The 63075-nt window shown below is 34.6% G+C and overlaps 1 protein-coding gene and 2 long non-coding RNA genes across 3 annotated transcripts in view; all 3 read right to left on the bottom strand.

The window, feature by feature from the left end:
- Positions 1–3304: 3304 nt before the first annotated feature.
- On the bottom strand, positions 3305–21030 carry LOC138704378 (uncharacterized). Its single transcript, XR_011333337.1, has 3 exons — positions 20923–21030; positions 8053–8116; positions 3305–3448 (listed from the first exon to the last, which is right to left on the bottom strand). It is a non-coding gene; the product is annotated as an uncharacterized lncRNA (long non-coding RNA).
- Positions 21031–28223: 7193 nt separating this feature from the next.
- Positions 28224–42553, bottom strand: LOC138704476 (uncharacterized). The gene is made up of 4 exons (XM_069832399.1): positions 42397–42553; positions 38854–39052; positions 34258–34386; positions 28224–28391 (listed from the first exon to the last, which is right to left on the bottom strand). Exons 2-4 carry the CDS (start codon positions 39050–39052, stop codon positions 28384–28386), a joined length of 336 nt encoding a protein of 111 aa, XP_069688500.1. The 5' UTR covers positions 42397–42553; the 3' UTR covers positions 28224–28383.
- Positions 42554–62183: 19630 nt separating this feature from the next.
- The window catches only part of LOC138704371 (uncharacterized), a 17790-nt gene continuing 16898 nt past the window's right edge, over positions 62184–63075 (bottom strand). The window contains exon 4 of the long non-coding RNA XR_011333336.1: positions 62184–63075. This exon is cut by the window's right edge and continues 1384 nt beyond it. This is a non-coding gene — a long non-coding RNA (uncharacterized lncRNA).

The raw sequence follows: 63075 nt of genomic DNA, 5'->3' as shown, positions 1-63075 counted from the left end.
CATAAAATTACTCATGACAGACAGAGACACTGCTTATCGTAAATACAGACGGAGCAAGGACGAATTAGATTTTAATACTTACAAAGTTTTAAGAAATAAATGTAATCAAGCAGTAAGAAATGCTAAATTACGCCATGCACATTCCCTTATTCTACCTTCGGTCAGTGCGAGAGAATTGTGGCGTAACCTTAATAACCTGGGTCTAACAAAAGCAAAGCCTCCAGTAGACAATATCAACTTGTCACTCAATAGTCTAAATGAACATTTCGTCACTGCTCCACCTGAACCATTACATAAACAAGAGACTCTTGAATTTCTCAGATCTTACCCCCAACCTGTATGGGATAAATTCTTCTTTAAATACATTAACCTGACTGACGTAATAAAGACGCTGCGACGTATGAAATCTAAAGCCCAAGGTGTAGACAATATAAATATCACTCTCCTGTATAAAATAATAGATGTGATCCTGCCGACCGTCACACATATATTCAATGCATCTATTATGACTGGGTCCTACCCCTCACTCTGGAAAATGGCATTAGTGATACCTTTACCTAAATCTAACACACCTTCTACAGTAAACCAATACAGACCGATATCAATTCTTCCCACTCTTTCAAAAGCATTAGAACATATTGTACACGGACAACTTACGAACTATCTCGACGAACACAAACTCCTCGATGACTACCAATCGGGTTTTAGGCATGGACACAGCACTACTACAGCCCTACTTAAAGTGACTGAGGACATCCGTGAAGCTATGGATAGGGGTGAAGTAACGGCACTAACTCTTCTCGATTTCAGCAATGCCTTTGGTTCTGTTGATATCGACTTGCTTCTTGCAAAGATGAAGGCTTTGCACCTGTCAGACAATACCTTGAGCTGGATGGACTCCTACCTACGGGACCGCCAACAGTGTGTTTCACTTGATAATCAATTCTCCCAATGGCGATACACAAAGGCGGGAGTGCCGCAGGGCTCCGTATTAGGACCACTACTTTTCTCTATCTACATTAATGACGTATCAAAGAACTTACAGTATTGCCGATATCACCTCTATGCCGACGACCTACAACTTTACATACATTCCAGACCCAATACGATCAATGAATCGATTGACAAGTTAAATTGTGACCTAGCCACTGTCTCCACTTGGGCGGCCAATTTCGGACTCGCACTTAATCCAAGTAAGACTCAAGCCATAATTATTGGACATAAGCGTTTAGTTAACTCCCTTAATAACAGTAATCTTTCAGTTGTTACCCTTAACAACACGCTAATCCCTTATTCATCTGTCGTAAAAAATCTTGGCTTCTTTTTTGATAATAATCTAAGTTGGAATTTTCAAGTTAAAGAAACGATAAAAAAATCTGTTCCTCCTTTCACTCTTTGAGTCGCTTGAGAAACTTCTTGCCCCAGCAACTAAAACTTACCCTAGTACAAACCCTAGTAATGCTGCACTTCGATTATTGTGACGTTTTGTTAAGTGACCTAAGTTCTGAACTGTCAGTCAAGTTACAGCGAGCTCAGAATATGTGCGTCAGATACGTGTGCAACATCCGACGATATGATCATATATCACCGTCCTTCGCAAGTCTCTCGTGGCTCCGACTTAAAGAACGCAGAACTTTACACTCTTTGTCTTTACTCTTTCGAATTCTGCACACCTCAACACCAAATTACCTTTCGTCTCGTTTCTCTTATCTATATTCTAACCACGACGTAAATACCAGGTCACTTATCTGTGGCACGCTAAATATACCTCTTCATAGAACATCTTGTTATTCCTCATCTTTTACAATATCCACCTCGCGTCATTGGAATTCCTTGTCACAAAGTATTAGGGGCTGCAAGACAACAAACACCTTTAAGAACAGCTTAAAAGATAACCTTATTAGCATTTCACTCCAATCATACTGATTTAAAATATTACTTACTACACTGTTGCTTTTTTCTTTAGACATCATCCTGATTGTGCTGTATTTTCAAAATTGTCTCATAATAATCTCTTTCTATTATCTAATATCATTTGAAATATATTAACATTCTATCTATTTTAGTTTAATTCTGCTACACAGTTTATTTCAGTGTTTAATTAATAGTTCATAGTATTTTGTTGTTTAATTCGTAAATAACTCTTGTATACATGTAACTCTCATCTAAATCAAATTGTTGAATTCTTTGTAAGTTCATGCATATGTATATACACTTTCTGCTGGTTGAGTGGAATAGAAGGCCTTACGGCCTTAACTCTGCCAGCTAAAATAAATCATTATTATTATTATTATTATTATTATTATTATTATTATTATTATATCCTAGATGTGAAATGATGTACTAATGTAAATGAATACCATATAATACAATGTCCTAGTATTATAAATTGATTTCTAATAAAAGGAAATTATTGCCAAAATACTAAAGATAAAACTTCGGCATAAATCCAGCAACTACTCAGAAACAAATTTCTTGAGATAAAACATACTTCTTTAGTTTATTTTTAAACTGTGACAGTGTCCGGCAGTCCCTGACGTCACTAGATATCGAATTCAGAGACGAGGCAAGGATACAGTGTAGAAAGATAAGTATAGGAACGTTTTGTGTTGAGAAATAGAAAGAAGAGATTGATGCTGATTTCGTGAAGTAGTTAGGAACTGAAAGCGTGAAGACAAGTATTTTGGAGAAAAGTTGTGTAAAATTTTGCATAGAAGTGAAAGAGCGTGTACGATTCTTCGTTCCTTTTGACGAGTCCTCGAGAGCAGCTCAAGAGACGGTGTTACATGGTCAAATTTCCGAATATTACAGACGAATCTTATATATAGGGGAAAGTCGGGTAGTATCGGACGTCGGGTAATATCGGACCGTGAGGTTCTTTCATCTACCACACGATGATAGTACCTGATTGACATGGTTACGTTTCTGTGATGTCGCATAGAGAAACGTAACCATGTCATTCAGGTACTACCACATGGTGGTAGATGAAAGACACGCACTGTCCGATATTACCCGACGTCCGATACTACCCGACTCTCCCCTACATTATGAACACGTTGCAATCTCTCATTTAAGTTAGAACTTAAGTTTGTTAACAAGGAATCACAGTATCCAGATGGAGTACCACGAGTGTCTGTATAAGATTATTTTTTAATTTAAGTGGTAGAAAGTGTTTTACGTGCTTCAAAGGGTGGAGCAGCGACAATATTTTGTTGCATGTATGGGTAACTTGAGTGTTTCAGTTAAGATCATTATCCGTAAAGATAAAAAATAGTCATTGTGATCGAAATAAAATACATCGCGATGGTTTTCGAAGCTTTCTTTATTAAGACAGTGGTACACAGCACATCTCACACTGCTGGAAAGGAACAGACGTTATTAAGGCACACTCCCAAGCAAGGCACCGTCGAACCGTCATCCTTTACTACGTCACAGTACTGTCCTTTTTCTGGAATATAAAAATACAAAATCAGAAAACATTAGTTTTTTTTTTGCAAAATTCACATTCCACCAAATAATATATTTTTTTTAATCTTCTAAGAGTTAATTAAGGTTTAAATCTAAACTAATGCATTAATCCACTTCATCATGAAAATTAATGGGATATCAGTAATTCTTAATGCATTGCAGACACTTTACATGTAGAAGTATAATACACAAAAAACTACATACATAGGCTACATTACATTGCCTGCATACATACATACATACATACATACATACATACATACACACATATTCAGCGTTAATGGCCCCTGTTAGAGATGGCCGATATTTCACAAACCGATATTTTGTCACAGATAAACCTGTGACTGATGACGCGAAATATCTGTGACAAAATATCGCTATCGAAATCTGCTCCGTAATCAGTACTCTGTCACCGTTGCAACGGTGATATTTTCTCCTCTACGTCGTGGGTTTGCGCATGCGCATGATACAATAACAGCAATCGGGCGGTGGTATTTGATTATTTTTTCATGATATTTTGTTCAATATTATTTTATTCAAAGTGATGATGTGTTGCAAAGTTATTAGCGGCATTATGATATAATACCTAATATAATCATGAATCTGATATTTTTGTTCAAATTTTAGTCTGTATATATGTTTTATAAATATTTTATGTATTTCCCCGCGATCTTCACATTTTCATATTACTGTGAATTTATATTAATGTATAAGTATTTTCCACTCAATTAAAACCGAACGAGACAAAACTGGCTAATATGATGGGCAACTTATTTGGCTAAACTAACCTTGAGGTAGTTTCCTTCGTATTCTCCTTATACACCTTGCATATACGAATCTGCGACAGGTCAGGTTTGGTTGGTTTAAGCTTTTATTATGCCTAGACATACGATCAACGACTAAACTAGCGTTGAGGTAGTTCCCTTCGTATTCTGCATATACACCTTGCATATACGAATCTGTGACAGGTTAGATTTGGTTAGTTTAGGCATTGTTATGCCTTGGATATTCGATCAACTGCATCTCCACAAAAAATCAAATTCAACGATTTTCACTTCCGAAATCACCGAAACTACCTCAGCGCTAGTTGAACCCGAGCAACTGTCTCTCCACAAAAAAAAATCGTTATAAATGCAACGATTTTCACGTCCGAAATCGCCGAAACTACTTCAGCGCTAGTTTCACCATTTTATTATAAATGATATAGTGATTGCACGATTTAAATAATAATAATACCATTGGTTACCAATACTTTATCTTGTGTAAAATCCTGTCTGAACAATTGTTTTGGTTTGTAATTATTTTCCATTGTTTTTCCGAATACTTATGTTTCGTTAATTTTTATTCTGACTCAGTATTATAATGTTAATGCACGACTTAAAATAATTTATCCATTATATTATACATAATAAAAAGGATCAATTTTTAAAACGATTAGGATAATCACATAACCTCAATTTCTCCATATCCAACTACATTAAGAAATTATAAACTGATTCCATATCTACAATCAACTATCTTGGTATATGAGGTTAACTTTTTACATGTTACTGTTGAGTTAGATTAATTTTTATTTGTTAATGATACATGTTCATAATTTATTTGTTGGATTTTCCCATATAAACCACTGATGTGTGGCATGTATAGAGAAATCGTATTCACATTGCACTGCTCTTCAATATTTCCTGTTAATTTTTATCGATGTGACAAAATATCGGTGTAATTCATGCATATTGTGCTTACTTATCGATATAAAATATCGGTGTGACAAAATCACCTATAAAAGTCACAGATATTTAATTGTCACAGTCACAGTTGTCACAGATACTTGAAAATATCGTTTAAGCTCAACTCTAGCCTCTGTCCTTGGTTGTTTGTCTAGTGAGCGAGCTGTGTGTTGCGTCATAAGGAATAAATGTAATCACAAATGTGCATAGGAGGGGAAGAGGGAAGAAAAAGAATGAAAATAATATCTATGCGCGAAGCTGAGGGACACTCATGTCAATAAAATATAAGCCATCATGACATTGTTTAGTCAACAGACGTAGTGGTTAGTAACGGGGCGTGTGGAAGAATATTGTGTTTTAAGGCGGAGTGTACCGCGACATGATAAGAAGGAAGTGTTAGGCCCGTAACACACTTGCAGAGTTTTCGTCAGCGAGAAATGTGTTGCGAGAAAATTAAAAAATTGATAACATGGATTCAAATGGACGTCCACACACTGGAAGAGTTTCTCGTTCGAGGCAAAAATCTCGCGCGAGTTTCTCGCTGGAATCGGTAGCTCAGCGAATTTTCTTGACACATTTATCAAAGATATATGACATTTATACTCTTTACGACGATTGAATGTAGAAAAAGATATCACAGGTGGCGATGAATTGTATTGTTTTTATTTGAAAATAGGGAAAGATGGCTGATAATTGCAGTCAGAAACTTATCGGACTTGTACGATGTCACTCGTAAGCGTATTTATATGATACAGGGGATGAAAACTACAAAAACATGAAACTTAAAGAAGAAATCTGGACACAAATACAGATTATCTGAAAATAAATAGTGCCATATTTTATTTTGGTGAGATTTAATAGTTTTAATTAAACATTTGAAATAATGTATCTATATGTCTTAACAGTTTACACAATTTTAATCAGAACATAGCAAAGAATCCTCTAACATATCATGAATGGCAAAAAACTGTGGTCCATTCAACCTGAAATAACGCCTAAACGTATCATCATTCAAATCGAAACCAGTGTCCAAAACTCGCCCTTATTTTCGTAAGATACAATGTGATTTTCAGATATTTCTGGCTTTAATTTTAGGCCTACTTTTTCTTTTCATTAACAAAATATGTTCATATAACTCCATTTCCTCATCATCTGAATACTCAGATTCAACATAGCGTTTCTACGTAATTTGTAAATTACGACAATGTATTTACAGGTTATATATTTAAGTACGATAATATACGTAAATACATAACCTATAATACTTTTCCCAACGAGTCATTACTATAATCAGAAAAATGCTTTCTGCATGAAGGCAGTGCATAGATGATCATAGCGAGGTATGATCTGTGATAGTGAGAACTCGCTAAGTGTGTGAAGGAAGCTCTTCGCCTCTTTCTCGCAATACATTTCTAGCTAGCGAAAACTCTTCAAGTGTGTTACGGGCCTTAGGTGTTATGACTGCGCGGCCTGATCTGTGTGACCCAGTTCGCCAGTAGTGATGAGGAACTCCCTCTTACTCTATTTATTTCTTGCAGGACCAAAATCCCTGAATCAAACTATACATACATACATACATACATACATACATACATACATACATACATCTCATATAATACTGGGTGTTCAGTTCAAAGTGTGTCATGGCTCGCTGTATGCCGTCATATGGCTAGTCGATGAGCCTAGAGAATTCAATTTTCCTACATTTCCGCAGAGATGTACTACCTATGTGTCAGAGAAGTTGCATAGCAAGTACGGCGTTCATTCTGAAGAGTAACCGACTTACTGATATATACGGTAACGCCGGTAGTGGCAGGAATGTGAACTGTTTATAAACATGTCCTGAGCTGGGCTTTTTTCTTACTGTCGGGATATGGGGAGAGGGTTAAGACGATTTCTTACGTATTTGTTGACATTAACTTCGACGGTCAACATGGACACGGAACATTTGATTTGTATTGTGGAATGTTGCCGTACGCAACCGATGATAACAAATACCCTGCGTACGACTTGCCCGCGCAAAACACAGTTCGAAAGAGGTTATGGTAGCACACAGACAGTACAGACCGCCATCTGTTGTTATGACGTTCAAGTTATACAGTACACGTTCTCAAGTTCAGATTGAACGCCTTGATTAATAGGCAACTTCTCTGACATAAAAGCTGAAACTCGCTTCAAATCGCTGACTCAAAACAGTGACGTCATGACACACTTTGAAATGAACACCTAGTAGTAGTCAGAAAGTACCCGAACGTCGGGTGGCAACGCAAAGCTCTGTAGGCAACTTCTCTGCCTTGTGCGTGTGGTATGTGGCCTACTCTCCAGGCGTATAGACTCAGTGTGTCGACCGATCAAAGGGGGAAAGTAATGCTTGAAGTGTTCTTCGATATTCCGGGTCTCGTACATTTCGAGTTTATTCCTGAGGGCAGACCTGTCAGTAAGAAGGCGCATATTGTAATTCTTCGACGTCTTCGTGATGCAGTTCGACGAAAAAGACCCAATTTGTGGCAAGGACAATCATGACAATACCCCAGCACATCGGTCGCCCTTGGTAAGCGAATTCCTCGCACAACACAAAATACCTGTCAATTCATAGCCACCATGTCCTCCAGATCTTACTCCAGCAGATTTCTATCTATTTTCAAAGGTCAAATTCCTACTCAAGGAATGGCGGTTTGCGTCAGGAAGTAGCCAAAGATAAGCTGCAGAATGTTTCAAGAAGTGGTATGGACGCTGACATAAATGTGTCACCTTCACCAAAGGTATCTACACATGTTCGGTTACTTTTTGACTCTATTAGTATGAACGAAGTACGCTTCCTTTCACTTTAATATGCACTAGACCGACGGATACTCACCTGCCACTCCGTCAGCCAAGACGGCTTCGATGACGGACACCAACAGCAGAACCGCTACAAAAAGCTGAAAGAATATCATAAGACCCAGGTTCATACTCCAAATACATAATCGAAATATACAGAGTGAACCGTAAGTAATGTAATTCATTTCAGGGGGTTGGTCATTGATATACTGTATTTAAAACAAAAAGGTTTAATAGAATTTTGATCATTTTTGCTTCCTTTTCGAGATAAAAATTGTTTCACATGAAGCATTTCATAGCGCCTTTTGGAAAATCCATTGATTTAATTCTCAATATGCTTAGTTAATTTAAGAGAGCAGTGTATTATGGTAATAAATGATTGAAACAATTTCAGTTTTGTTCTTTAAATGTTCAGAAATTTGATCCGAACATATGTAACTTTTCGTTCTGCAAAAGTATTTTACAATGTGACATTTGTTATGATCAAATTTCTGAGAATTTAAAGGACAAAATTAAATAGTTTCAATCATATATTATCTGTCATATCTTAAATTTACTAAGCATATATCGGGAATTAAATCAATGGCTTTCACGCTATGAAATGTTTCATATCAAACGATTTATATCTCGAAAAGGAAGCAAAAACGAGCAAAATTGTATTACAATTTTTTGTTTGACATATCTCAAAGAAAAACTTCCTGAAATTAATGACATTACGGTTCATTCTATATGTATTAGGAACGTATGATACTTAATTAGTATAAATATTAATATATTTTTATTGATACCAAGAACAAGTTAGTGCAATACTAGCTGTTTCAACTCTTTCTGTCGTTTGTCCCAGGGCTTGACTGAGGACGATTGATTTTTAGGAGGAAAAATTATTAAGGTACGTGAGGCCTCCAACGAATGTATTCTTAGTATTGTTTCATGCCGAGAACATATGTTCAGATTATGATGGGAGGAAAGGTCCATAGAATCGTCTCCTCCTCTACAAGGATTGTTGTGGAAATGCGTGTAGTAGAGGGTACGATTACATGATATTCTAGAGCAGGTATGCTCATTCTCTGACTCCCGATTACGTTCTGTAATCACGACCTTCGAATGTAGAGCGTGCTGTTCCCCGTTCGAAGCTCGACGGATGGCTGCAGAAGGCACTTCAAATATTTAGTAAACGCACGAACAGTGCGGGACAATGACACAGTCAAAACCTTCTGTAAGCAAACGATCATTCTGTACAGTGTGGGAGAACGACTATTTTTGTTGTACGTTCGATGAAAATGGAAAGTTATTGGTATATTGTAAGGTACTGTCAGAATACTACTGAGTAACATAAAACTACATTATAGGCTCTGCTACCCAGAACATGCCGAAGTGACAGAGAAGCTGTTTTCTGTAATATAGCCTATTTTCATATACCAACGTTATTATTATTATTATTATTATTATTATTATTATTATTATTATTATTATTATTATTATTATTATTATTATTATTATTGTGGTGATATTATTCCAGCAGAAATAGATATTTTGATAAAATAATTTTTCAGGGATTCAACGTGCACTACAGCTTCAAGAATTGAAAGCAGTTCATGAAAGGCCAAACATTGAAGAGAGTCGAACAATTCAGAGTCTATGTTTTGGAGCAAATTAGCCTATGTAGTATGTTGGGAATTAGCTAAGGCACTAAAACCCTTCACGGATGGTGAACTTGTAAAGAGATGTATGGTGCCTGAACAAAATATAGTTAATTATGTCTCTGTACTGCAACAATTCAAATGTGAGTTCACAGAACATAGATTTAGTGATTTTAGACGTATGGAGAGTGATATCAGTATTTTTGTTAATCTTTTCATAAATTTAGTACAATCCGTGAGAGTGCAGTTCCAGGACGAGTTAATTGATTTACTAAGTAACGTAGAATTCAGAACTAAATGCTGAGAATATAACTTGACAAGCGTAGAATTATTTTAAAAATGAACAAAACTAAATATTACAAGATGAGCTTATTCGTTGCCACTACCTTCGCCTCGACATATGAGTGCGAACAATTATTTTCGAGAATGAAGGTTACTAAATCCAAACATACGTAGGTTCCGATTAACAGATGAGCATCTTTAGTGCATTGCAGTAAATTCATTGGAAATAGATTCCCGATTACTTGCAGAAAAGAATGCAGATGTTGAATAGACCGCAAAGTAGACTATATGGTGGAATATGAAAATGATATTATCTGATATTATTATATCATAACTACATTAAATATAATAAATAATGTAATAACTGAATATTGCAGTGTATACTTTTTCCTTTTTCAAATTCAATTTATTATCCGTATTTGAAAGAGTGTAAGAACTATGTTACGGGCGGAGCTGCAATGTAGTTGCGGAGCCCAGTCCGTACACTGTGTGTGTTGTGCAGTGCAGCATCATCATCCGTGGAATCGGAGCTTTTACAATTTTGAGCATACCTGTTCTAGAGTTAAAGAAAAAGATTCGGCATGAAAATGAAGACATTGGTCTGGTATTATATGTTCTTGTCGTGACAGAAGTGACTTCAGCGGAACATTGCAAGTGGAGGTTGTGACCTGAAGGATGAGTTTTTTTTTTTAAATAGCTTCGATTGTGTAAATGAAAATAACTCAAATAACTCAAAAGTATAAATAAGCTATTAGGTTATTTAAGTACATTTGCTTAAATACATACAGCTTTATCTCACTTTAAAAATAGTCCACTGAAATGAGGTAGTTAAACCGTTGGCCTCATTCACTTAATAAAAAAGTACTCTTTTTTATAAATAAATATGAATAAAGGCAAAATGTTACATAATTACATATTCCACTGTCGACACTTGGTAGCATATATCACCGTGATAGAAATGCTGTGCCGAATCATAATCCCTTGGCTTATTGTAAATATAGTATGCAGTTCTCTTACTCTTTATATCTCGTGACCAGAATATTGAACGAAATGGAAATATACAAATTGGAGATTTATCCTTAGAAGAGATGGAAACATTCAAATATCTTGGAGCAACAGTAACAAATATGAATGACACTCGGGAGGAAATTAAACGCAGAATAAATATGGGAAATGCCTGTTATTATTCAGTTGAGAAGCTTTTGTCATCTAGTCTGCTGTCAAAAAATCTGAAAGTTAGAATTTATAAAACAGTTATATTACCGGTTGTTCTGTATGGTTGTGAAACTTGGACTCTCACTCTGAGAGAGGAACAGAGATTAAGGATGTTTGAGAATAAGGTTCTTAGGAAAATATTTAGGGCTAAGAGGGATGAAGTTACAGGAGAATGGAGAAAGTTACACAACGCAGAACTGCAGGCATTGTATTCTTTGCCTGACATAATTAGGAACATTAAATCCAGACGTTTGAGATGGGCAGGGCATGTAGCACGTATGAGCGAATCCAGAAATGCATATAGTGTGTTAGTTGGGAAAACTACCTTTGGGGAGGCCGAGACGTAGATGGGAGGATAATATTAAAATGGATTTGAGGGAGGTGGGATATGATGGTAGAGACTGGTTTAATCTTGCACAGGATATGGACCGATGGCGGGCTTATGTGAGGGCGGCATTGAACCTGCGGCTTCCTTGAAAGCCATTTGAAGGTAAGTAGTTCTCTTATTCTAGCATAAAATATTTCAATATCCGGTAACTTCATCCCTATATAATTATTTCACGTTTAACTTCTACTTCAGTAAAAATATACAGGGTGTTTAAAAAATGCGGGGCATAATTTCAGGTATGTATTTATTTCCCACATGTAGACAATCAAAATAGTTATTTACAACATGTGTCCGGAAATGCTTCATTTCCGAATTATGGCCTTCACAACATTGAAATTCACCGGAACGTTTTTCTTTCCGCAGGTCGTTGTCATTACAGAAGATGTTCAAAATGTCCACCTCCTGCTTGAATACAGACCTCACATCGATGTCTCATTGACCTGCGAACACGATCCCAAACTGCAGGAGTATTGCGTATGTCCTCAGAACATGCCACAATTCGATTCCGAAGGGATTCCAAATCAGGCACCGGAGACGAATAAACCAATGATTTTAAATGGCCCCACAAGTAGAAATCGAGAGGGTTCAGATCAGGTGAGCGTGGAGGCCAAGCAATTGGGCCACCTCTACCTATCCATCGATCAGGAAACCTTCGATCCAAGTACCGGCGAGCCGTACGACTGAAGTGTGCAAGAGCGCCATCATGCAAGAAGTGAATGTGTTGACGATTGATCAGTGGAGTGTCTTCTAAAACATGAGGTATGGTGTTTTCCAGGAAGTTTGTGTACGCCTGCCCCGTAAGTCTCTTTACAAGTACATGGGACCCAACTAATCGATCACCAATGATATCGGCCCACATGTTGAGGAGAACCGCACCTGGTGATGAGATGGAACAGTTGCACGTGGGTTTTCATACGCCCATACATGCTGATTGTCGAAATTTGTTATGCCATCTCGTGTGAACTGTGCTTCATCTGTAAATAATACTAAGGCAGGAAAGTTCGGATTTACACCACACTGCTGCAAGAACCACTGACAGAACCTAACTCGTGCAGGGTAATCTGCTGGTGACAGGGCCTGTACACGTTGCAAGTGATAAGGATACAATTGATACTCTTTCAACAGTCTCCAGACAGTCGTATGAGGAACATTGACTTGCAACGCTACCCTTCGTGTGCTGACAGAAGGAGTCATGTTCACAGCCTCCAGAATCTCCTCCTGTACTTCTGGAGTTGTAGATTTTGGTCGTCCCCTTCCCAAACCATAATAGTTAAATTTTCCATAATCGCACAGACGGTAATGGAGACGTACAAATGTCTTCCGATCTGGACATTGTCGCTGTGGGTACCTCTCCTGGTACAAACGACGAGCCAGCGCAGCATTGCCGTCCGCCTTACCGTACATGAAGTGTATCTCTGCCAGCTCTTGATTTGAATACATGTCGCACAGTCTAACGCCTACACAACACTGAATGTAACCTTCGCCTCGGAATGAACTGTCAGAGTGCCCTCTTAATGTCTCCTTTGACGGCAACGACCTGCGGAAAGAAAAACGTTCCGGTGAGTTTCAATGTTGTGAAGGCCATAACTCGGAAATAAAGCATTTCCGGACACATGTTGTAATGAACTTTTTGATTGTCTACATGTGGGAAATACATACCTGAAATTATGCCCCGTATTTTTGAAACACCCTGTATACATATGTGTATATATATATATATATATATATATATATATATATATATATATATATATATTTATTCATTTATTTTCTTAACTTCTACAATAAATTGTCTAACATTTATTAATCAGGTAATGTTTTTAGTAATTTGATTTCTATTGTAATTGTAAATTGAATATAAATTGTAATTATAATTTTAATTTTAATTATATTCTTAATATTGTAGTTGTAATTTCCTGGTTGAGGGGAAGAGAAGACCTGATGTCCTTATCTCTACCAGATTAAATAAATAAATAAGTAAATGAATAAATAAATAAATAAACAAATAAATAAATACTATGGACCACACACACACTAGATACCGTCGTGCATGTGGGTTTCTCCTGGCCTAGGATCAGCAGAGCGTAGGAACCTCAACAGATACACTCACAAGAGGGAGCATTAACGAGTGGCATCCATCAATGTCTGAGGCGGGATTCGAACCCATGAACCTTTGGACTGCACCTTAGAACGTGAAGTCACCCAGCTCGGTCATGGAAATTATTAAAAGATAAAATTCGTACTTTGGTTACTAATCACCAGGGAAAGGATTTATATGTAAATACATATTTACTTATAAAGCTAATATAATTTATATTTTGCATTATCTTTATGTTTCACAATGTGTAGGGTTGAAAAATCCTACTTTTATTTTCCATATTTTTTCATATTTTAGAGTTTAGTACATATTTTCGTTAATTTCCATATATTTTCCATATTTCATATAAAACAGTCCATATTATATTAGGTTTAACAATAAAACAAAACAAAATTCCATTAACTTTTAAAAATACATTTCAACAATAGAGATTTAAACACATGTTCAGTAATCCCTTTAACATCAGAGTTATTTGAAAATTAGCAGTCCTATCAACAATGGGAAAGTAAGTTACAAAACTGTATTAATTTAATTTAAAATTTTTAACAGACTTCAGTTGTGCAGCTCAACAGTTAAATGCCAGTCAGAGTACACATAGGTTCAGTTTTGTAAATCATACTATAAAGACGGTAAATATGCCAAAAGTACGTCATTCAGTCAATTTAAAATCAAAACTAACAAGTTACATTTCAGAATTTAAAGAAGATGGTTTATCAACTGACAATAAAATATTATTTTGTAATTTGTGTCAGTGTGCAGTATCATCTACACAAAAGTTCCTGGTGCAACAACACATTACAACTAGTAAACATCAGGCCAACAAACAACTAAATTCCAAGCAGAGACAATTGTTTTTAACACAACCAACAACATCGAATGTAAGATCTGAGTTTAACATCGACCTGTGCCGTTCTCTCATCTCTGCTGATATTCCTCTCTACAAACTAAAGAATAAGGTCTTCAGGGAATTCCTTGAAAAATATACTCAACATACAATCCCGGATGAGTCAACACTTAGGAAGACGTATGCTCCATCCATCTACGATGAGACAATACAGAAGATAAGAGATGAAATTAAAGATAGTTCAATTTGGGTTTCCATTGATGAGACTCCCGACAAAGAAGGTAGACTTGTTGGTAATGTAGTTATCGGTTTGTTAAGTGAACAATATTCTGAACGAATTCTTTTACATTGTGATGTTCTAGAAAAGTGCAATAACAAAACTATAGTTAAACTGTTCAACGAAGCTATGGGTATCCTGTGGCCAAAGGGTATTATGTACGATAATGTGTTATTCTTTATTAGCGATGCTGCCCCTTATATGGTCAAAGCTGGACAAGCATTATCTGTTGTATATCCTAAATTGACTCATTTTACTTGTGTGGCGCATGCATTTCATCGTGTGGCAGAAGTGGTCAGAGACAATTTCCCTAAAGTAGATTTGTTGATTTCATCAGTGAAAAAAGTATTTCTCAAAGCTCCCAGTAGAGTTAACGTGTTGAAAGAAATGTACCCTGAAATTCCATTGCCACCAAAGCCAATTTTAACTAGATGGGGTACATGGCTAGAAGCAGTTGAATATTATGCCGAACATATAGACTCTATTAACAATGTTCTCCTTGCATTGGACTCTGAAGATGCAGTCTCAATTGATACTGCGAAAACAGTTACCTGTGACATAAGTGTGAAGAATGACTTAGCTCACATTCAGCATACATTTTCATGCATCATAAAAACGCTCAAAAGTCTCCAAAATAGGCACCTTTCACTATCTGAAAGTTTTGAAATTATAAATAGTACTGTGGAACAACTGAATCGTGGTAGAGGTAAAGTTGCAGATGCAGTAAGAGCTAAGGTGGACACTGTACTTTCAAAAAACCCTGGATATGAAGAACTACAAAAGGTTGTTGCTGTGATGAGTGGTGAATCAACAGTGAAGATTAACTTGGACTTATCCCCAGCAGACATTGTGAAATTGAATTATGTACCAGTTACTTCTTGTGACGTCGAACGCTCTTTTAGTCAGTATAAATCTATCCTCAGAGACAATAGAAGAAGATTCACTTTTCAGCACTTGAAAGAAATGTTTGTAACCTATTGTTATGGTAACAGACAATAAAAATTGTGTTTTGTTGAAACTACATTGGAAGATAAGGTACGTCCATTATATTTTTTGTTTAGTTTGATTAAAATGTACCAATATTTAACGTACATAGTCATTTTTTTATAATTTTAAGTCCATATTTAATTCCATATTTTGGTAAAAATCCATATTTAATTCCATATTTTGGTAAAAATAACTACATATATATTTACATATTTCATATATTTTTAGTCCATATAAATCCGTTCCCTGCTAATCACCAATAAACCTTTGGATAAGTGGCAGAAGAATGAATTGGAATGATCATAATTACATAATTATAAACAAAATGGAGGACACGGATAAGGGAATTGAATATACGACTGGATACCTCAACAAAAAAGAACTTTGTAATGGAGTTACTTAAATGAAAACTGCCTAAGGAAAATGATTGAAGAGAACCATTCCTTAACACACTTCGCTGGAAGTCAACGACGCGAACATTACATGGTCGATACTGTAGAATATACCGTTTTAAACATTTAAGGTAATTAGTAGGTACGCTGCAACTAGCAATTTGTAATGTTTATATATTATGTAAAGGCGTACTGGTGGCAATTTATTTTTGTCAGCGTACATAATTAATCATTCTAAACAACGGTAGAGTATACTGAGATCTTTAAATAAACAGTATCGTTCTGCTGTTGTTCTTTTTCTATTAGTTACGTTATTTTTTCTTGTCTCTGAACTTGTTTTTGTTTCTAGTGTGATAATATTGATAGATGTATCTTGTATAAATTTAAATTTAATAAACTATTATGTTCCTGCTTACATATCCAGAATATTTTTGGTATGAGTTACGTTAAGATTGTTAGAGGTACGAGGAAGACCATGTTATTTTGGTAGAATTCTAAAAATATTACTTTCACTGATTGACACTATAACTTCTTTACTGTGTTAATACTATAAAAAATACCTGGCTGACTAATTTCGACGTGGTATCCGTCATTGTTTCTGGTTTCCTGTTGTAGTGGGTAATCATGATTGTTTGGAAATGAGTATTTTGAAATTCAGGTGTGTTCAGGATGTGCTGTGTGTGTGTTTTTGTATGCTTGTAAATTTCATATTCTTCTAGAATGCCAAGTTTCTGTTTTCTTGGCTGAATGTGTAGTATTTTCATGTCAGTGTCTATGTTGATGTAGTTGTGATTGGAGTTTGCGATGTTTCTGCGTAGGTTGAATCGTTGTGTAGTTTGGTTATGGGTGTGATATGTTCCTTGTAACGTGTTTGAAATGATCTCCCAGTCTGTCCAATGTAGAAGTCGTTGCAACTACTGCATAATAGTTTGTATACACCTGTTAAGTTGTTTATGTGTCTTGTCTATGTGATAAGATGTTTTTGTAGTGTGTTCTGTATGCAATGTTATATTTTAGTTTCTTGAAAGATTACGCAATCTTGTATGTGTTCTAGTTTTCGTGTGTTAATCTAGTGTATTTGTTTTGTTCTTGTGTTTGTGTTGCGTTTTCTTGTTTGCGTTTAGTCTTTCTTACGATGTTGTCTATTATGTTAGAGCAGTGATCGCCAAAAACTGTGTCGCGACACATGCTCCTGCCTCCACTCAAGCGTAACCATGGTATCATACCCCCACCTTCTGTTTACAGCAATCACTTCTATACAAGTAAAGACATTTATCAGCAGCGGACGCACACATATAATGTTACAAGTGCGTAGGATAATATGTTTCGATGTATTTTCGAAAACAGATAATAAGTAAAAACTTAATTTTAAGTTGCATGGGAGGAAAAGTATTTATTTTGTGCAGATGAGAAAAATATGAGAAACTTCATTTGTTGTAAAATTTTAAATGAAGTATAAAAGAACAATGTACGTTGTCATTATTCTTCTTGATATAAAGACTACCACCCCCTTACCTGTAAATTGAATATTTCATTAATAAATAAACAATAACAAGTGTTGGCTTCTATGTTTTAATCGGAGTAAAATACTTCGACGTTTTTTTGAAGTATGTAGTGTAATTTGAATATTTCATTAATAAATAAACAATAGCAAGTATTGGCTTCTATGTCTTAATCGGAGTAAAATACTTCGACGTTTTTTTGAAGTATGTAGTGTAATTTGAATATTTCATTAATAAATAAACAATAACAAGTATTGGCTTCTATGTCTTAATCGGAGTAAAATACTTCGACTTTTTTTTTTAAGTATGTAGTGTAATTTGAATATTTCATTAATAAATAAACAATAACAAGTATTGGCTTCTATGTCTTAATCGGCGTAAAATACTTCGACGTTTTTTTGAAGTATGTAGTGTAATTTGAATATTTCATTAATAAATAAACAATAACAAGTATTGGCTTCTATGTCTTAATCGGCGTAAAATACTTCGACTTTTTTTTAAGTATGTAGTGTAATTTGAATACTTCATTAATAAATAAACAATAACAAGTATTGGCTTCTATGTCTTAAGCGCAGTAAAATACTTCGACTTTTTTTTAAGTATGTAGTGTAATTTTAATATTTCATTAATAAATAAACAATAACAGGTATTGGCTTCTATGTCTTAATCGGCGTAAAATACTTCGACTTTTTTTAAAGTATGTAGTGTAATTTGAATATTTCATTAATAAATAAATAATAACAAATATTAACTTCTATGTCTTAATCGGCGTAAAATACTTCGACTTTTTTTTAAGTATGTAGTGTAATTTGAATATTTCATTAATAAATAAACAATAACAAGTATTGGCTTCTATGTCTTAATCGGCGTAAAATACTTCGACGTTTTTTTGAAGTATGTAGTGTAATTTGAATATTTCATTAATAAATAAACAATAACAAGTATTGGCTTCTATGTCTGAAGCGGAGTAAAATACTTCGACTTTTTTTGAAGTATGCAGTGTAATTTGATATTTCATTAATAAATAAACAATGACGAGTATTGGCTTCTATGTTTTAATCGGAGTAAAATACTTCGACGTTTTTTGAAGTATGCAGTGTAATTTTCAACTTCGTAACCAGCCTAGTACGCTTTTCTAATTTTAAATATCTGCGTATGTAAATTACACGCTCTTTTCATGGTAAATAAAAAAATTATTTTATTTTATTAATAATAGAAAATAATGGATAGGAGGATAAAAAATTAACATGGAAATGTGTATCGGCCTAGGCCTATAGTTAATAAGTAGAAAAATATTATATTGCTTTTATTTTTTGGTCACAGTCCGTCTCTGCACTGTTATTCACGACATTACCTGAGGAGATACCCACTCCACCCCTCTCCCTGCGATAGTGATGTGCGGGTTGCATTTCTATTACGTCACAATTTCGTGGTGTTTGGCAACCACTGTGTTAAGAGTTTTGTCCATTTTCCTGTGCTATGTATTTGATAGTGTATAATTTTTCCTTATAGTCTCGTTGGTTCATAGGAATGTTGATGAGTCTGTGTATCATGGATCGAAATGCTGCGTATTTGTGTTGTATTATTTTCAGTGTAAATTTGTATTATAAGTTCTGTACATTGTAGCGTATTATGAAACAGTTTATAGGGTTATGGCATGACAATGTTTCAGTGAATGAACGAGTTGTATTATTTTTACGAATGCAATGAAGTATAACATTATAAATGTGTTTAATACACAATTTTTAACAACATTACAAAATAATAAAGGCGAAAGAAACAAGAGAACAAATCTGTACTAACCAATTTGTTGACACTACGCTGAGTGAAGTTTCTGAAGAATGTGGTGGATTCCGTACTAGTAACCTTTGTCAGTACCGGGCGCTTCATGTTTTTCTGAGTGCAGATTATTTTATTGCATTGAAAAAAATTGTTAATTAAATGTGATATGTAACAGCTTATTATAGTGAAATAAAACTGCATTAATGTAAGTATTATTAAGGAATCTACAATGTGCGAGTGGAGAATATGGTACTTGATAATGCGACAAAACATATTTTGTCTTTTTGCAGTTCATCAAATCAATTTTTAATAATATTTTGTTTTTTAGCTATGGATTTATACTCACATTACAATATCAATATACTTTACTGCTGAACGAGAACTGTCCTCTTATTGGCATTCCGTTCTTTTCGGCTGTAGTTAAAGTCGAGTTTCATTGCTAATGAATATCTGCTCAAAACTATGCCTGATTTCTGATATTGATTCTTCAATGATTTTTTTACACATTTACTAAGAGGACTTTGTGGAGAAAATGCATTAAGGATAAATTTTAATTAGTTATTTTGACATCGATTTTGTCTACTCTAATTTTAGCTTTTTTTCCACATCCCTGTATTACGCGACAGCTTTCAAGAACCGGAGATCACACATATCTTTAACAATACCATCCTCTCAACTTTTCATTTATACATTCATTCATTCATTCATCATTCATTCATTCATTCATTCATTCATTCATTCATTCATTCATTCATTCATTCATTCATTTAGTCACTCTGGGTGACAAAGGCGATATGGCGCTGGCCTTCTGTGCCCGAGATTGCGGGTTTGATCCCAGCCCAGGTCGATGGCATTTAAGTGTGCTTAAATGCGACAGACTCATGTCAGTAGATTTACTGGCATGTAAAAGAACTCCTGCGAGAGTAAATTCCAGCACACCGGCGACGCTGATATAACCTCTGCAGTGGCGAGCGTCGTTAAATAAAACGTAATTTAAAATTTAATTTTCACTCATTCATCCATAACATGGTAAAATTAAAATTATGGTTTATTTAACGACGCTCGTAACTGCAGAGGTTATATCAGCTTCGCCGGTATGCCGGAATTTTGTCCCGTAGGAGTTCTTTTACATACCAGTAAATCTACTGACATGAGCCTGTCGCATTTAAACACACTTAAATGCCATCGACCTGGGCCGGGATCCAACCCGGAACCTAGAGCACAGAAGGCCAGCGCTATACCGACTACGCTACCGAGGACGACATAACATGGTAAAGTCCCAGTTACAATAGGCAGTACAAAAATCTGAGACAAAACAAAAATATCTTTAGACAAATTTCGAAAAGACGACTCTGGTGTGGTAAATAACATTAACTAACGAATTATAAAATTAATATTTTGTAGTCAGCGAAATTAATTTAAGTTGAACCACGTTTCTTAAAGTAGGCCTACCTAGTCCTGCAAAAAATTACAATGTGAATTGCTATGGCGTGGTCTTACCTTAGCTAAAGACATTGTTTCCGGCAGAAGACAGAAAGAGTCACAAAACCAACTCTCTGCTACGAGCCAATATATACAACTGCAACCCTTTACGTCTTTATATTATATTTGTTTTTGCAGAAATGGGAAGAAAAATGAAGCCGAAAATACTGTTCATTAATTACGATCCGTTGTAATTAATTAGCTGCCATTAACAACATCGTTTTTCAATGGAACTATCTACAACGACCTCAATGTGAAGTTATATTTCACACACGTCATCCACGGAACTAGCTAAAGATCTATAAATAGCAACTAGCTTATTCATCAAGTTAAAAAGGTGTTAATCTGGTCCTTTAATGGTGGTAGATATAGCAACTTTAATAACATGAATTAAGCCTAAATTATATTTATTAATTACATAAAAGTGACTATAACAGATTCAAATTGTTGACAACTATAAATTTAATATCAATCATGCTGATAGAATATACAGGATATTTCAGGACCTATGCGACAAACTCTGGGGATCGATAGAGCTCGCAATGAGGATAATTTTTCGTGAAACAATGCATTTTCTCCGATGCCTCGTTTAGGAGTTAAGTGACATCGAAAAAAAAAAAATCTTAATGACATTAACAATTGAGGATTAACATTATAAAAATGTGCTAAGTGCCAAAAACAACTTTCTGAGATATTGATGAAAAACACACAGCGAAATGCATGTTGAGATGCCTACAACACCGTCTTATTCGCACGAATGAGTCACTTATAATATTGAGCTACGACAAAGACAATTTAGTATGATATTCTCATATGAATGAATAAAATGACTGAATAAAATGAAATTTGGAAAAGTTGGCACTTAGCACATTTAGAATGCTAAATCTTCAATTATGGAATGAATTATTTTTCAAGTATGTTTTCTGACAAGTTACAGGTGATCAAAGTGTCTATCCTGAACCAGGATATGTGCTACAGCACAATGATAATTATTGCTCAAATGTATTTGTAATACCATAGCATTTGATCTGTCATTTGATAATTTCCCGTGGTTATGTTCATGACGCGTTATAGAGTGTTTAGTCTTCGCTCTTCGGTGCATCAGGGGGTTCGTTGTGCTACCCAAAACTCCATCAGAATGTAGACAATCATGCGCATGTGCGAAGCTGAAATCATTGCTCTGTAGTCAGCTTCAGCACGACACAGCTTGGAGATTGCAAAAGTAAAGCGTAACGAAAGAATGCTTGTTTGTAGAAGAACTCGGAACTATTTACAATGTATTCGGTAATTCAAGCGTCCGACTGCTGCTGCCATCTACCTGTTGAAGTTGCTGTCAACAGCTATACTATACAGAACAAAAGAATGTTACAGACACAACTTGGAGTTCTATACGGAAGACCCGACTTTCGAAATATAGATGGCTGTTCAATTGTCACAATACATAGTCTCCAACAATTTACAGGATCCATTCTGTGAAGTAACGAAGTTGTTAAATATTTCGGTTACAACACCAATGATCACTGCTGAGCCTGAAAGATGTTTTTCTTGCTTGAAACGCATATAGTCCGACCATCGGATCTGTGCCCCCGTAAGATATGCGAACTGAACCTTAATTCCTTCTCAGCCTCGGCAATTCATTTCTCCCCCTGTATTCCTATTTCTCTCTTTTCTATCCCTCTCTCTTTCTCTCCCCCACTACTCACAATTTTGAGCCTTCTTGCAGGACAGTTTATTTGCACTTGCAGTCCAGTGTTGTCAACTCAACATGAATACTGTAGCACGGAATGGTGAAAGAAATATTATTAAGCAAGTAATAGCATTTTGCATAAGTCAATCAGCGTCATTAGACCTACTTAAATTAAATTATGAATAAGTAATAATTAACCTTACAGTATTATAAGCAATATTCAAGAGACATGACACTGTTTGACGAAAGTTTGGCAACATCCCTATTCGGCAAGGTTCGTGGCCTGCTGTTTGACGTAGTGGGAGAGAAACGGGTGGAATGGGGTGAGTAGAGGCGTTAACTTTTCCAAGAACGACGACAGCGCTGAAGGGGCATAGATCCGATGGTCCGACTTAATAAAAACGTTTTTAAGGAACACTGTGTCCCAGGATCGTCTCACCGCTCTTGTCATTGTTAGGGATGAAGCATTTAGACTCCACAGAAACATAATGAAACCTTACAATAGGTCCCAGAGAATTATGAAACGGCAGTAGGCCTATTCAATTATCGCCTCTATAGAGCTAGACGTGTGTCTGAAAATGCATTTGGTCTTTATAAGAAAGAAGTGCGCACAAACGTGCAATTAGTTTGGTATGAGTTATTTCTCTTTGCTATATTCCACCAGTGACTTCGTTCTATTCACACATTTACTAAACTGATATTTTGGACACGTTTTGTTTCACAGTTTACACACGCATTCGGGGGTAGGTTCGTGATATTCTGATCATCTGCACAGTTTGTGATGAAAACCGTAAACTGCTAGCCTTGTTATAGCGCTTCGTAACTTGTTTGGCAATGTCCAGTTGCGTGATCATCGCGTCCGTTTCGTAGAATTCACTTTCAGTTTCCGCCTTCTCACACACAAGTCGTCTATCTTGTTAATAGGTTAGAGTTTCAGTTGACATCAACCCTTCCTCTTCAATTATGTAGAATATTATAATCTTTGGTATCCGCATGGTATCTAAATTCCGTCGACACGAATGTGTCCAACGGAATATAAATTGTTTCAGTTATGGTAGGTGTTCTGCCCATAGACTTACTAAACAACCGCTAGACCGCTCACTGGCGCTAGTGTTATGTTCCCAAATTGAACAGTCCACGAGCGGCCATTTGTTTGGTAGAGCTGAATAAGTATGGTTCTTTCGTGTGCTCCTTTTTATTGCAGCAATGCACACGGATGTAAAGATAAAGAAGGAAGGAATGTTATATTTCAATCCTTAATTTCTGCGACGATTTTTTCTCCATATTATGTTACAGAAGACTAACTATTGTACTTGCCATGTGACTCTTTATGCTTCAAGTTTCCTGTGAGTAAAGATTCCCTTAACCGAAAGTGGATAGATGCAATCCGCAGAGAGAATATCTACCCTACATTGAATCATTCAGTGTTCAACTCATTTCGAAGATAGTAATTACCTTTCAAACTACGTTATTATACACTGTTATTATCCTTCACTCACTTTATATCATTCATTTTCTTCAAACAGCTGTTGTTTCAGTGCATACATGAATAATAAAATCATTCACCGAACTAAAACATACAGAAAATGCATATATATATATATATATATATATATATATATATATATATATACATATTTTAATATAACTTATTGAAAGTAATTCCTGTCTTAGTTACGGATTCTTATCCTATTGCTATTGCTGCTACTGCTATTATTACTACTACTATTCCTACTACTACTTTTTTGACTTCATACAGCAGTTTAACCTACAGATTGAATAAAAATTTGACATAGTAATTCTTTTATTAACCGTGGTTATGAATGTTCACATTCAGAGTTCCTATGAAAATGATGCAAGTCTGAACACAGTACCTATGTCTGACATCCAGGGTTGTCGGGTATCCCAATTTAGGCGGGATTCTCCCAATTTCCTGGTTGAGTCCCAATTAAAGGGAGTCGGGATTGACAAAAATCCCGATTTTACAGATATTAGCCTTGAACATATTTAAACAAATTAGTCTGTATTTCCTAATATCCGATATTTTTATTTATATATTGACTCAAATGGTAACATTGTAAACACAGAGATAACCTGCGGATATTTTGTAAGTCTATGAGGTAGCCCAGCTGATTGCCGTAAGGCAACTAAACTCGCAAAATAATACTTCTTCTAGTTCTACCACATTGTTGATTATTCCGTTCCGGCCCCTAGTCGCTGTTCTCGCAATTAGTAAACATTGTGTATTTCAAGTGCGTTGAACTGGCAAGAAAGATAGCGTTTTGATATCGTACTTTACACTAATAACAGAGACATACAATTGCTGCGTTTTATAGTTTAGTGAACTATGCTTAAACATGGATTTGTCGTCAGATAGTGAAACTGTTGCAATACCGGTTCCAAAAGTAATTTATTAGCAAATTATTAAAACATGGGCTATTCACTGTTATTAAAAGAAAAAAATTATTGTAGTGTTCACTCTACTGTGTGTCCTACGTATTTCAGTGTTTTTCACGGAGGCGAATAGGCCTATTACATTAAAAAGCACGTGAACACTGTGCAGAAAACTGCTATAAATCTTATGATAGATTGTTGACAAGTCTAATGTCTTAGGTTAGCTTTTGATATCCCTAGCAACTCTGCTGACAGCAGAAACATGGTATTAAAGGTATCTCGCAAAGGAAGTATTGTTCCTTTAAACAAAAACATTTAGCTTTCGAAAATGCAATACAACACGTATTCAAATAGCGGTTTCGAAATCCCGCGCGTTGTCTACCTAACAAATGGCGGCTTTCTGCTCCTTCAATTTGGGAACATATTTCTCAGTTCTCCGCTACGGCGTGGTAGGGGCTCGGTTCCGCCTTCTTCTCTTGCGTGACCGTACGTAGTCGGGTTTCTGCTGCGATAGATGGCAGCATGAGCCAGCTTCGTACAGAGTCCGTGGATCCACGGACTCTGGCTTCGTAGTTCCTTTATCAGGAAAGGTTCTCGCGCGAGTTCATATGCCATTCTGGAAGGTGCATACTTTGAGATTCTCTCTGGTAGGGAGTATAACTTGATTTCATTGCTTTCAATTTCTTTCATTACCCTTTTTTAAGTCGAAGGATCTCCTTCTTAGTTAATACATTTGCTTTTGCTACGACGGACAACATTCACTTTGTTATGCAATTGTTTCATAAATTCAATATTAAGAAGCTTCAGGCCATGTCCAAAAGGGGAGATGAAATAAAAACAATTAATTCTATTGTCAATAATATTTCTTCTATTCAACCATCTTTCACCACGTAGAAATCTTTCAAATTGGTCATAGATGTATTGATGATAGCTCGAAAACTGACAGTATTATCAATAGAATCCCCATATCCCGGATTATCAGATTTTCAGAGTTTTCTATTCACCAATTGCAGTTAATCTCAAAGTTTGTGACTTTGTAATTTTAGCAGCTTTCTGTCTGCACAATTTAATTAGAGAGGATTCACAAGCAAGTCTGTCTGAAAATAATAGAAGACATCCTAAAACAGGTTTAAAGAATATGACACTTCTTTGTAGGAATGGAGGTTTCGCTCAGGCAGAAGGTTTTCAAATTCGAAAATTCTTCAAGGATTATTTTGTCAGGGAAGGCAAAATTGAAAGGCAAGACAAAGCAATAAGGAAATAACGTGTAGATCACATACTGATGGTGCAATTTCTTACCTGCTACTGCACATTCCATACAAGTCATTTCACCATTAGCTACTCTTTTGTGTTGTCAAAAGTGATTTGACAAGTATGAAGAAACCATTCTGATTATTTACCCCAAAATTCGATTCCGGCCCAGGTCGATAGCATTTAAGTGTGTTTAAATGCGACAGACTCATTTCAGTAGATTTACTGGCTTGTAAAAGAACTCCTGCGAACACCGACGACGTTGATATAACCTCTGTAGTTTCGAGCGTCGTTAAATAAACCGTAATTTATTTAACAATAGTGTACATTATAAATATAATATTATAACTGATAGGATCTATATGAACATAGTAAGTGTAATTAAATCCCACTCGAGTTTTGATTTTCTCTAGATAAATCAAAACGTCTAGTGAGATTACTGTTGAAAAAACATATTTTATCAAGTTCTCTACATAAAACAAAGGTTGACAACAGGGCGTCAAACAAATTATTCAAAACCTATTCTGAGTACTGCATTATGTTGCGTGTTCAGTAGTGTATTTAATGATAATTTAACTCAGTATATAAATAGAGTAAAAATAGTTTTACTGTGAAAGTTACTTTGCAGGTTTATTGTGGTGTACTTGTATGGGTATTAGAAATAAATAAATACAGTTATATTACCGATTGTTCTGTATGATTGCACATTGAAGTTGTTTGCAAACAAAATCATAACATAATAATAATAATAATAATAATAATAATAATAATAATAATAATAATAATAATAATAATAATAATTTGCGGTGTTTTATTTATGTGCAGCAGGATGATCTTTATAGCATAAATATAACATACTAAATAAAAGAATAAGCTGTGTTACGTGTTGGGCGTAGAAAGATTGTATTTACCAAAAATACGGTACAATGTAAAGTAAGTTTGTGCGAGATCGTGCGTATTTGCTTGGTTTCCGCACAAAACCAATCCACGGAGTCTAAAATTCCACATTCAGTATTGCCAACGTAACACACATAACAATTTCCCTCTTCTTACCGCTTAAGTGACATATTGATTTTACTGCTTTAGGCTTTTAACATATTATTTTTAGAGACGTTCAATATAGTAATAATTATAAATTGGAAACTTACCACTGCAATTTCACCTAAATTGCACTGTTAATTATTGTTTTTAAATATTTGCAAAAATTAAGTAAACTCTACAACTCCACTAAAGTTACTGCATTCGTGATGCAAGTAACATTAAGGAAGCCGTGAAAAAATCAACAAGATTCTAGACTCATCATAGACTGGGGGGGGAAACAGACGTATATGTAAATATTTTTTGTTTTATCACTGTTATTATTATTATTATTATTATTATTATTATTATTATTATTATTATTATTATTATTATTAATGAATTATTTTGTATTAAAATCTTTGTATCATTTCTGTCACGATTATTCTATTATTATTATTATTGTTATTATTATTATTATTATTATTGTTACTATTATTTATATCATCAGCATTATTATTTGAACCCTGTAAAATTTATGTAGACTACTGGACTGTACCCGAGCACGAGCATATGCTTATTTCGGGTATCTATTCATATGTATTCAATTGAAATGTAAATTGTAAATAAATTTGAATTTGAATTTGAATTTGAAAAATATCACAGCCTGCTGGAGTATAGTAAACACAGAAAACATTTTAAAGCAACAATGTTGAAGATAGATATTTTTGTTTTGCAAATTTGCCGTCATTGAACAGAAACCAAGATGGAGATTTCATTGCAACTAATTATAAATTCCTCTTTCAGGTATGTAATAAACGATCTTCGCACAAAATAATGTACGATACACGAGCTACATTTCGCTTTTTCAAACTTTTTCTCGAACATCAAAACTTCAACATACCGCTCTTGTAACGCATATTACTATTATTGAAGTATATTATGTCTCCACTTAATGAAATTAGTGAAATATGTTAAATGTAAGCAAACATATTTTTATTAACAAAATTCAGAAGCTTTACACATGAAATATTCAACATTGTATAGGACCTATGTCATGTTTTCAGATCACTGAGTGGACTGTGGCATGTCTTAAGTTGTATCCTGTAGCTGGTAACCTGGGTGACATCTTAATTGCCTGAAATAAAAGAAAATACATCAATTACTTATTTCAGTTAACAGACTGACTCTTCAGAAATGATCAGACGGCGACTTTATAGTGCTGTAGAGTGTAGACTGAGAACTGCAATTCGCAGAAGAAATCTGTTTTACCACGTCATTAGTCACCAGAAGTCTCACATCAGCTCTAAAAGCAGGGTCACTAGGCAGGAGGCTGCTTGCAGCTTAGCTATAATGACTACGGTTGCGGATATGTGCACTCAAAGAGCAGCTGTAACAATAACCAATTAAGGCCCAATTGTATAAAACTCCCTGACTAAAGATCAACTTTGATCGAAGATCGAAAAGTGAACCGAGTTCAGACACTTCTTCTATTGTATAAAACTTTTCTGCGATCAAATTACCTTGGTTCAAATGCAATCTAAGTTCACGTGAAAAGGATTTGGCAACATCGCATAAACAGGTGAAATACGTGATGCGCGGACAGGTTTGTTCAGTGTTGCCAATCTAGCGACTTTAACTCTTTTTCAACAGCAATTTCTTTTAACTTTTGTATTGCTTAAATAGGGATTTAGTGACCTTTTTAGCACCCCATAGTGACAAAATTTAATCTTTCTTTGTTGATAATGAGAAATCTAGCGACTTTACAACTACTTTTTGGCGACTTTCCGTACACTCTGTTGGAGACACTGGTTTTTTGTGCAATGTAAATAATGGCGGACAATAAGAAGAAGGTTGACTGTTCTCCGAGTTGTTATCATGTTATGGTGTTTGATACTGCTAAACATAATAAAGCTTTATAAAACGACAATTTTCGTTTAGTAATACAGTTAATTGAAAATTTATGATTGTACCTATCATATCCATTAATAATAATAGATTTAATAATTATTATTATTAATGGATATGATAGGTACATTCATAAATTTTCATTTAACTGTATTACTAAACGAAATTAATTAATGGTTGTTATAAACATAATATAATTATAGGTTATGTTATTTGATACTGCTGAACACGATAGAACCTTATAAAATATAAGATTGTGTATTAAGGCAAGAAATTGAAAGAAATATATATAAATGTACCTATCATATCTATTAATATTAATAATAATGGATATTTTATTTGCACAATCTGTCACTCGTATATTTCGAACAGAAAAGAAATAACTGAACTTGGATCATTTAACTTAATCGGAGAAATTTCTTCAGTCAAAGTTGACTTTAGTTTCAGACAAATTAATCCCAGATTAGACTTTATACAACACACAATTCCAAGTTCAGCTGAAACAAGGATCAATTTAACCTCTGATCTAAGATTAAATGGTTTATACAATCGGCCCTAAGTGAATACAACATTACAAGATGTCAACATCGTCTCTTTCTAAGTCACAATCGGTATCTATCTTCACTGGAACTGTCCTCGTATTTAAATTTTAAATATTTAAATTAAATTAATTTAATATTTAATATAAAACGCTATGTGACTCCCTAACTCTGTCGCAATAACACGTGTTCAGTTCAGCACAAGAAGATAATACGTGCGCATGCGCATAGTGTCGGTGGTTTTATTGGAGACGGGGAGCATGCTGGGAAAGGGAGCATACGTCATCTGCGCGAGACAGTCACGCCCGCTCGTTTCTGCGCACTGAGTTTTGTTTGTTGGATGCCTATAGCAGTTGCTTCTTGCCAGTTGGCTATTAATTTATTTACCAGCGGCTGGTGTAGTAGCGCGTGTTCAACTTTACTAGCCACCAGCTTGTCATGTGACTCACCTCTCGCTGCTAGCAGCGCCCGACTGTCTAGTGTGAACCATCTTTTGAAGACAGTGACTGGTTGTAGCTCCAGATGGTTCTTTTTCAAGTAAAATCTGATTACTTACGTCGTGTTTCTTTGTGTTTCTGTATTGTTGTACGTGTACTGTGATTTGCGATGTCAGAATTCAAGTGGAATCAGGGCCTGATTTAGGCAGGAGCCTAGGGTCCTTTGCTCAGAGCCTCATAATTCTGGGGGCCTCAAAATCCAAGAACAAGTCTTTTTTTAAATGAATTATGCAAAATCACATCATCATGGCTATCAGGTATCATTTATCATGTATAATTTATTCAAATTGTAACAGCAGGCAACATTGCCAGTATTGTATTGAGTGTTAAACCAAGTGCCTGGTGTTTATATTCCTTGCAGCTTAGCTAATTTCTGTTGGTATAAGAGCCTTATCGTTGTGTAGTGGAATTCCCAAGGAAATTTGAGTTCGGAGCTAATAAAAGAAAACGGAAAGCTTACTGAAATTGAACAACAGGAAAAAAAAAAAAGCTACGCTGATCAATGAGCAAGTATGTTCGTTCACATGTTATTAGCAGTAACTCGTTTACCCACAGAGACCTCTAGTTTCAAAAAGTTAAGAATGTTTTAATACAGACTAATGAAGATTTTGGCATACAAAGACAACAATTCGCCACAGCTACCATATTGAGGTGGGCCAAGGTAATATATATATATATATATATATATATATATATATATATATATATATATATATTTATAAGCCTAAGCCCATAATTTAGGAAAAAAAATGAGGATTGCTTCCAAACTCCTGAATTCTGCACTAGAGGAAACTAGGGACAGTACCGGTACTACAACCAATGCAATCAGCTCTGACCTGTTTTGTGGCCATAGATAATCACTGATACCTTATGGGATCACTTTATTTTTAATCCTTCTCCTCAAAATAGAGAATTAATAAAAAAAACCTCTGTGAAATAAATATATGGTGGAAGGAGATAGGTGACAGAATTTAAATGAAATAAAATAGACCTAGTTGTCACACATGAAAAGGAGCCTCATAAAGAAAATTAAGCTCTGAAATTGTAAATCAGGCCCTGAGTGGAATGCAAATGAGATCGTCCAATTTTTTAATATATCCTAGCAAAACTTTATAGGAAAGACTGAAGAATACTGGTTTGCAGGAAAGACTTGCCCTTGAGCAGAAAGCTATGAATGAATGAAGGAATGGATTCCAAAACTACGCAGGTAGTCTTTCGAGTCCCAGTCAGGCCTGGATTTTTTCATTGAAAAGTTCACAGTGACACTTGTGACGGACAAGGTCACAGTTGAGGTTTTCCTTGGGCTTCTCCGGTTTCCACATATTAGTCATCTGCATCATTCCATCATCATTCCATAGCATTCTCTGAACCTTGGGTGGCAACAGAAGGAGACTGCTGAGAGTTAGCTCAATAGATTTTGAAATGTCGCAGTGCTGGGTCGTGATTCCCCTTTATGAATTCGCTTCAATTCAATTGAATGAGTGCCTTGTGGGACGCCTCATTCCCCAACTATTTGGAAGAGAAACAGAAGAATTCAGCCTTCAGGAACATGATAAAAGTTGGATGCTGCGGGTTTGCATGTCACGTCGGGACCATTAAAGAAATTAGCTTATTTGAATGTAAAGTCTTTTCTTCATAATGAGTGCTGAAACAAATTCTAGTAGTTCCTCAAGCTTAAAATTATACATTCTCAAAATGCTCTTGTATAGGTTACATTCTCATCCGTAAGCTCCTCTCTGAGGCCGACAGCGTACTGCATCGAACATTCTGTCTCGTAGAGGACGGTTTTGTCTCGGACCTTTAGATGTGACTATGATTACTAGGGAAAGGAAGTTCATGCATTTGAATATTTCTGTAGTGCTCGGAAAAAGTGACACAAGTCAGTTTCCACAAACCTTTTTTGATAATTTATTGACAACTTACGTAACATCTGTTAGCTTGGAAAAAAATATATAGGTATTCCTCCCATTACAATAATTCATACAGAAAAAAATCATATCGACATAAACCAGTGTAAGTTGTCAATAAATTATCAAAAAAGGTTTGTGGAAACTGACTTATGTCACTTTTCCCAAGCACTGCAGATTTGTTCTCTATCGTTGTGTGAATATGCTGAAAGATTATCTACATGAATCACAAATTTCTGAATACAATGATATTACTTACTTTTATTGTGCATAAAAGTGCATATTTTGCCTTTATTTATAAAAGCATAATATTTTAACTTTTATGTAGAGAAACTGCATATTATGTATGTTTATTTGTCTTTCCCTCATTTTTAAAAGTGTGTAACCTCGTAAACACGACTAATTTATGTTTATATATTTTGAACGTAACGATGACGCCCTCATAGGGAGCCTCTCAAGTTAACAATTGGTATTCCTTTACTGCAGTCTTTAGCAGGTTTCGATAGAACAATATCCAGTTTAATATCAGTTCCAGGAAATGCCTATTTCACTGCCTAGTTTTACTATTTAGTGCCTATTTTTACCAAAATAAATGCCTAAACATCCGGGCTTTACTATGAAAGGAGCAATACACAGTTTGTCATAAATTTGGCACACAATCAGATATGGTTTTCTATTAAATAATATATTATAATTCTTGTGTTCGCTTCGTCTGCGATGTCCGTCGCGCTGACCACATTACCCCATCCTTCCAAACTCTAAACTGGCTACGGCTTAACGAACGTAGAAATTTTCATTCTCTTGTTCTCCTTTTCCAAGTCCTTCACACTTCTACACCTACTTACCTTGCCTCCCGTTTCAGTTACCTGTCATCATATCATAATCTCTTCACACGCACGCAAAATAGCCGCATACTAGCCATACCAACACATAAGACATCATAGTATTCATCATCATACACAATCTCGCTCTCGCGCTTGTGGAATAACCTACCCAGTGACATCAGAGACTGTCGGAATTTAGTAGCATTTAAAAGCAAGCTTATTAAGCATTTTCTTACTGCTTAGAGTAGGTTTAATTTTTACTTAATCAATAAAAGAAATGCTTCTCTCTTCTTAACTTTTACAATAAACTGTCTAGCTTTTATTAATCAGTTAATCTTTTAGTACTTTGATTTTTATTGTATTTGTAAATTTAATATTAATTGTAATTATAATTGTAATTGTATTATTAATATTGTGACAGCGACGTGAGATTCGAACTCACGACCAGCGTCCCGCAAGAAAGCAGATCGCGCGGGGACGGCGCGCGGCGGAGAGAAGTAAGGGGAAAATGCCTACGCGGCGAGAGAGTGGAGAGAGAGTGCGCGCGCATCTGATGCTGGTAGAGAGGAGAGGGCTCTGGATTTTTCTGGAGTGCCATCTCTAGAGACGCGTGGAACTTTCGAGGCTACGTCGCTGTGGTTATAAATTACGGACGCGAAGGAACGAGATAGAGTTTTTCAGTTGATTAGTCAGCCAGTCAGTGACTAAGCCAGAGCAAGCAAGCCAGTCTTGTGTACCGGAGTTCGACTCGAGTGTGCGTCCGCGACTGTGTCAGCATCCGAAGGCCTGAGTTCGAGTGCAGGGGACCGCAGTTGGAGGGACCTGAGTTCGAGTGCAGTGGACCGCAGTTGGAGGGACCTGAGTTCGAGTACAGTGAACTGTCTCTGAAAGTCTGTGGTTCGAGATACTGTGAACTCGAGTGACTGAGCTAGAAGAACTGTGAACTGAGAACTGATAGTTCTGATTTGTAAATAGTGCTTTGTAAATATTAGTTAAGATTAACAGTTCATTGTTGTTCGTACTAGTCCAAGTAAATTGTCATTGTCGTCGGTGGAGTGCTATAACGAATACTGTGTTGAGTGAAAATCCAATTGTTGACGAGAGCGTTTAAGGCGAATTGTAGAAAGGAATTATTGTTGGAAGAATAAAATCCTATTGTTGATTTGAAAGAAATTCACAATATTGTAGTTGTAATCCCCTGGTAGAGGGGAAGAGAGGGCCTGATGGCTGTATCACTACCAGGTTAAATAAATAATATAATAGAGACACAGTCAAATTTAAAATGCCACATTTCAACGTTATTATTTTCTTACAGTAGATGTGTATTACCTTTCTTCTTTCCTAGATAAGCAGGGACCACGCCTAACTTGCAAACTCCTTCCACGCAGTAACTTGGAAGCTTACAGTTACTCGCTGTCCATGTTGTCATCGGTATTATCTGGCAAGCCTCTCCTTCGTCTGAAAGCAAATTTCATCACTATTTTTGTCATTTTCTTTCAAGAACTTATTCTTTTGCTTTATTGCTCATTTCTAAGGGAATCATTATGGGGCCATTAAGATAATCTCAAGTACCTACTGGGTTTCTTAGTTTTATATTTGGTTAGCATGACATGAAACTACTGCTTAAGATAACACAGAAAAAACATGAGACATGTATAATTTTGATTTCTGTAAGAAGCAGATGAACTCTATCCTTTATATCATACATTATTCATTTTACACTACAGTGTTACTACAGTTCATACATTTTATCTTACCTCGCTCGCATGTGTGCATCTGCACTGTGTACTGTAGTGTGCGCTCTACATCCGCGAGGATAGAAAGATAAAAATGTACACACAAATGTTATCTATTTTAAAAATCTGTTTCGAATTCTTCAGTCATCTTAGGTGACTGAAGGATCAGTGATTTCTCCATTTCTATCTCACACAAGAAAAATGACGAGCATCGATGGTACTAGTACAAAATGTTTCGCATGAACTCTGAAACGTAACTAAATGAACAAGTAACGCAGGTTCAGAGCTGTAGAGGTGGCAGCCCCACCAACAGATTTAGTGTCAGTTCACTCAAGAAAACATTAAGTAAAGAGCAATAAAGCTAGTGCGCTAATTTTCACGGGTGTCATAATCAAGATTATTCACAAGTTGAATACAATATTTTATGCAATCTTGGCATTGTGAATAAAATTACAAATGACTTGAAAATTTCGAATACGCTTCTCTGTCAAGTGACGAAGTCATGGTTTCTTAGGGGCCGTGGTTTGTTTCCGTTTCCAAGGAAACGTTCATTATTTATAAGCAACAATAATGGATGTCGAAACGATGGATGACATTGAATAATTTCAAAGGAAAAATTGTTCTGGGGCTGCGTATCGATCCCGGGATCTTTGGCTTAGCGCACTAACGTTCATCCGACTGAGCTACCCTCGAACTTCACCCGACACCGTCTCAATTTTTTCCCTTTTTATCCACATACCTCGAGTGGCCTGACAAGACGCCAGAAACCCACATCGAGTGCACACAAACTCTGTGTGACTTGAAATTGTGGATTTCTGTTGAACGTACCTACAGTAACGTAGCTAGATTTGCGTAATATATACCTAATATAAACCTATTAATTTTGACTAATTATTTCAAGTTCTCTTCGGTTTTGGAACACAAAATTTTGAACACATGCAATATTTTATCATGAGCCGCCATTGATTATCGTACCCAATCTCGATTAAATAAATGCAAGTGAAATTTAATAAAACATTCCACAAGAAAGTAGGCCTATGTATAAAGATTAAGAGTGTTTTATACATTTGGAAATATACACCAAAGTGAAAAGATGACTACGAAAACCTCTGAAACGTTTGATAAACGACATTAATGAAATTTTTTTGCTGAAAGAAATAATCTGATTCAACATTCGACAACGATTCTGTTTATGGTATTATTATCTTTCATTATATATGGACATTACGACGAAGTGAAGAGAAGCGACTAGAAGCGTTTGAAATATGGATATGGAGAAGAATGGACGTGTGAAATGGACAGATAGAATAAGAAACTAAGCTGTGTTGGAAAGAGTGGGTGAAGAAAGAATGATGCTGAAACTGATCAGGAAGAGAATTTAAGAATTGGCTGGGTCACTGGCTGAGAAGAAACTACCTTCTGAAAGATGCACTGGAAGGAATAATGAACGAGAGAAGAGTTCGGGGCAGAAGAAGATATCGGATGATAGACGACATTAAGATATATATGGATCAGGCATTTCTGACTGCAGGCTCTGTGACGTCACATGTCTTGCTCTCGTGCTCTTCTGGAGGGAAAGCATAAGTGAAAGAGCAAATTAAGGGGAGTGGCAGTGGAAGGGATGGAGATGTTTAAATAATGGAGACACAACATTGCCCTCCCTCACGTGCTCTACTAGATCTCCTTCGAGAGGGGAAAGGCGCTCCGACGTCACAGGTGGCCAGTTGGAAATAACTGATACGGATCATATGCGGAGACTAAGAGAGAGAGCAGAAAATAGGAAAGACTGGAGAATGCTAAGTTTGCAGTGAAAGATCTGCCCTTGGGCAGAACACTGTGAATGAATGAATTATGAATAGGTCTGAGAGGGTTGGGCTGAGTTAACTCAGTGTCTTTCGTTCGTTTGAACTCATGCTTATCATCACGGTAAGTTAGTCCTCAGCATCTGGGTGGTTGAATGCCACTCATTTGACTTCGAAACACAACTATCTGCTTGCTAAAGAAAAATTTAAGGACATCAGTTTCTTTGTTAAAGAAAAATTGCTCTATTTTAAAGACATTTTATTTTCTGTCTGCAGAAAATACACCTAATATAACATTGAAAAGTATCAGCTTTCTTATTTCACTATGTTGTTAATATGATTGTGTATTACGTTTTTGTTTTACATAATTTTTTATTTCATATATTCTTGCAGTGAATAACAAATCACATTTTCAAATTTTCGAAGGAGAATGATTGCCTGTTACTAGAAAACACAGCCTTACATATAGGAAAAACTCGTTCCACTTCCGCAGAAACAAGAGGACACATTTAAAATATTTTACACAAGCATTATCTATCTTAAAATCTGTATCATTATTATAAATTTCATCATTTGAAATTGTCACAAATTTTACATAGATCTAAATATCCATAATGTTTATATCCAGTATTTTTTCATCTTGTTTGCTACATTTTTTCCTGTTTCGTGTTCCAAACTACTCGTATTCAGTTTCGTCACAATATCATTGACTACATGTTATTTTGTGTCTGTAAAAAATACACCTAATATGACATTGACAAATATCAGCCTTATTATTTCGCTATGTTAATTTGATATTGTATTACGTTTTTGTTTTACATAAATTTTCATTTCATATATTGTTGCAGTGAATAACAAATCAAATTTTCAAATTTTCAACGGAGAATGAATGCCTGTTTCTAGAAAAACACAGCCTTATTTCTAGAGAAACTTCATTCCACTTCTACAGAAACAATGAGGACATATTTTAAATATTTTACACAAGCATTATTTATCTAAAAATCTGTATCATTATTACAAATTTCCTCATTTGAAATTGTCACAAATTTCGTCCTCGGCATCTTGCTATTATTCTTCTTTACAAGACGCTGACTGTTGCGTGTTACGAATAGCAGTATTAGGTCGTACTGTAACCGCTCAACTAAAGTTCACTGCTGAACGAAACACACTGAAATCCCCCACCCCAAAGCAATTACGTACTGGTACCTAAAGTCAGAGGCGCAATGTAACGGCATACAATTAATTAATTTGGACCTAATATTGAACTATTTGTCTGGTAGTAGTCAATGTGTCTTCTTGAATGGTTCTTATTCTAGTTTTGAGCCTGCTTCTATTGGAGTCCCTAAAGGCTCTGTTTTGGGACCCCTATTATTTTTAATTATGATAAATGACTTATCTAAAAATATTTATAGTAACTCGAGTGTGTTTGCTGATGATACTACTTTGTATCATACTAATGATGACATAATTGATATAAAGTTTGTTATGGACAATTCCTTTAACGAAACAGCTGCCTGGTTTGAGGCTAATGGATTTTGTTTAAATCTGACTAAGACACAACATGTTGTTTACATTAAATGATTCCTCAATTTACAACTCTCAGCCATCTGCTAAACTATTAGGAATTGTACTGGATCCCAAATTATCCTGGGCCCCACATATTGATTATGTTTGTACTAAACTCTCAAGGGTTATTTATTTATTAAGCAAATTGAAATCACTGGTGCCTAAAACATATGTAAGAAGTGCTTATTTTTCCTTCTTCAATAGTATAATAACCTATGGTATTTCTGTGTAGGGAAGTAGTTCTTGTGTATCTAATGTTTTCCTTCTGCAAAAAAAAAAAAAGCCTTACTTATTTTTACTTATTTTTAACTGGTTCTGCTTATGATGCGCAGTGTAAGCCATTATTCATAAATGAGGCTATTCTGACTGTTATTAATCTTTACATCTTCACTTCTTTGCTGAAGCTAAAGACAAATTTAGCAAATTATTATCACAGATCTGATCTTCATAATTACAATACAAGATACAGTTTTCAATTCACTGAATCTAATGTTAGATTGGAAACAACTAAAAAACAGTTTATGTCCATGACAGTATCTATGTTTAATAGATTACATAAGTCTGCACACACTGTTAACTTTAACACAATTAAGAATGTTTTAAAATGCTGGATGATTAATAATCCCTTTTATAGTATTAGTGAATAATTCGAGTCCTCCGTTAATAACTTAAGTTTTTAATATAATTTTATTCACTCTGTTTTATTATGACTATGTCCATAGTATTTGTATAATACTCATGACTTTAATAAAATCTAATCTAATCTAATCTAATCTAATCTAATCTACAATTCTTAGTTATAATTATGAATAGGCTATTACCTGGTCTGGGATGACAGTTGTAGCAACACGCACAGTTGTCGGCTTTCAGAGGATATTTGTCATCCGGACAATCAAATACTCCTGTGCAGACCTTCCCCTCACATGCGTTAGGAGGACATTGTGCTGCTGCAGACGCTGTGGTAATCAGCATTGCTGCCAGCAAGAACACGGCAATGATTGCTCGCATGTACATCATCATCTGTAGGAGATAAAATTGTCAAATTACTAATTACTGCTATAAAGTACTCAGATATATCCTCCCTTCTGTATCGTCATCTGAAAGAGATAACGCTACTGTATTCTATTAGAACTAGATCATATAGGTAAATGAGCAATTCTTGTGTATTTGTTAACTTTATCTTGAAAACGGATCTAAGCATTTTGTTGTACAATGTGTCCGCAGAAACATTCCGGAGTTATAAACTGCTATAGAGTCGCTGTCAGTTGCCGGATTTATACGGAACTGGTATCAATAGAAAAATAAATTCAAAAATTTTTGTACCTACCTCAAATACACTCGATGTGTGCTCCAGTGTCACACTGCAAACATCAAGGCGATATTCCCACTCATGCCACACACGTTCCAACATAAGTTATTATAGGGATGGACTCAATGGCGGTAGTGATACGAAGTTGGAGCTCTTGCAGATTTTGAGGTAGTGAAGGTATATAGACAAGATTATTTATGTGATCCCATAAAAAGAAGTCACAGACAGTCAAGTCAGGGGACCTCAGAGGCCAGCTGCAGACGACATTATCTTGGTTCCCAGCGCGCTTAATCCAACTTCATGCAAATTGTTGATTTAGAACATTCCGTACATCAAGATGCCAGTGAGGAGGTGCTCCATCTTGTTGGAAAAGAAATTCGTTGCCTTTTTTTTTTTTTTTCTTTTTCCAATTGTGGAAACAGCCACTCATTCCGGTGACAGTGTTCTCTTGAAAGAAAAATGGGCCATACACTTTCCGTTTCGAAACGGCACAAAACATATTTAGCTTAGGGGAGTCACGTTCAACCTCCAAAATGAAATGTGGATTCTGCTCCCCCAAATCCTAACATTGTGCTTGTTTACTTTTCCATTGACGTGGAACGTTGCCTCGTCACTAAAAATGAATTTGGCTGAAAGGTCTTCATCATCCTAAATAACACTCTAAATGCTGCAGAATTCACACAGACTTGAAAATTTAACATTCAGATCATTTAACACAATTTGCTTATATCCAACAATGCCTTAACCCAGATTTTCCCACCGTCCTTTTTTAAGGACAGTTGCAGTGCCTTCGGATATTATGTCATTGTTGGTGTTAGGGACATTTTATAAGTTGTGCGATAATGTTGGTAGTATTTGTTAGCTTTAGAAAATATACGTTCCTTGTTTCAGTTTATTTCAACATCATTTAACCGATTTTTGAGAGTAACTAATGTGCTACTGTATTTTTATCACAAAAAATGTTTGGGCTTATCTGGGTTAATGACATGCGAAATAGCGGAAACGGCGTTTTTTTTTCTTTCTTCTTGTGCTGCCATCTGTTGTTTCGATCAAAAATTATCAATTACGCATTTCCTGAAATTCTTTGAGCTGTCCTTTCTAATGACATTGTATGAATTTCGTAAAACACATAGTGACAGAATTATAGCAGTTTATAACCCCGGAATGTTTCTGCGGACACAGTGTATAATGATGTGAATCTATCGTTTTCGGGTACGAAAATGCGATTTAGATAGGTCTCAAGTTTGGGAAAACTCTCTTAAGGGGTTATCTTAAGCAAGCAATTCATGTAGGTCTTTACTATCGTCCTAAGCCTAAAAGGCGTATCTCAATTCCCCCCCCCACCACAGTAATGTTTAGTGGTCTCTCTCCAGTTTCTTAAGCAGAATGATCATAATTCATTTAGAAAGTGACGGAAAACACTAATGAGTTATGACGTAACCTATCTCTAAATTTTACTACACCAACTGCACAAATTGTTATGCATGCAGACGATACAGCTATTTATGCAACCCATCGCAACATTAACATAGCCTCAAATCACCTTCAGGAAGCCTTAAACATCATATGCCCTTGGATTGAAAATTGGCGCATCGCAATGAACTACAATAAATGCGAAGCAATGATATTTACTTTGTGTCGTCCTGCTAATCCTCCATGCATAAATCTTTCAACCAACGTGATACCGTGGAAACCAAAGGATGAAGCTGTAAAATATCTTGGAGTGCACTTAGATCGCCGTCTATCATGGAAACATCACATCAACAACAAACTTAAATTGGCCTACTCAAGACTAGCTAAATTATATCCGCTCCTCAACAAGAAATCATCTCTAAAGCTACAAAATTGCATGCTACTTTACACATCTCTATTACGACCTCTACTGCTTTATGCCTGTCCTGTCTGGGGAGGAGCTGCAATAAGTGAAATTAAACACATCCAGTCATTTCAAAATAAAGTCCTACGAATTTCACTCAATTCTCCTTGGTTTGTCCGTAACAGCCAACTACACAGAGAAACTGGTATTGACACAATCAAACAGTTTATTCATTCACAAGCTAAGAAGTTCTAGACAACATAGAAAATGTTCCAGGCGCCATCCATTACTCTCTCGGAAAGAAGTCCACATTTCCCACCAGAATCAAGAGCCGACTTCCAATGGACCTCATATTATAATCAAAATTTATCATCACACCAACCTATGTAAACAATTATTTATTAACAATTATTTTTGTTCATTGAGGAGCCCAATCTAGACTGCCCTCAATTCAGTGTCATATATTGTATTTATAATTTTTAGAAATGATCTGTATAGCGCTAAATGCGCTGATCGATCAATAAATTGTTAAAAAAAAATTACTGAAATCCTAAGCGAAGTAGCAGTATTGTGGTTTCCTTAGCAATGTAGTCGCAACTCTGTTCTGGCGTGCAGAGCGCAGCTCTTTCCATAGCACAATGAGCTTCATTATGAGTTACAATATTTGTCTACTTAGCAAACAAACAATGAGTTGAACTGTCAGAGCAAAGAATGGGCAATGAACTATGATTTTTTTTTGTTTTAGATTTTGTTGCAGCAGTAAAATATACATCACTTCACACTTGTCAATTTTTCATCAGTTCTTCCAAGAGTAGAATCGAATGCCTACACCATGATGTATTGCTACTAGAATTTTCGGAGTAACGACCCTGTTGACTGTTTTAATTGCAATTAATCGATTAAAGAACGGAACAGCAAAATAGAAACCGTCCCGGACGGCAGAATGTCTAAATACGGTAGCAGTAGCAGTAGCGGCAATAATAATAATAATAATAATAATAATAATAATAATAATAATAATAATAATAATAATAATAATAATAATAATAAATTGATTTGCAAAAAGTCTAGGAGTAATTTTAATTTTCTAAATGTTTCAACGCTGCAGTATGCCACATGCGGATTGCGGACCAAGGTTTGGACACACTGATCTAAACAATATTGTATTTATTAGTACGCTAGTAAGAACACCTGGTATGAAAATTACAATTGAAGAATAGAAGTTAATATGTTACTCACGGACAACCCAATTCCTAGGTAGACTACTTGTACGCAGCTCAACGCACTTATCGCGCGCAGTGTAGATAGTATACAGTTAACCACTCACCACATCTACAGTATATATAGATATTCGACGTTATTAAGAAATACAAACGAAGACCTCAAGGCCATTGAGGAGAGCGAGCCATTATTTTCCACGCGCAGGTGCCGCGCGCCGCTTGGTGATCCTCCAGGCTAGAGAGCCTTCTCAGTCTCTTAAAGGAAATAATGATGTAAACTTCAATGATATATTTGTTTAGACTTACGAGCTTCACACTAATTGTTTCTTGGAAGCGGTCCGTATTGATCAAGCCTTCGGATTACATCACATCGGTTTCCATAGTTCGATACAATCATAGAATCATAAGGTCCAGGAAGACATCTGGAAAATTTCTTTAAATAGGATATAAAATGTATTTTCAAATATATTTCCTATTCCCCAATATAGGATCTAATATCGCTCTGATTACAAATAAGTCCCTCTATCATTTACGCTATAACTTAAATGCTTATTTATAGGGCCTGTAAATAATATCACCACTATCATGATCATTATCATCATTTCCTCCTCTATCAACCTTCCATGACAGTCCACAAGCTTGTTCTCGTCTCATAGAAATCCTCATACATAAGTCCATTTCTAGTATAACGTAAAAAGTAATGCAAACTTCTGTTAGAAAAAAAATTGTAATTCATTTTCAGTGCCTAATGTTAGTAGATTAAGAATCTTGTCAGAATTTCTGAAATATGAGTTTCCGAGTTAAGTGCATTTTTAATAATAGGCCTTTATATACACGGTGATTCACGAGGATTTACCGTCCCTTACTGAGCTTATTTCCGAAAACATTCTGAACAAAAAATGTCATATAAACATGTGTTATAATCTCAATATTTTCAGAGTTACACTAATTTGAAGTTGTTAGTAAAATAGGCCTACCTTTTTTCTTTAGTTTTAAGGGTAAAAAAATATTACAAATACAGAATGAACTATTCAGAAGTGTCATTTCTTTAATTAGCTAGTGTTTTGAAGCTAAAAATGTGTTGTTAATTGCTTTGTACAGATTCTGTTTTTCAGTTTGTAACTAAAAATTACATCAATCTTACACACTTACCACTCTATTTTCCATTAAAAGCCATTGTCTTTGTTTTATGTGCTGAAATTTTAAAATTATACATCTCACTTATTCTTTGTAACTGATATATTGATTTCTGTAGATCATCTTCACTTTTAATTATTAAAACCTGATCATCCGCATATAGCATCGTCTTAATACTAAAATTAGGAGTGATTTTAATACCATTAGGTGATATATTGTACCATTCTCTAAGAATGTCGTCTATGTAGATCAAAGACAAACTTGGTGAAATACTACAGCCTTGTCTTTCACCTTGATTAATTGGAATATCCCCTACTATATTTGCCGTGTCCAATATTAATGCTAATTGTCGTGTTTCTGTAGATATTTTTCAATAAACAAGTTTAATAGTTAAAGAAAATATGAAACAGGTGAATGAGTAAACTGTTCACACATTCATACGTAAAATTTAATGGATATTCGGAATACGTAAATTTCAATAAAGAGTGCCATTTAAAAAATACAGTTTTACTATCACATCTGTATGCCAGAAAAACGAACTTTTTTCGAATACTGGTATCATATTATTTTTGTATATAACTACTTTTTTTTTTTGTAAAATTAAAATTTAAGAAGTTATTAGCAATATTCTATACTTATTGTTCACTCTGTGTATAATGTAAGATGAAATCCTTGAATGCGCCAATGAGACATATAGAAGACAGTATTAGCACAGTCTAGTATATACAGTCACGAAGCTTGTGTTGTGAGGGTGCTAGGAACAATAGACTGTGCCGGTACTATTTCACATTGTCTGTAATGAGGTGATATTAGCGATCCTAGTGGTTAGCAACTATCTATAGATGCATATTTCCTACATATTGAGCTTCGTGATTGTTATACTAGACTCTGGTATTAGCCTATAAAGTTTTAGGGCCGTATTCATAGACATTTTTAGCGCGGGCTTTCGGTGGATGATCAGCGTTTTTCGTATTCATAAACCAGAGTTAGCGATAGGATATGATTTGAATTCTGTACAAGCAACCAATGGATAGCCGGGGCTAGCTTAGTACGCTCGTAGCGCGTGCTGCGAAATGTCTATGAATAGCACCCTTAGGTCCGTAACACAGAGTTTTAGCTAGCGAGAAATGTGTTGCGAGAAAGAGGCGAAGAGCCTTCCTCCACACACTTGGCGAGTTCTCGCTATCACAGATCATACCTCGCTATGATCATCTATGCACTGCCTTCATGCAGAAAGAATTTTTCTGATTATAGTAATCGCTCGTTGGGGAAATATTATAGGTTATGTATTTACGTATACTGTCGTACTTAAATAGGATAACCTGTAAGTATATTGTCGTACTTTACAAATTATGTACGAACGCTATGTTGAATCTGAGTATTCAGATGATGAGGAAATAGTTACATGAACATATTTTGTTAATGAAAAAAAAAGTAGGCCTAAAATTAAAGCCAGAAATATCTGAGAACCACATTGTATCTTACGAAAATAAGGGCGAGTTTTGGACACTGGTTTCGATTTGAATGATGATACGTTTAGGCGTTATTTCAGGTTGGACTTCAGTTTCTTGCTATTCATGATATGATAGAGGATTCTTTACTATGTTCTGGTTAAAATTATGATACATTATTTCAAATGTTTCATTAATACTATTAAATCTCATCAAAATAAAATATAGCCCTATTTATTTTCAGATAATCTGATATATATCTCCAGATCTCTTCTTTAATTTTCTTGTTTTCATCCCGTGTATCATATAAATAGACCTACGGGTGATATCGTACAAGTTCGATAAGTTTCTGACTGTAATTATCAGTCATCTTTCCTCATTTTCAAATAAAAACAATACAATTCATCGTCACCTATGATATCTTTTTCTACATTCAATCGTCATAAAGAGTAGGCCTATAAATGTCAAACATCTTTGATAAATGTGTCAAGAAAATTCGCTGAGCTACCGATTTCAGCGAGAAACTCGCGCGAGGTTTTTGCCTTGAGCGAGAATCTCTTCTAGTGTGTGGACGTCCATTTGAATCCATGTTATCAATTTTTCTATTTTCTCGCAACACATTTCTCGCTGGCGAAAACTCTTCAAGTGTGTTACGGGCCTTAATGTTCTCTTACTACGGAGCTTAAGTAGTCTTTTACAACGAGAAAGTTCCGGCATTCTGCAGATACATACAGTGTGCTGAATCATAAACTACAGTTAACAGAATATGACTATCTTTTCTTGAATAAAAAATTTTATTTTCACTATAATGTCCAAAAATAAAATCAGATCCACTCGTACTTATGTAATATGAGTACTGGGAACTCCCTCTTCAGAAATATTCGCTACATACGTAAAGATTATTACAAGAACAAGGAAACTCCTTAGTCCTTCATATCCTCTACACGGTACATGAATAATGACTTAGAAATGAACTTCAAATTTATTTTAAATGTACATCAATTTACATTTCGCATGTTCATAATGTTAGGTTTTCCCTTTATGTAATCTCAATGTTTAATCAAATACGATAACTGTCGTGTCTTTTAACTTTGCTTTAACACCATTCAAGGTACAGAGTGGGTAGACCGAAGTCCTTGATTTTTTCTGATGGTACGTTGCACAAATACAATTCAGGTTCTCTGTAAGATTTAATGTTATGACTATGTACATCCAGCTGTTTATGCTAATTTACTCTAGTTTTCTAAAATGGTAAAGGTTTAAAGGCAAGAAATTCATATATTACGTTTAGTTTCATTGTTTAAGGAAAGTGTTTAAATACTGTAAGTAATACGTGAAAAATAATTTAAAAATGAATACAGTAACATTTATTGGAGTTATTTATAATTTTACTAGACTGGGGATCACTTATCTGGCATAGACATCCTAAGAAATTATGTAAACTCGAGAAATTGCTTTATTGTATCAAAGGAAGGAATATTAAGCTAACAAACAAACATTCTGATGGGGGCAGATAAAAAAAGTTATTTTTTTTTCCTTCCACAATGTTAATAATGTCAAAAGAAGTGCTGATACAAATTTTGGCCACTCGACCGCAATTACGAGATCGTTCAGAAAGTGATTTTCCCGGGGGCCGTTTACAGAAAAAAGCACAATATTGCATTGAAAGATTTATTGAAACAGATTCAGCAATTGTTGCGCTATTTTTCAACATATCCCCCACTGAAATTGAGACATTTGTGGTACCATGGGATCAATTTTTGTATCCTTGTGTCGTAGAAGTCAGGCGCTTGGGATCGGAACCAGTGTTTTGACAGCCGTCTGCACCTCTCTGTCGACCCCATGATATGACAAATATCTCAATTCCAGTGAGGAATATGTTGAAAAATAGCTCAATAATTGCTGTGTCTGTTCCAATAAATTTTTCCAATGAAATTGTGTTTTCTTTCTGTTAACGGTTCCTGGCGAACTTATTTTTACGGCCCTCGTAATTGCGGTCGAGTGGCCAAAATTTGTATAAGCACGTCTTTTGTCATAATTAACATGGTGAAAGAAAAAAAATAACTTCATCTGCCCCTATCAGAATGTTTGCTTGTAAGACGGAAAGAGGTGTGGAGTGACAGAAAGGCATAGCACTAGAAGAGAGGGAGAAAAATCGATGACAGCAATGAAGATTAAGCAGAAAACAAAAATGAAGATGGATAAACTAAAGAGGAGAATGGAAGGGGAGACAAAGAATAAACGGAGAAGAGTGGATTAGAGCAACGGGAGGAGATAGCCCTAATAGAAGGAAAAGACAACGAGATCAGAACATAAAATAAAGAAAAGAAATTTATAAAAGGAGGAGAGTGTATAAATGGAGCAGTCGAAGAAGGAATGAGGAACAAAGAGAGCAAATGAAAGAGAAGAGATAGATATGAGAAAGACCGGAGGTAAAAGGCGGAGGAGATTGAATAAATGAGAGGGAAGAAGAAAATGTATCATGTAATTAACACGTACTATCTTCTTATAAATAGTAACATGAGCTGCTGCCAAGAAATCAAAAAGAGATTAGCAATGGCAAAGGAAGCTTTTAATACAAAAATGAGCATTTTCTGCGGACCTCTGGATAAAGAACTAAGGAAGAGACTGGTGAAGTGCTTTGTATGGAGTGTAGCATTGTATGGGGGCAAAAACATGGACATTATGACGAAGTGAAGAGAAGCCACTAGAAGCATTTGAGGTAAAATACTTTGAACATCGATTAACTCTACAGGTACATTTGGCGGGTTCGCCCTTCTCTTACGGAACGCCTCATATTCAGTACTTGTAGAAGTCTCCTAAGTTTACGCCTGCATTTTAAAATGGGACGATACTAAGCCTAAAGTAAACTGTCGATTAACTGGGATGTTTATTATCCAGGACGATCCATAGTGAAAAAAAATATATAGGCATATAAATAATAGGGAGTCTATGTATAAAATAAGAAAGTAGGAGAACCTTGACTCCAAAAATCCATTTCGTGAATAATGCCTTTAATGCAGACTAATTAAAATCATGATGGCCAATACATTTCCAGAAAAATTTGATACATGACAGTTATGCTGTTTTAGCCAGCCTCCACAGCATCCTAGATCATATATGTAACAGATAGATCATCGCCATGTTAAAATCATTTGCACTTTGAAGAGAACAACTGCCAGGATCGCCACCCGTCCGCCGTAAACGAACACTAGATGGCAGTACAGTCGCTAATGCAATTCAAATGGGAATTATGACGTGACTCCTTATGTAACAACTAGATGGCAGCGTAGTAAACCTGACGAAAGTTGTTAACGTCAAAGCCTATAAGACCGACTTATCTGGAGTATATATGATCTAGGACACCATTTTCTGTTGAGCGCCAAATGGTGCGGTTATCGGCTTATAAATTCAACATGCATATAGTAGTAGTAGTAGTAGTAGTAGTAGTAGTAACGATATAAATTTTTACAAATCATCTTATCTTTGGTCTTAATCTAGTTTATAATTATGTATATTTATCAATTTATAACGAACACAATGTAGATATAGGTAGTATAAGACAATAATTACAATAAAATAATCTACGTGTCTGTTCTCTAGGAAGGACTTGTGCACATTATAAGCTTTAAATAAAGGCACAAAATATAAATAAACATGATATAAGAAAAATTACAATTACAAAACAGGCCTAATTTACTCTCGGACTGGTGCAGTTGTAGAAATATTACAACCATTCTAAAGGGGACCAGCTGAGCACGTTAGTCTTCCATGAAAATGTTCTGTGTTCGAACCCCGGTTTGACTGTCTTTCCTTTCACATCTCTGTTCTTCCATGTATCTTCCTGGAGATGACTAAATAATTCATTTTCTAGGCACACACCACGTTCAGAGAGGTTGTCGTAAGACCAAAGTAGCAAATGCAGAGCTTTTGTGTCTTAGTAACAATGGCGATTCTTCCTGTAGAGTTCTTACAAATTGTTCATGAAATAGTATTCATCCTGCAAAACTAAATCAATTTATTATCTAGCGATGTATAAATTATAACCCGTGGTGCATTTATGACATTTTGAGCTGAACAGAGTGGACATTGTTACTCCGATTCAATTGAGTCCTATATGAAGTCGGTATTTATTATTTTTTAATTCAGAATCACCGGGCACTTAACATCTTTAGATAAATATCTATATTCATATGCACCACAGATTATATTTTTATCCTGTTTGGCCAAAGAAGGATGCATGATTTTTGTAAACAAGATGAGGTATCATATCGTTTATTTCCATTGGTTCCCTTGGCAACAAAGCCATTTGCATTTTCCATTGATCTTGGCTTATTTAATAGTTACTGGTACTTTCAGTTTGTGGATCTTTTACCTAATATAATTTATTTCCAAGAAATAGTCTGCCCAGGCAACCTGGGTTGCCAAAAACACAGAATAATATACATATAAGAATAATAACGATTACAGTAAATAGATGAGTCAAATTTAAATGTGAACTTGGAGCATAAATTTAAGAATTAATAAATTTGTACATATATTGTAACAATCACACACTAACGGATAGAAAGGGGGAGATTATGATACGCCGTATAAATGATTTTTCAGAATTGCCACAGACCCTTTAATGTTAGAAGTAGAAGTATCAGATGGCAGTGAATAAGTGAAATTGAAATTTACATCACATTTATATAAAATAATTGATTCTTTCACAACACAATGTTGGAGAAAATATGTATTACTGCTTTGATATTATTTCCAAGTGATATATCAGACTTGTGGTTTTGGATCATTTGCGTTCTGACATTGGTAATTATAATTATTTTCTTTATTAATCACATGGTCTGCAATTCCATTTCCTTGAACCAATATTTGCGACTGAAGGCTTATCCATCTCGGGCTGTTCTAAGTAGATGAATATCGTCCACAGTGGTAAATCAAACGAGATGCCATATTTTAACACCGAATCTTCGATTGCCCACATTATTTGACTAGATATAGCGGGTCTGCTATTGAAATAACGTGAGGTGAATGGCTCTGATTGGCTCTTTCATCAATGACGTCAACATAGTATTAAGCTTTTAAAGTATGGCGAGGATGCGAAAACTCTCTAATAAGAAGAAAACAGTACCATTAAACATATTAAACAAAACCTATTTATCATAACTCTACAAAAATGGCATCTCAAGTGAAAATAATTCACATTCCTGCCATGTTTTTCTTGCAAATTATCTTCATAGGCTATCTTATTTAGGTTAAAGTTTTGAAATAGGTAGATGGCGTTAAAGAATATAAAGGTTAAAGTAAGGTTTAAATAACAGGATTCAGTGATTCCCAAATGTAATAAAAAATTGTTAAAGTGAGCATATGCATCATTCTTTGTTACACCTGCTCGCCACGGTGAGGCACAGGAGAGGAGCAGGACCTGAAACAAAAGAAACAGAAAAAAAACACACACAAAAATTACAAACAGTTCAGGTAAGGAAGTGGGTAAAAAGTTGCAATTAATTCTGTATCGTACTTACCATAATTTCAGCTTCCTTTTTCAATGAAATTTATGTCGTTTTTATTAAAATGTATAATATGCTTTTAGTTGTAAATCTGCATGCATAAAAGTCATTCGTTCTGTAAGTTATATAAAAAAAGACTGATAAAAATTCTACAGCCAATCGTTACTAATTTCTAAAAAGAGACAGAAAATGTCACTTCGTAATTAAAATATCTTAATTTAATAATTATTGTAAATGCATAACATAATAAAACTTTAGCAATGCACGAATTCCAAAGTGATGGTGAAATTAAAATCGAAGCTTGACGAATGATATTCCTGCAGTAGGCTACAATATTAAAACAAATGAAGTCTCCAATAAATAAAACAACAGGCGAAATCAATGGAACAATTTTAATATGTAAACGCATTTCGCGATCGCAGTGACCGAATCATATGCTGAAAAAGAATACACATACAATGCACTATGTACTCACCCCATGCTGAAAAAAAAAAACACGCATACACAGTAAAACCGAATACTGATATCTAATTTTACTCAAATAACTTATACTAAGTACTCACGTTATGCTGGAAAAAACATAATTAACAATCAATAAAATCATACAGTGAAAGACACACACGATTTAATTCTCTAATTAATTGGACACCCTTTTGGCCAGCAGGGCCCAAACATGCATTATAAATTCTAACTACACATAAATTAGTATAAAATCAGAAGACGATAGCACTGGCCTTTCGATGCAAAGCTCTGATGACAGTGGCACGTGGGTCGACTGGGAAGACTGCAAAATGGTAATCCAATAGATGTAATCCAGAAATCCAAAGGAACACACTTCACTAATCACACGAGCACACTTGCACAATTCACTAATCACACGAATATTTCGAAGAACAGAGAATAAAAGAAAAATTGCCTGCCTTACCTACATACAAAACCTCAGTTTCAAAGACTCCTGAATCCTAAAAAAGATTTAATGGATGTCCCGCAAATATTTTTGGTTGTGATTGAACACCATCTTAACTTTTCTAATAGAACACACGTAATACGTAAAAAATTAAAATATCTTTCTTTACAATCATTAAATATTAGTAGTAACATTATTTATTATTATTAACAAATTATTATTATTATTAACATTTAATTATTTTTCAAATATTGGCATTGAAATTGCTTCTAGTATAAGAACTAGAAGAGTGGTAATTTTTGTAATAATATGAAACAACTACAGTCTTCTATGTTTTTGTTCCCTGTAACAGAAAGTGAAATAATTAAACATATTACCTCATTAAAAAATAACATAAGCCTTGGTGAAGATGCTATACCCTCCAAAATATTTAAACTGTTCAGTATTTTCTTGGCTAAACCGCTTGTTCATGTATTTAATTTGTGCTTCTTACATGCTAAATTTCCAGATAAATTGAAAAATGCTATAATTGTCCTATTTTCAAATCAGGAGATAAAAAATGCATGAACAATTACCGACCAATATCTTTACTCTCATGTATATCTAAACTCTTAGAAAAATGCATAAAAAGTCGTCTATTAAATTATTTGGACAAATACAACGTACTTTCTTCAAATCAATTCGGTTTTAGAAATAAACTTGGCACAGATGACACTATTTCATGTGTTACAAACAAAATCATATGTGAGTTAGACCGAGGGAATAAATGCTTGGGTATATTTTTGGATATTCGAAAAGCATTTGATACCGTTAACCATGATACTTTATTAGAGAAATTAAACTTGTTAGGCATTAATGGTCATGTTCTAAGTTTATTTAAGTCATATTTGAATAACAGAAATCAAGTAACTAATATTGATAATGATTTTAGTTTTACTCAAAACATAAAAGTAGGGGTCCCTCAGGGCACAGTTCTTGGTCCAATTTTATTCTTGATTTATATAAATGATTTGTTATTAACAGATTTACGCAAATATAATGGGGTTATATATTCATATGCGGATGATACCGTAATTCTTTTTGGTGAACAATCTTGGGAAGGCACTTATATTAATGCGAATAATGAATTACAGGTAATTAAAGAGTGGTTTGATTCAAACGCTCTTTCCTTAAACACATCCAAAACAAATGTTGTTCCATTTTCACTAAGGTCCAGTGGTCTTCAATCTCCTCAATCTTCCTTTAGGCTCAAAATTCATCATTCAGATTGTTCTTCTCAAAATTGTGATTGTCCCATATTAACCGAATCCTCAGAAGTTAAGTATTTAGGCATTACGATCGACCAACACTTACGATGGAACAAATATATTACATATTTATGCAATAGATTACGTAAAACAATTTATATCTTTGTTATACTTCGGTCATATTTACCAATTAATATTTTACGTCTCATTTATTTAGCTTTATTTCAATCCATTCTCCAGTATGGAATTTTAGGGTGGGGAAATGCTTGTAATTCTAATCTCACTCCACTAATACTTATTCAGAAAAGAATCATTAAAATATGCCTTAATAAACCAATTGATTACTCATCCGAGCTTTTGTTCACTGATTTTAATGTTTTGAAAATTAAACAGATTTATTATATTGCCTTATTAATCTTCATACATAAAAACCGTAATAAATTCAAATTGTATCATCATAAATATGGAACTAAAAGATCCGATTTTATACGACTAGAGGAACCAAAGTGTTTCACAAGCACAGCTCTGAGCCATGGTATCTACTTTGGTCCAAGGTTATACAATAAAATAATTCATAAATATCCAGATTTGCAAAATTTTAGTATCAGGAATTTCAAAAATAGCGTTAGGAATTTAATTTTTAAAGAATATATATTGATTTAATATGTATATGTATTTGTATGACTTAAATAGTTAAAATTGAAATTGTATTTTTAAATTTAATTTAATCCTGTAATTTTTTTTTTCTTGACCCAGTTTGTGTCAAAAAATTATCTTTGTGTTTATCTTTGTGTTTAGATATCTCCCTGAGCACGAGTATTTTACTCCTTCAGGGAAGAACTAAGATTGTATTTCTGTCAATGTTATTTTATTAACAATAAACAATAAACAATAAACATACAGACTAACTCATTCCTCAAAATCCACATCCCTGCATATCCTTACCTATCAGTTCAAGATAAATGCAACAAACATAAAGGTTCCGCACTAAAAAATTTATTTTACCAGATTTATCCCGGTAGTTTAACCTACGACAAAGACCTTTATATAGAGAAGTTTTAATTTTCTAAACAACGGTTCTATTTTAAAATCACATCAGGAGTACGCTAAACTTAGTATATATATGCATACATGCAAAGATCACAGCATTTAATTCCACAATTACTCATTTCTTTCATTTCTTCATTTATAAGTATTTATTTATATCATTGTTTATCTTTTATATATTTATGTATTTCAATATTTGCATATCATACATTGAATTACATACTTATTTATTAATTGTTTATAGAAATAATAAGTAATGGTTATTCTGTATAATTGCAGGATTCCTATAAAAATTAGTATTACAATTCTTATAATACAATTAATTAACAAATATCACCTACATAATTGTACGATCCCTTTCGGGAGTGTTCTAATTATTTCACTAACACTAACTAACACATATCAATATGATTGCAGGGTCCCTTTCGGAAGTGTTACAATTATTATAATAAAATTAATTGACACATATCATCTGCATGATTGCAGGGTGGCTTTCGAGTGTGTTATAATTATTATACTATAACTAATTAACAGATATAATCTGCATGATTGCAGGGTCCCTTTCGGGTGTGTTTTAATCATTATACTAAAACTAATTAACATATATCATCTGCATGATTGCAGGATCCCTTTCGGGTGTGTTATAATTATTCTACTAAAACTAATTAACACATATCATCTGCATGATTGCAGGGTCCCTTTCGGGTGTGTTATAATTATTCTACTAAAACTAATTAACACATATCATCTGCATAATTGCAGGGTCCCTTTCGGGTGTGTTATAATTATTCTACTAAAACTAATTAACACATATCATCTGCATGATTGCAGGGTCCCTTACGGGTGTGTTATAATCATTATACTAAAACTAATTAACACATATCATCTGCATGATTGCAGGGTCCCTTACGGGTGTGTTATAATCATTATACTAAAACTAATTAACACATATCATCTCCATGATTGCAGGGTCCCTTACGGGTGTGTTATAATCATTATACTAAAACTAATTAACACATATTATCTGCATGATTGCAGGGTCCCTTTCGGGTGTGTTATAATCATTATAATAAAACTAATTAACACATATTATCTGCATGATTGCAGGGTCCCTTTCGGGTGTGTTATAATCATTATACTAAAACTAATTAACACATATTATCTGCATGATTGCAGGGTCCCTTTCGGGTGTGTTATAATTATTATCCTAAAACTAATTAACACATATCATCTGCATGATTGCAGGGTCCCTTTCGGGTGTGTTATAATTATTCTACTAAAACTAATTAACACATATCATCTGCATAATTGCAGGTTCCCTTTCGTGTGTGTTCTGATTATTGTACTAAAAGTAGATCTAATTAACCTATATCATCTGCATGATTGTAGGATCCCCTTCGTGTGTTTTGTAATTATTGTACTAAAAGTAGGCCTAATTAACACATATCGAATTGCATGATTGCAGAATCTCATTGAGGTTTATAATTATCATACTAATACTAATTAACATATTTTTAATAATTAAATGTGTTATTATTTAATTTAATTACTTTTGTAATTTCACTAATTTAACAGAATTTCTTCTGCATTAATGTATGCTGTCTGTAATGTGTTATGATGTACATTGTAGAAATTATATCGTGTGTATTTTTGCAAGCTGCCTCTAATATTGTTATAAAGAAACTCTAATATATCTTGTTTTAATCATAGTGTCAGCTGTATGATTGGAAACTCTCACTGATGTGTTTTATGTCTGTACTTAGGCCGTGTCTCAAAGCTCAAGTGCATATTACACACTAGTGACTAGCAACTAGGTGACTTGTAAACTATACACTAGGCAGCTTTGGACATGTATGCTTGAAACATGGCCTTCTTCATAGATTATTTTTCTAAAAACCATGACATCACGGTGCAGCACTAAATTAAGAAGGCAGTGTCCTAATGCAGTTTCATTACGAATTATGTGGAAGAGATGAGGGCTTAATATATTACAATAATGTTTAAAGCATTGTACAGAAGCTATTAACAATGTCAGTGTTCAAAGTTAACGTGTTATTCTACATTATATTTACATTATTTCACTTCCAAAGCATTTTCAGATTTCATAACCCTAATTGTTAATGAGGCATCCATTTTTGTTTAGTGAACAAGTCAACAATCAAGCAAGTATTTTCGTTTACTAGCTACTACGGACTTGATTGCTATGCACTATGTAGCTTTGGATCATAACTTCTGACGCCACATCCGGCTATTTAGTCAACAATCTAGTTCACTTCAGCTGAAAATGTAGCTTTGAGACACGGCCTTATTAAGTTGTGTTTGGTCCACATGATGCAGGCTCAGCCAGTGTTTTTCCGCATCATGCAGACTCCCTGTATATTTTGTTATAATTGAAATAGTTAATAAGTTGATCTTGTTCATGATTGCATACTGGTAGCCCCTGTAATGTGTTTTGTCATATTCCCATATGAGAAGTTTTTCTTCTGCATGACGCAGGCTCAGAGAGCAACTTTTCCGCATCATGCAGGTTCTCTGTAATGTATGTTTTGTGATATATTAGTGTAATGAATTTATTTTTTTGTCTCGACTGAACAATCAGTAAAATCTCTTTTAATAAAACTCATTTTTTTATTAAATCTTCATTTCCTGTTTACCTTTGTAAAAGAATACCTTTCCTCCACTTCTGATGGTTACCCAATTTGTTAATAAAATGCACAGTTAGTCCGTTACGTTTCATTGAACGACAACACGAAAGTGTAATCATAGAAACGTTAAACACAGAATAAAATATAATTATGAATAAAGGATATGAAAAAATATCAAGTACAAACGTAATTAGCACAGCGAAATAGAATAATAACACCATATTTTTACCTGAATTTATCCTAAAGCCAGGCAGGCGCGAAGAAACTAGAACGTCATAACAATAAGACGACACTGTAATACAAACTCGGTAAACTGAAAGAGAGATGGCGCAACATTTGAATTTGCGAAGGCAAAATATGTTAGTAATTAAAACAAATATGAAAAATATGATCTTATAGTATTTTATATATATAAATATTTTGTGTATTAATTATAAAAATAGCAATAATTAATTGAATTTGTTCAAATATCTAGAAATTAATTATTTATGTTTTTTTCGACTTCTTACCGCGCGAGCTACTTGGCGGGGAGAAATAATTTGCAGGATCTTATTTTCGCTTCTTCGCCTCTAAAACAAATAAACCTATGTTCAAATAAAATGGACATAAATTTCTTTGGATTGTAACAAAGATAATGATTAATTAGCCTACTTTAAAAGGAGTTATTGCTTTGAATAATATCTTGGAGTGATTATTTTAAATCTGAAGTCTTGATTTATTTAACATGGAATTATTACACTCTTAATAAATCAAATATGGTGTGCTACTTACACTCAAACAGATGTGCCGCTCTCTGTGAAATCCAGTTCTACGTAAGTACATACATGGAATAAAAATCGTAATATTTTCGTAAATATGTCTTAGTTCAACCGTAATTTACTAATTATTAGTATTATATCACCTTCTTGGCAAAAAGTTAATTTTAAAATATATCAATAGAAACCTTATTTTATGTCATAAATGGTAACACATTTCATTCGATAGCAAAATTCACAAATGTAATAAGCAATTATACATTTTTTATTGTTAAGAAGTAATGATTTTGTGTAAATTGCATAATGCATGGTAAATTTAAAGTGACACGTCTATAATATTTAAGTTCAACCTCTTTTTGTTCTTGTATATTTGTAATGCAAAATACGAATATTTATTAATCTTGTACTATATTATTTTTGAGGTTATGTTCTATGTGTAGGCTTATTGTTATCCAAGCAGTAGCAAGATTGGGGTTTTTTATACCGATTATAATTTTAAAATTCTAGAACTATTTTATTTTCATAGTTAATTGGAATCAGTAAAAAATTGATATTTTCTAATGACGAAAAAGTAAAAACTCTTACATTAAACAGCTAATAGCTATTACATAAACTATACGGCGTCCATATTTTTTACTATAATAACAAACAGATAGGATATAAAAACTCAATTTATAGTACCCTACCTTCTCATATTCAACCACTAATTATGTCACAATCTAGTATATACAGTCACGAAGCTTGAGTTATGAAGATACTACGAAGAATAGCCTGTGCCGGTACTATTTCGCATTGTCTGTAATGAGGCGATGTTAATGATATATTTTATTTAACGACGCTCGCAACTGCAGAGGTTATATCAGTGTCGCCGGATGTGCCGGAATTTTGTCCCTCAGGAGTTCTTTTACATGCCAGTAAATTTACTGACATGAGCCTGTCGCATTTAAGCACACTTAAATGCAATCGACCTGGCCCGGGATCGAACCCACAACCTTGGGCGTAGAAGTCCAGCGCTATACCAACTCGCCAACCAGGTACCATATTTGTGGAAAGTTCATGATTCTCTCATTAAAAAATGTCCCCCCCCCCAAATGTTGATTTTATTTTCACTTAATTTTCTTCATTTTGCAGGAAGTATTTATCACTTTCTCCAAGATATTGGGATTATTCTGATTGTGTGAAAAACAACGGACATCCATGCATATGTTGTGATCTATTTTAGTATACAAACATAGCATTACATTAGAGAGCGTGAGTAAAATCGCAAATATTACCAGTCAGGACAGTAGGTGTAGCAGCTAGAACTCTGATTTTTTCGCAACCTGAACCACTAAATGTAAAAGTTTAGAATACGGATGAATACTGTATGTGGGAAGTAATGCAATTAAGTGTAACTCTTAAAATAACCTAACATTAAACAGTACAAAAACAATATTTGAGGTGCGTAAACTGTAATTTGTATTTTATTGTAATTTTTATGCCCTACATAACCAATTAAAATAGATCTGTAATGTGATTGTTACGTGAAGTTAACACTTTTCAACTGTTATGTGATTGCTAGAATACAAAATCGTGATCTTTCTAAAACTAACATAAGAAAATCGTCGCATAGTTAATTCTGTATGTATTAATGTTATAATACCTTGGCATTAACACAACCTGTATGAGCCTTGCATGAGTAACGAAATCGTGTTAATATTCAAGCCATATAGTAAAATCGATGATAAATTCATTTTATTTTATACTAGATGACAAACCTTACGATCACGTTTGTCTTTTCTTACTGGGTTATTTAACGACGTTGTATAAACTACTAGGTTATTTAGCGTCGATGAAATTGGTGATAGCGAGATAGTATTTGGCGACATACAGACCAAGGATTCGCTTAGAATTAATTAACACTCATCTTACAGTTGGAAAAATCCCTTAAAAAACCAAAGAGATAATCAGCCCAAACGGGAATCGAACTCACTCCTGAGAGCGTTTCGGGATCAAATGGCTTACGCCTTGTCTACGCCGGTAGCTGTCGCTTGTTACGTTATAATGGCGTTAACACGTGTGAGTGGTTGCTAAGATACGAATCGAAACTGGAATTCTGTCTAGTTAATTTGATGTGCTTTTCATTAGGGGCTTCTAACTTAAATGGTCACTGTCTTTATACGTGTTTTGTTTTTACGTACGCAGTCACTCCATATTATGTGTGTAACAATGCCTTTGATAAGCTGTTGTGTCTTAATACCTTGCGTCACACTTCTATATCACTGCACTTGACACAATTTCTTCTTTCTTGCCAATTTTATTCACTAAATTTAATCTACAACAAACGAATAATAAACAACCGAAAACTTTACAGCTGCCAGAAAACTGAACAGAAGCCTATCGTGTCAACTATGCCAAACTGTTCACCCTTGCTGATTGGTCGCTACACACAGAAACATACGCTTGACAAAATGCGGGGAAGCTAGTTTTTTATGTAAGACGTTCAGGTACTGTATCCAGTTACTCGATTTGTCTTCAGCCTTGTACAGGGACATCACTTTATTTTTACCAACATTTTTAACATTAACCTGGCTATACTCGGAAACACTGTTACTCCCTTCCATTACAGGAGTTTGGAGTTGCTAGTGCAATATGTAAACAAATCATTTTACTAGTTATAGGAGGAGAGAAAAGTAATGTATGCATTTATGCAACAGGGAAATACAGTAGCCCATTACGATTTTCAGTTTGATCATTATTTTTACGATATTTTATCAAAAAACAGTAGAGTAGTAACAACTCTTTTTTTCACAAACTCAACTCTTCAGGCGGTTATATTTATTATGTAATGTCTACTATTACTAACCTAATTTATTCCTGAGAATTTTGTGAGCACTTCCGTAAGAAAACCCAATTTCTACAGCTAACTTCTTGACCGACTTATTAGGACTTCGCTGCGTCCTTTCTCTAGCATCTTCTGTTATCTTTGTTGGCCATCTTACACTTTTCTTCCTTTCTGTACACACTGTTGCTCTAAATTTATCTACCAGATTAATGACATTTCTACGAAAATATTCCGTAATGATATTATCAGGAAAAAAAACTGTTGTTCACATTCGGTTATATTGTAATTCCAGTTTCCATCATAGTCCTTCATACCTACAAACAGTAAAACAAAACTCTTGTTTAAATAATGCTGTTAAGTACCGTACCATATTATAGGGTACCGTACTTTCGGTAACTCTAATCTTCACTTGTGCTCAGTCCACACAGATAAATTCAGTAATGCTACACACCATACCTGTGTGAAAATAAACTTCAATAATATAAGCTCTTTCTTCTATAGAAAATACAACATATTTCTGAAACACACTGTACTCTGTACTGTTTACTTCACTGCTAGCAGCAGCGGCCGTAAGTTTTATGGCTGACGTTAGCAAGGACATTAGTGAAAGGGGTGGGAGTCAAGTACATTCAGAAACGCAGGTACAATAAAAATGGAAGTAAGTTAAAAATAAAATGATATCCCTGTATAATACGAAGTTAAGTCCAATGTAACTACAAAATCCATACCAAAGTGAAATTCTTGTATCTCATTTAGACCTTTTTTCTATAATCAGCAAAGTAATCACAATATTACGTACAGTACAAACCAAGTGAAGGTAGATTGTCCGGGAATTTATTTATTTATATACTTATTTACACATCTTGATTTACTTGTTTCTTTGTACGTTTACTTGCATGCTTGCTCGATTATTTATTTATTTATTTATTTATTTATTTATTTATTTATTTATTTATTTATTTACTTCCTCACTCAATCGTTACATCCAGAAATAACTATAGTTTTTTAGGAAATTATAGTTTTGACTAATATAATTAAGTTAAATTTAGAAATAACAGATTTTTATTAGTAAAAATTCGTTATAACGATTTCAGAACTTGTTTATGCATTAAGGCCCATTCACAATGAAAATTAAACATAAACATAACGTAAGCATAAAACCTTGTGTCCATGTTATTTAATGAAAGCATTCACAATGAATTACATAAGCATAAACTTAATCTTAATCATAAGACTTTAACATGACAGTTTGCAAACTCCAAACTTTCATGCTTATGTTTATGCGATTTGGAAACAGTACACAAGCGGAAAGCGTGTTTTCACTTTTTGTTTAACATCTCATGGGCTTTGCCTACAGGCAATATTTTGATCTATTGGCTGTGATGATAGCTAGGCGCGCAACATGGAATCATATGACGAAAAGTTGATTATTTTACATCTCCGTTTCTTTGATTTCAAGTATTGAAAGCCATATACTGATGCCATTGTAGTTATTAGAAACATAAATTGAATAGCTACATCGTCAGTCATTGTGCAATTCTCTATTTTTATGTAATAGATTCTGTAGCTTTGTTGTTTCGGTATGTTTGTTTCCACACACGTGTTATGTTTACGTTATGTTTAATTTTCATTGTGAATGGGCCTTGGCTACTTAAGTTTGTGGCATATGTTTATGTGCTTATGTTAATGTTTACGTTATGTTTAATTTTCATTGTGAATGAGCCTTTATTTTTGAAGATCTAAATTGTTACTTCTTGAGGTTGCGGAAAAAATCTACCTTTACCTAGGAATTAATTTCAACAACTAAAATCACAGAAATTCTGTTTCGACTAAAGTGTTATGACATGTTCATATTATCCAATCAGAAGCAACCTCTTACGACATCCCTGTAGTACATTAGATTTTTCGTTTATGGTAAATCACTATCAGTTGCTACCAAATCGTTTCGACTTTCACGTGTACATCCAGTTGTTTCTTTGTGTTTGTATGACTGCCTACTTCGCCATCCCTTTAGTGCAACTTTTACAAACGTTGTGCTTGCAATATATATATATATATATATATATATATATATAAATTGTTTCGAAGTGGTGCTTGTGTGTGAAAATGACAATAATTCTCTCCACTCTAAATGTCACAATAGCATGCCATGTCGCAACAAGTGACTTTTGAGACAAAAAATAATAAGTAATATTAATTTCTGTAACATAATTATTCGTAATTCAACAACAAAAGTAATAATGTTTAAGGATCCCATTATGTAATATTATTTGTGTAATAAAACCATTTTTTGTGTCAACAACAACAACAACAACAGCAACAACGACAATAGTAATAATAATGTTCATGTGCAAGTACCAATTTCCTAAAGTCTTTTTAGTTATTTCTAGATGTAACTGAATTACGTAAGTGAAAACTAGAATTTCCTCGGGTTTTGACGGATTTCGCATTCTGAAATCGTTACAACAGGTTTTTGTTAGTAACAATTAGGTAGCCTATTTCTAGATCTAACTTAATTATATTAGTCAAAACCAGAATTTCCTAAAGAGCCATAGTGTTATTTCTAGATGTAGGCCCTAACTAAATTACGTAAATGAAAACTAGAATTTCCTCGGGTTTTTACTGATTTCGCATTCTGAAATCGTTACAATAGGTTTTTGTTAGTAACAATCAGGTATTTCTAGATCTAATTTAATTATATTAGTCAAAACCAGAATTTCCTAAAGAGCCATAGTTATTTCTAGATGTAACTGAATTACGTAAGTGAAAACTAGAATTTCCTAAAGAGCTTTGTCAGAACTAGAATTTCCTAGAAACTTCGGGTTTTGACGAATTTCGCGTTATAACTGTAACATATATAAATTAGTTGTCATATCATGTGAAATATTATACAAATAAACGTTTAGAATTTCTTTCTAACGGTCACTTGTGTTAAATGCAGAACATACTTTTCATATCCATGGGGTATTTCCGGTAATTAAGAGCACATTTAGGAGTTACTGAAATAATTTTCTTATCACTGGCTTGCTTGACTGGTTGGTGCGTCACTCGTATCTGCGTATGACGTTCTGGTGGGGAAATACCGATCCCTTGTTACTTGATGGAACATATCGTTTTTGATAACATTCATTAAAGAGGAAGGAAGACTTTCAGAAATTTAATTATAATTAGATCT

This window comes from Periplaneta americana, chromosome 1 (assembly GCF_040183065.1).
Source record: "Periplaneta americana isolate PAMFEO1 chromosome 1, P.americana_PAMFEO1_priV1, whole genome shotgun sequence".
NCBI lineage: Eukaryota > Metazoa > Arthropoda > Insecta > Blattodea > Blattidae > Periplaneta > Periplaneta americana.
This window is presented reverse-complemented; position numbering and strand designations above follow the sequence as displayed.

Bases quoted from the DNA above. Each gene is read 5' to 3' on its own strand.
- LOC138704476 (XM_069832399.1), bottom strand. From the start codon at position 39,052: ATGATGATGTACATGCGAGCAATCATTGCCGTGTTCTTGCTGGCAGCA. The intron at 34,387-38,853 runs GTAATAGCCTAT...ATTTGCTTTCAG, and splicing joins CAACTGTCATCCCAGACCAG to ACGAAGGAGAGGCTTGCCAG.